Raw genomic sequence first — 72,089 nt, forward strand, 5'->3', positions numbered from 1 at the left:
AGCTTCCAAATTACCTGAATAAAACATAGATTAGGCGCAGTAGCGTTTTCGATAGCTGGCTGTACGTTGTCAATCGATTTCTTGGATTTTTATTTATCGACTTATAAAATTAGCTACAGAGATGAGTGATATTTTCAGCTATAATATCCCAAGGACATTGATAACTAACGAAATAATTTTATCACAGTTTTCGAAAGCACGTTATTTGGTAACATCCCGACGCCGAAGGCGGAGGGATGTTACCTAAAAACGTGCTTGAGGAAGTTGTGATAAAATTATGAGTTATTTATCAATGTTCGAGGGATATTCGGTGAGAAAATTTTTTGCAATTCGAACAAAATTATTTATTGAACACACAGTTATTAAAAGAACAATTCGTATAATGATATTCCGTTCATCTTGCTGTATTTGCCTCGGTTACTGCATAGGTGTTTCCACGCATACTATTGATTATTTGGTTATGATGTTCCTGATCAATATTCAAATAAGGTTTTATGGAATTTCCATTATTGTGCCCAGTAATTTTCAACAATTGCTGTTCTTGAACTCCACTCTTAGCTAGTTGACTGACTGCAGTTGCTCTATTAGAGTGATTGGTTATTTTCCTCTGTTTCGTATCCAAGCCAATTGCTTCAGCAGAAGATTTCGTCCATCCGTTGATTATATTTCTACCCAGAGGCATATTGTCATACCAGTTATCGCTTCCTGTCTTCCAGTGACGATTTGGCCTTAAAAATAGTCTATTTGTCTTGATATTTGTTCCTCGTTTTGATGATAATTTAATGAATAATCTGCCAGGACAAGCATTGTTATCACTATTTTGAACTAACCATTTGCTAGAGGCGCAGTTCTTTGAACCCCCTTGGCAGGTTTTACTGAAAATTGGATTATATTCTATCCTATTAGTTGGAGATCCATTGTTGTCCTTTTCGATATGAAAATAATCAACTAAGCAAGCAGCACCTTCACCACCTCTCCAAGCCAATTCCACCGCTGCTATGTGATAAAATTTGCGTAGGAGTCCTATAGGGGTATTTTCATCCCAAAAGTTTATAATTTTACTCATTTCATTTGAAGTTAATGGTACTGAGCCTGTTTTGCGTTTAGTGGGATCTGTTTGTAAATTTCTTCGTGCTGCGTCGCGTGCATTCCGCGCTTGTTTGAATGCAACACTTTTAAAGGGGTCTAGCATGATATTATACTCCTTGTAATACTTTTCTTGTAATAATTTGCTTGTTATATTCCATACGGTTTTGAAAGTAGCCTCCTTAAACTCTGTGCTATCCTTTTTTCTCATATTAATCGCCCAATCCTTGAGTATTAATGCAAGCTCTTCGAGAGTACGATTTCCATCCAATTCATATTTTCTGGCGTCACAAAACTCCATAAATATTTTCCAAGTGTATTTTTTACTATTAACAGTATTTTTTGGTGTATTTTCTTCAATGATTTTGTCAATTGCCGCATCATTTTGAACACCAAAGCGAGGAAGTGACATTTTCGAAATAAATTGAATTACTGAAATGTCAAACAACTTTATTGTGTTGGTTGCTTAGCAATGTCATGACATAAGTGATAACTACCCGTGAAAACTATCCATGGGTAGTTATCAGTGTAATGATGGTTTCATTGGTTATTTCGACACACATGACTAGAAATAGACAAATTTGATAGGATAATTTTTTTGGCAAAAAATTTTCATTATAACACAAAATTGTTATCTATATTTGGGTACGTATGTTCATGTTGATAGTAACAATTGATGTATACTATTATTTTGAGATATTCGTTGATTGATACTTTCTGATAACCTAAAAAAGTGTAAACGTGTTGGACGTGTAATAAGGCTTGGGCCTTATTACCTGTCTAGACAAGTATCAAGGCTCGGCCTTATTGCCCGACATACAAGTATTTACTTGTATCTGGTACTAAAACCTATTTATTATTTTTTTTTCAGATATGTGTAAGAAAAATCAAGGAATTAGTGCTAAGTGGTCAGAAGACATGATGGAAGAAGCCTTACAACTGTTAAGGATAGACCATTCCCAAGACTCTGTGTCACAGCGAAGTGGTATCCCTCGTCGGACATTGAGAAACCACCTGAAAACTGGGTCGAAAAACCGAGTATTAGGAGCAACATCCATCCTAAGCAAACAACAAGAAAATGACTTGGATGAAAAAATAATTAAATTCGCACAAAAAGGATTTCCTCCTACTCCTAGAGTACTTCGTAGAAGTGTTTACACATTTTGTGAAATACTTAATATACCCCATGAATTTAACAGAGAAAAAACGTTTATGAAACGTCACTCTAACGTTTTTCAGCAAAAGAACAGCAGCTCAACCCAGCGCGTGCCCAGAAATTGAATCATTTTATTGTTGATGATTATTTTGGAACGTTGAATAATCTTTTGGAGCGAACTGGCCTTAAACACAAATCTGGGAACATATATAACATGGATAAAAAGGGTTGCAGGCTTATGATAGATAGATAAATAGATATTTATTCATTCTATTACACAAAGTGTTTTTACATACGTCAAATCAATAATTTGATAAACTCAAAAGAACACACACATACATATACACCAGACACACATAACTCATATAGGTATATACACGTTTACATGTACATAATAGTATATTATGCAACGATCATGTAATGATGGCTATTAAGACACGAGCATTAACCGGGATACGGAACGAGCCGAAGGCGAGTTTTGTATGGTATATGCGAGTGTATTAATAACCATTACATGAGAGTTGCATACGCTATTTTTTCTAAACCCGATAAATAATGAAAAACTATAAATATTATATTTGTATTGAACACATTTACAGTAATTAACCCATATTTTTTGAAAAAACACAAACTTAATGGTATTATCATAGATATATGAAAACTATAAAGTTTCTAATTATATTTATATTGAATATAACAACTGTAATTAATCTGATCTTTTAAAAATATTGGAGTCGATGGTATTCCTTCTATATCGCTGTTTTCAGACATTTTGATAATATAGGTAGGTAATATGAAAACTGATTTTGACAAATAAAGCAATTAGTTACTTAGGTTAGAATCTAGGACAAACAAAGGAACAGGATTCTTTTTCGAAAAATTATGGGTTTCTATTGGTTGATAATCTGTATCGTTATGAAAAATCTGTATCATAATGGATATCATTATGAAACGGATTATGGTCATATAAGTGTATTGTTAGAGTACGGGTGTAGAAAAATAGAATTACACTATTAATTATTAAATTATTAGTTACACCCTAGGGTAACAGTAAAATTACATCCATCAGACTTCGTAAGACCCCATTAGCAGCGAGTGTTAGCTAAAACAGGATTCAAAAGGGTGCATTTGGTGGGATCAGAACACGGGGAAAATGTAACGATCGTTGCCTGTGCCAGTGCACTCAGTCACGTAATACCACCAATGATTCTATTTAAACGGCAAAGGTTAAAACCCACTGTTGCGGATGGGCTTTCAGCAGGTTCTGTTGTGCACGTGACACCAAAAAGGAGCATGACAACGGAGATTTTCATCAAATGGTCGGATCATTTTTCAAACTTTATGTCTCCTACTCCAACGATCTTCATTTTCGATGGCGCATCTAGCCATTTAGATATTACTATCGCTGATAAAGCAGAATCTCTACCAATTGTGTTCACCTAGCAACACTACCCACGAACTTCAGCCAATGGATAAGTCCATATTGCCTTTGTTTGAATCTCACTGGAATCAAGAACTCCTGGATTATCGGGATCAACATCCTGATAGGAAACTAAACAAGGAGAGGTTTTCTGATATCTTCACACCAGTTTGGGAAAAGAGTATGACTATCAGCAACATATGTAGTGGTTTTAAATCGACAGGCATATACCACTTTAATAAAAATGCTATTCCGGAACACGCTTTGGGATCAGTCTTCCTACACAACGTTACCAGCATGAAAATATTGGGAATCATGATCCCAATATCCATGACGATGTCAGGAAAGATTCAAATATGGAATATCAGTGGAATTCAGAGGATGAAATCCCACTAGCACGGTTAACTGAAGCCCACAACAAAAATAACAATTCTTTTTCGAAAATTCTGCTTACCCCGGACATGCAGCCTACTAAAACTACCGTACCTAAAAAGGAATTGAATTATGGAGCCCAAGAAATAAAAAGAGATGTATTCAAGGACGACAGCTCTGAGAAAATTCCTACTTCGTCGAAGAAGAATAAGAAGTCAGCTGATTCGCCGACCACTAGCAAAACTGCGGCTACAGAAGTCTGGATGCACTCAGTTTGCTACAATGATTATGTGGTTAATATGAGATCCTGTGTATCATATGGTACCTGAGCGCATGAGGAATGTGTTGGTCTCTCAAAAGATGACACAGAAGACTTTACCTGCCCAGAATGCAAGCCATGAACTATTTCAACTGTTGGGCCTTATTACCTGTCTTGATCATTTACTCTTGGCCTTATAACCTGCCCGGGCTAGTAATAAGGCAACTTTAACACTTTTTCTTGTTATTCCTTTTGAGTGTGAACGCTTATTTTGAAGTTGCTATATTATTATAATATTATAGAATATATGTTTAGTTACCTATTCGTATGAGTCAAAGTTCAGATATACTTATAGTATACGATATAAATTGAGTTTTTTTTCCACCTGGCCTTATTACCCAACAGTACCTCATTGATTTTTGTTGTTAAATCATAGGAGATCATAATGAAGGAAAGAGAGTTGAAACTTTCTATATTCTTCACCACTTTTATTTGTAACTAACTTCACTACAGTTTCCTCCTATAAGAACATTTTCGAACTTATGCATTAAACACTTCTAGTTACAAAAGAAAGTGGTAGAAAACATAGAAAATTTCAATCCTCTTCTCTTCATCATTTTTGTTTTTGTTATTGACGTTCAAATATACTTGGAATGCACTATTTAGAACCTTTGGTGTAGTAATGAATAATATTGGAGTTCAATCCCTACACCAAACCATTATTTTCAACACCTCAACACGTGTTTCAATCAACAAGTGATCATCTTCAAGAGGGAGATTGAACTATTCAATCTGTTTAATCTTTCTATTGATAACTAAGTAATTGAAACACGTGTTGGGGTGTTGAAAATATCGGTTTGGTGTTGGGTTGAAACTCCAGTAATATTCAATACTTCTTATATGTTTGAAAACCTCTTTCTATTCCAAAGTCTAAATATGAACTTGTTCCATCCTCAAAGTATATTTTATTTTTCTTGGCTATTCCAATTCAATATTTTGTCTTTCGGGAAATACGTTTCCATTGTATTAATTCAACTTTGTCTCTCCTGAACTAGTCACAAAAGCGTTCAAAAACTCTTCGCGATAGTTTATCATTTCTCTTATTTAAATGGAAATACGGTTGAGCAGAGCGTGTGCGGCGAAGCAGAAGGCTCTTTTTCCGCAGCCGTAGAACCCCAAAAGCACCTTCACCTGTCGGCACCAGAAAGGAGAAGCCGCGTCGTCTTCGGGGAAAATAAATAATGCCTTACAGATCGAGATATAGACTATTTCACGCTGGGAAATTGTATGATATTGAATAGGATATGAGATTATATTTCATATTTTGGAAATTTATGTCGGATCTGTCACGGGAGATGGGAAAATGTGTTCAAAAATTGCTTAGAAATTCTCGAATATACAGGGTATACTTCGACAATAGACGCTTCTCTTCGATTATCCATTTCAAAGTGATTGAAGGATGTGAAATTTGAAGGCTAGGCCACCAAACCAGAGTTTAACAGCGATGAAATGCTTTTACCAGCAGCGATAAAACTAACAGGCATGATATAAACATCTAGCTGTCATTATTCTTGAATCATACGTCATTCTCAGGACCAATACATTCAATTATTCAGACGCAACACGTGTTTCGCTATACAATAGCTTCTTCAGGCGTGTCTTTTCTAACTAAACTCTACATATTCGATGCTTCATATATAATTTTTACCATTTGGAGAACCTGAGTTTCAAGTACCTTATTTTTACTTTCCCAACTGATGTTGAATGTGTACCTTATTTTAATAATGAATAAATGAACATCAACATAAGAAAAGAAGAGAAAATAGCTTAGGTATCCGTTAGTTACCAGTTTCCACTTCTGAAAAAATATTCAGTAACGTGAAGTAATTCAATTGTATTTGGTCATTCAGTAAATTATTCAGATTCCTAAATTTATTCATTTTCAAACATTCTTGAAGATTTTGTTTCAAACTTTTATTTTCTCAATTTAACACATGATAGGCATAATTGAACTATTTGTATAAGTATGTGTAAGGGGAGTACATTGTTCATCCTCCCGAAGAGTTGTCCTCCTAGGTCATCATCCATCCTGTCCTTTCCAGGAAGGTGGACAGGTCACTGGGAGACATCTCCATCATATCACCATAGGCTCAGCCTCAATTGACCTATTCCTACTTCGAGGTTCACACCAACCGTGCGCAATCGTAACATGATCATTTACGCAACCTCCTTATCGTACAGGTCCAGAGAGGTCAAACCAGTAATCAATTACATTGCCGCGGTTGGTGTTGTTCTCATGGCTTCTATGATGTTTGAACAAGCCAATCACTGTATTTGATATAATTTTTGGATGGCCGTTGCTTGTGGAATTTTCGGGTAATGGCTCCGCACGTTAACATAGCTCTTATTACTGCAGTGTTGATTCAGGTGACCATACGGGGTGAAAGACCCCATGCACGTCCCACTGTCCTACGATATTGCTCATGAGCCACATAAGCTATTTTCGCTCTAGGTACTCTGTAGGTGACACTTCCATATTAGCTTCCTGTCGAGGATAGTACCAAAGTGATTCACCTCTTCAGAAAAGTTTAGTTTGTTCTTCAAGATTTCGGGAGGTTTTAAGCCCGATAAACTTCTTTTCCTGGTAGAAACGACCATCTCAGTATTCTTGGGATTGATCGACAGTGAGTGTTCCTTACACCATGTTTCTATTAATTGAGCCCATCCTGCGCTCTATCGCACAGTGTGTTCACAAACTTGCCAGTCTGCAAGATAGCTATGTCATCTGCATATGCGATTGTATAGAATACATTATTGTTGAGGTGAATATTCAGGGTATCCAGAAATATGTTCCAAAGAACAAGTGATAAAACCCCTTCCTGTGGACATCCCCTCATGACCAGTTCTTTCTCTGTGATGTCTTCTACATTGATAGTTATTGCTCTACTAGAAAGCATCTTGAGTATCCATTCTCCAACTACCAGAGGAACATTCCTGAAGTGTAGTTTCTGGGTAATTGTTGGAAAGGTTATTTTATCAAACGCTTCCTCGATATCTATGGATATACCCAAGGTCAATTCTTTGTTGTATGATTGAACTCCTGTCCTTTATATGAAAGATGGTTCGCAAATATGAAATTGGACTTTCCATTCTTGAAGCTACTTCTATGATCTTTGATTATTTGGGAAAAGTTCTTCCTGTTTGGCCAGTATAGAGTTTTGGGCGAGAGCCACAAGTCAAGTATACTCCTGATCTATCCGACACTGAAGTTTTGTCTTTATTGTTTTTCACAAATTCGCATTGATTATTATTTGTTCTGTAAGCCACGTCCAAGCATTCGTTTGAAAAAAACCAAACAATATAATTGGTGGGTTTATTATGATATGAGAATGTCCTACATGTATAGTATACGCTATCATTTCTTGAAGTTGGGTAGACCTGGTCCATGGCTTGTTTTCCCAGTTTTATTGGGAATAATGGGTGCGATAATATGTACCTATCGTTGACAGCGATTTTTTTATGAAACTCCGCTCTCTCTGGAAATTACTTTCCGGCAGTTACTTTATGCTGTCATGTCTAAATAAGATGGTTTGTGGGAAATTGTAGCATGGAGTACCTGCATTCATAGTATGCTTCAGAGACTATTGAATATTCCACTCTCAGAAAGTAATTACACACAAGCCACATGGTCATACGGTCTCGAAAAAAAGTAGGTATTATCTTGAAGTTATGCGCCGCGTGCGAAAAGCAATACAAAGAAAATTTCCGGTATTGTGGAAAAACAATTCATGGCTTTTGCTCACTCGTCATTGCTTGTTCGTAAATTTTTGGCCAAAACTAACACCGTAATCATCCATCAGCCACCATATTCACAAGATCTGCCTCCCGGCGACTTTTTACTGTTCCCAAGATTGAAGAGACCCATGAAAGAACGGCGTTTTTTGAACAGACAGTATAGACCAATTTGCAATGCGATGATTTGTTAATTCGATTCCATCATCAGCTTCATTTCTTTGAATGTGGACTTCTTGTTTCTTTCATCGATTTTTGCAACCACTGTAATAACAATCTCATCTATGTGTACAATACAGGTGTTTTGTCCGACGTTCTTCATTGAAAACAAAGCATGCGGCTCAACTTTTGGCAATATTGACAAATTGGAGGAAACAATAAGGAGGGCTTGGCTATAAATCCACAAATGCTGAAAAATTGACATGAAAATACTATTGCAAGAGAGATTATGTGTTCAATTTGTTTAATTTGAACATTAAATGAGATGTCTTGAGCGACGTAGATAGTTAGGAGTATTTTAACATTAATGCTTTTTGTTTATCACTTGGTATATCACTCGTTCTTCCTATATGTGGAGTTTATCTATAGCTTTGATTCTTATATCCAAAAAATGACTTCTTTGAGATAGCTCTGGCGTCAGGAAACACATGTGCTGCAACATATAGCTGAATTTGTTATTGCAGTGGCTACAAAATTCGATAGGAAGAAGGATTATATTCAAAGTAATGAAGTTGACGAAATCTATTGAACCAAACATCGCATTGTGAATTGTTTCACATCAGATTGAAACAAATAGGGGGGCAGTGAAGCCAAAAAACAAATTTTAACAATTCTAGTTTTTGAGGATTATTTCTAAAACAACCACTGTCATTCTTGATCCTGAAAGATATTATTCTAGTTCTACAAAGTAGAATACTATTGTCCAGTTCAACCAACCTTCCTGGCCTTTCCGTTTCCGATAGAGTAATTATGGTATAAGCTAAATGAAATGGACTGTGTAAACTACTGTAAAAAGAGTTTGGAAACTCTCCGTAGCTTCAAAAGCTTCTTTGGATTTTCAATTTCATTTAGCTTTCAAAGTTTATAGCACTTTGAGTAGCGATGATCGACAAAGGAATTGAATTCCCGTTTTTCTTTTATTTTCATTTCTTCATTATTCTTCATGTAGTTGAATAAACTCAATTGTATACTGTAATCCGCCAATCAATTATTATTTCAATTCATACCTCATCATTGTGATCACATCAAAAATCATATACAATAACTGGAAAATCATTTTCACTACCTAACGATGAAATTAAGGAATGAATAACAATAGAGAATAACTGTGTCATTCAGCCCACTGAATAGAGGATCCCCACGTCCCTCTATCTATGTGAGTATGTGACATCATTTATAAAGTTCGAAATCCTTATAAATCTGAAAGTAAATCAAATTTCCAAGCGAAAAGTGAAAGTTTAATCCTGAAAAGAAGTGCCTCACCACCTATGGGGAATTTATGACCTAGCTTGTGTTGAAATAGAATTTGTAGGGGATGTCGGATAATTTATCATGTTCGCTATCTTGTCTTCATCTATCAATATTTGGTAACGGGAAACGGAGGTATAAAACATTTTCATATAGGAAAAAATTTATGATAGATACATCAGTATGGGCATCTCTGGATTGGAAGCAGGCGTTACCATAATTTATCCAGAATTGACCATTTTTCGCTTCATGAAAAGATGGGGTGCGATGTCCATTAGCGAAATAGAGATGGTAGAAGAAGGTCAAAACTATTATAGAGAAATATTGATGAAATAAACATAAAAATATATAGTTTTCTCGTTTCGAACAGTTATCATATTATGAGATTGAAAACAACGGAAAGTTGACATTTTTGGATGTTTTGGTGCTATGAAGTAACCAGGGTCTGCAATTTGATGTTTACAGGTTGAAAGCTCACACCATTATTCACAACACTAACATTTCATTTTTTCCCATTCAATTCAATATTCTTTACGAGGCAATCTGAACACAAAAAAAATTAGTCAATTCTGAGCTCTAGATTATAGCATACCAATTATTCAAATCTTTATTTTGTATTCTCAGAAATCTAGTATCTCTCTGAGCAGTCCGCATCAGTATTCTGTGAATTATAGACAAAATTCTAACAGCTATTTTCATTCCATATTAATAATTATCCTCTGTGTTCAATACATTTATTTCACGGTTAGGTACACAGACAACTGTCGAGTATTCTTCTTCTTTTATTCAGTTATAGTGGTTAAAGAATTTGAAAGTCTGAAGGACAGTCTTTGCTGACTAGTTAAGAACAAAGCCTTGAAATCAATTGGTAATGCAGCGAAAGCCTAAGTTTACTCATAACATTATACTTCCAATATTTCGACAATGATTACTGTCATCATCAGGAAGCTACAAGATTATTTGAATGATAGGATGATGAATTAGTTAATAATTCATCTTATTAATTTTATATCATAATTTTAATTAATGTATTTCAAACACTTGACGTTCAACAATTTTATATTTTATCAACATTTCGCCTAATCAACCTTACTTGACATTGTGAATATTAACTGATTTATCATTCAAGTAATATAATCCTATTCATCATTTTGTAGCTCTCTGATGATGACATTATTCATTGTCGAAATATTGGAAATATAATGTTATAAGAGTACACCTAGGCTTTTGCTGCATTCACAAATGATTTCAAGGCTTTGAATGATGAAAATAATTTTCCTTCATTTTCAGTGTATTATTATTATTATCATATGTCACAAAAAGATTTGAAGTTTTATAACTTCTATTTATTATATAGCCGGCTGTGCTGTCATCTTCTTGGCTCTACTCAAACTGGTACTGCAGATAAATTTGCATGTATTTGGTTACAGCAGGTAATATCCTTCGTGTTGGATTTTCTCTCGGTTCACTTGTTTTTAGGATTGTGTATTAGGATTGTGTATTGTGTTGTGGAATTGGCCGCGGTGGTAGTGCGTCCGACTCACGATCGGAAGGTCGTGTGTTCGATTCCCACCTCGACCAGATATTTTTCTCGAGAGAATTCATCTGGTTGAAGCTGGAATGATTCTGCAACCGTGTTAGGAATCACACGTTAAAAGGTAAGACCTCGTTAGTCCTTAGCTCGCAAAAGTTTCTCAACTTCTGAGAGTTGTCGGTCGTATGAGGGCGGCAGCTGATTAACGGAAAAACAGATTTTAAACAGAAACAGATTTAAACAGATTGTATAGTATATTGGATGTTAGGTCTTGTTGTGTTTTGATTTGTATTAGTTCTTCGATAAGTGAATTATGACTTCTAAATTTGTGGATGTTCAAGTTTTCCCAGATGTCCATGATTTCCTTTATTGACTTGTTTTATGAGTTTTATATTCTCTAGTGGAGAAAGGTTATGTTTGTATTGTATGGCGTGTGTTGCGAGGTTTGATTTATATGTTATTGGGTTTATGTATACCTTTTTTGTGCTCGTCGTACCTTTGGATCAGTTTTTTCTTGGTTTGGCCGATATAGTATTTGTTGCAGTCCGAGCATTGTATGCTGACTCCGTTTAGGTTTTTGTCGTCTTCATTTTCATAGCTGTTTATTTTTTGTGTTATTTCCGTGTTTGGTTTGTGAGTGTAAGTGTTGATGTTCAGGGCTTTGATGATGTTTGTTAGTTTTTTGGTTTGGTGACCTACGTATGTGAATGTAGCCTATCGTTGTGTTCTTTTATCTGTTGGAGTAGTTTGATCCTTGTTCTGTGATTTTTGTTTGATTCTATTTTCTAATTTATCTATTGTCTTTTGAGTGTATCCGTTCTCGTTTGGTCTTTGGTATATGATTTTATTTTCCTTGTTCCGGGCTTCATTGCTAAGTGGTATCCTCAACATTCTGTATATGAATGCGATATAGGCAGCCATTTTGTGTGAAGGTGAAGGGTTTGAACTTGCGGGTATGGTAGAGCTTGTTTGTGCAGGTTTTCTGTAGATTGCCATTTGAAATTGTGTTTTGTTGTGGTTATATCCGATAATTATGTCCAGGTAGTTGAGTTTCAAGTTGTTTTCTTCATCTATGCTGAAAATCAGTGTTTGAATAATTCTGTTGATTTCCTTTGTTATTTGTTCTTTTCTTATTTCCTTGTTTCGTGATATGTACAGGCCATCGTCACCGTATCTGAACCATTCTCTTTTTCATCGTGTGTTTTTTCTATTGTCAAGATTTTCCCATCTATGGTTTGCAAGTATATTTCGGATATAATGCTAGATGGTGGGGATCCCATCGCTAGTCCATCAGTTTATTTAAAAATGTTTTCTTCGAAGTCGAAATAATTTCGTTTGAATATTGTATTTAGGCTGAATTCCATTTGGTTGATGTAGGTCTTGTCTATGTTTTGGTGTTTTAGTTTATCTAATATGAAGACAAAAGTGAAAACAAAGAAAATACAGAAATAAAGCTAGATCCCAACGTAATTAACCACTACTACTGCACTATAGCAGAAAAGATAACAGCACCACTTGAGCAATCCCGCGATCCCTCAACATATCTCCAAAACATTCAGGTTGAAGAATCATTTCACTTCTATGTAACAAATGCTGAGGAGATCAAACTAACAATTAGAAGTTTCAAAAATAAAAAAACGTCAGGGATAGACTGTCAATCGATAAAAATTTTTGAAAATTTACCTGGCAACGCTTTGGAGGTCTCAGCCACTCTTATAAATCACTCATTTTCAACAGGAATTTTCCCTCATTTTCTCAAAACGGCGGTAGTCATACCGCTATCCAAAGGAGGAGATCAAAGAGACCCAAGTAATTTGAGACCAATTTGTTCAATTCCTACCCTGGCCAAAATAATTGAAAAATTAGTCAAGTATAGAATAATAGAATTTTTAGAGGCCAACAAAATAATTAGTGATCATCAATTTGGTTTTCAACAAAAAAAGGGCACAAATGATGCGATTTTTAATTTTTTAGAAATGGCCTATAAAAACATAAATGATGGGGAAGCTCTGGTTGCGGTATTCTGTGATTTGTCGAAAGCTTTTGACTGCGTCAATCATGGAATACTGCTACAGAAGCTTCATCATTATGGATTTAAAGGCATGGAATATAATTGGATGTGCTCTTATCTAGCAGGAAGAAGTCAATTTGTCAGGACATCGACACACTCTTCTATACTAGATATCAAGTGTGGAGTACCCCAAGGATCAATCTTGGGCCCTATCCTTTTCCTCCTCTACATAAATGATCTGGCATACATAAATATCAAGGGAAGGTTCACAATGTTTGCCGACGACACCACAATTCTGTGGCATGAAAAGAATATAAACACCCTGCAGAGCAACGTGGAGGGTGATCTCAAGACAGTAAAACAGTGGTGTGATGATAATCTTTTAGCATTCAACACAAAAAAAAACCAAAGTAGTCACTTTCAAGTGTACCCTAGCAGAACTATTTCTAGGGGAAACCATGATTGAAGATAACCCATCTACGAAATTATTGGGGCTTCAAATAGATGGTAGACTAAAATTTGAGGACCACATAACAAACCTTAAAAAAAAAATTGCCTCAGGATGTTATGCTCTCAGAGTGGTTTCAAATGAATTGGGATTCCAGGCGGCCAAATGTGCATACTATGCATTGGTAGATGCACATTTGAGATACGGAATAGCGTTCTGGGGAGCATGCACATCCCAGTTATTCGATTCTATCTTTGTAATACAAAAAAGGGCAGTTAGATACATTTGCAAAGCCCAATGGACAGAATCTTGTAGGCCGTTATTCAAAAAGACTAAAATATTAACCCTGACGTCTATATTCATTCTAGAAACAGCAAGCCTAATATACAAAAACAAGTTCAAATATACTGAAGGTAACATAGCATATGATACACGACAGGTTGATCAGCTTAGAACTACAAAACCAAACTCGACTTTAATAAAAAATTCTGTTATTTACAATGGTTTAAAAATATTCAACAAGGTACCTTTGTCCATAAGAGTATCTGAAAGTTATGAAATATTCAGGAAAAACCTAAAAAATCATCTCATCGACAAGGTTTATTATAACTTGACAGAATATTACGATGATTAACTAAACTCATGACGAAATAATTTTATTTATACAAATTTTAATTCTATTGACAACTTTATTTATACAACATTAATTTTATTTATACAATATTAATTTTATCTATACAAGTGTAACTCTAATTTTAATATTATTTTAATTTTAATTTAATTTTATCTTACAATTTTAATTTTTTAAGACAATTTTATTTATACATAAAAACTTAATTTATACATATTTATAAGATACTCTCTCCCTCATCTATGATCTGAACTTAGTATTATTTACATTGTAACTTAGTGTTTAATAAGTACCTGCCAATGGAAAAAAGCTTATTCCCTATTTCATATATTGCATCTATCGTATGGTAACACGCATTAGAGTTACAAAGTGTTTGTCAACAAGATGTTAGTTCTTAAGACATTAAACGATATTACTACTACTACTACTATTCCTTTAAAATCTGGCCAGAACCTTTGACTCTCTGTTATTTTTTAATTATATTCAAACTACCAAGTTAACCTCATTCATTGTTTTATTAGATTGTTCTTCTGGTGTGCCTTCTGTATAAGTGCGAATGAGTGAATCTGCAGTGACGAGTATCAAAAAGGTAGTACAATATTTCTGTAACTTATTGTAGATGGCGTCCAAATGACACTACTCAATTTGGAGAAACCTGTTCAATACTTTTGATTGAATTTCTGTATCTCCGCATACTCAAGAGCTAGTCATAGCTGAAATCAACGAGTATTTTTCAAATACTGTAGATGAATTGATTGGAAAACGTTAACTTGGGGTTTATCTTCTAATTTTCAAAAAGACCTGAATTCAAAATTTATTGAGCTTCCGGATGAAACAAGATACGTTAACGTATCGTATTTTCGAAAATTTGAACTTGAAAGTAGTATTTAAAACTTGTTTCTCACTGCAACAAATGTAATGTTACCCCAAAAAGTGTTGTGAAAAGTCGGAGATATATAAAATAAGTTGTGAAGACTTCGACAAAAATATATCGGTCAAACTGAGCGAGCGATGAAAACTCGTCTCAAAGAACACACAGCACATATCCGATTTCGAAGACTAGTGTCGCGCCTTGGAGAGCGACCACTGAATAAATGAAAACTTTCTGAAATTGTTGTGATTGATTTTTGGATGCTTTCGGAAGTCTGGAATTAACAAAGTGTAGTAAGAGAACCATGAACAGTGACAAAGGTCCCATTCCAAACAGCCCGTTGTATTCGTTCTCATTAATCACTCTGTTGAAACTTCCGGAGAACTTTCACGAGAAAATTTTCCGGTAATTTTCGCCCGATATCATCAATGTGTATCGCACTCTGTTAAAATTTCCGGGAAGTTTCACGAGATAATTGATTATAAAAAGTGCTCTTAAAATAGTTGACCCACTTATAATACATTTACATTACTTCTAAATGTTCCTTTGTTTGTAGTATCTATCATGAGCAAATATATGTAATTCATGATGATAATTATGCAATTTCCAAACTGAAAATTTCATTCAAGACACGTTCCACTACACTGTAGCTTCATCAGTTGGACTGGACTCCACTTTTGGAATTATGATTGTACAAATATGTTCAACATCATTCACAAATAGGACTCATGATCGATCCCAGAAGTGAAAGTTCATATTCAAAAGACTCTCTCATCATTTTTGGTAAGTTCCGCAATGTTTTTCTTATAGTATTTCAACATGAATCAGAGCATTATGATATTGAATTGTGATCTTACTCAGTTTTAATACGAATGACAATTTTTTATAGACATTGTAAACCTACTATTGTTTCGATGTCCTCTGTTGGATAAAATACCAATACTCTGAAGTTCTCTTTTTCTTGATGTTATACTTGAGAGTCTAGCTCTTGTCAGTGGAGCTCCTTCAACTCTCCCTATTGCGCGGTTAGTCTTCTTATGATAATTTCCTGCTTCAGATAATACGCCTCGTGACTATAAAAGATGAACAAACCATCAGGCTTGGAGCCATGACAACATGAAGAGAGCACTCGAAGCAATAGAGCTGAAGAAAGTGGGATGGCTGTTAGCATCAAGGAATTTTGGGTTCCCCCAAGCCACTCTTGGGCGACATGCATCAAACACAAATAAAGAATCAGCACTCAATATTGAAGGCTCAGGAAGATTCAAAGTGTTTTTTCTGTCTCCTTGGATTGAAAGTCTATCAGTTGAACATTCAAAACTATGAGAAACTAGACGTTGTGGCTTGACACAAAGGCTTGGTCCAAAAGCTTGCCTACGAATTAGTGAAAAAGAGCAGTTTTGCTCACAATTTCAATTCGGAAAAAGAGCTGGGCAGAAGCGAAAGTTTGGGCGTTCAATAAACGAAATTATAACGTAAAAAGATTTGGTCTCACAACCATCCAGAAGCTCTAGATAGTTTCAGCCGCTAAAGACAGAAAGCAAATTGGGTACCTAGCAAGTGCAGAATTGAGATCTAAAGTGAAAGTGGTGTTGCTATTGCACTGTTGCATACATGGTTATTCCATCCTACCATGTATAATATCCTCGAAACAGTATGAAGAAGAAACTCGTGGATGAATTTCTGACTGGTACTCTAGGGCTGACGAAAGGATCGAGATGGATGAATGCTGACATTGGTCTATCTTTGGTATACATGGACTATGAAAGGCCTATCAAGAAATCCCGAAATGGGACATTTATTCACATTGGCATATGGAAAAGCTACGACAGTGTAAAACGCAAGCAATGACTTCAAAAATACCGGTCTGTGGTCGATGAATACAGATAGTTTTCCTGATTTCATGTTCGAACCTGCAGAGACAGTTCTTTGAACCAAGAAGACGTATAGTTGATATAACGACGGCCATCTGATAACTACAGAAACTAATTACATTTCACGCCTGAGAATTCTTTGGCGCCCAACCTACTTTCCATCAGTCTAAAACCGTGAAAAATAAATGATTTCTATTGTAATGATCTCTTCTCGCGATTCAAGCCTGTAGATAGGTAGTTGAGCTGAGTTAGTTGTTTTCTTTGGGTTCATGCTCCATGTGCTGATGCTGGGAAGAATACAAAACAGTTTTTTAACTGCGTATTTAATTTGATGTCATTTTGTCCATACTTCAAACGAGAATGTCATTTTGTACCATATGGACAAAATAGGTTGAGTTATAGGGTCAAATTATTGTGTGTGATTTCTTTTTAATGGTTCCAAAACAATACAAGGGTTAAATTTCTGTAAGTCAACGAATCAAAGATGATTATTCATGATGTCAACTGATTGTGACTGCTTTAATTGAAGTTTTGTGATGAAAAATAAAACGGTTAGTCGTTTTGTCTGTACTTACTCGATATTTCAATATAACACTGTCCTAATTATGATAATATATTTTCACGATAGATATTCAAAATATTCATAGACTCCATGATTTCTCATCTTCTCGTCAAAAAAAATTACAAAATGTTTTATTGAGCATATACAGTGTCACCATTAAAGTGCGCACCATATGGGAAACTTTTTTTTCAAAAAGTTTCAAAGAAGTTTAACTTTGGCACTTGTTTGTACTTTAAATTAAACTTGAAATGATGCGGCCAACTGCGACCCACTGACGTTCAGTGTTTGTCAAATTCAACTTTTTTTGAAAAAAATTGAAAAAGTGCATTTCTAGATCGAATTTAACAAAAAGTTACTTAAAAAAGTTGTGCCTACGGCAATTTTATATCCATATGCCAAATTTTATGCAACTAGGATGAAGTTAACGTTTTGCTTATTTTTGACAGATATCCCCTTTATTTTAAAAAAACAAGTTCGGGTAATTGTCATCAATTCATGTATACATAAAAAAACTCATCATGGAGTTTAACTTTTCTGATACATGTTTACTTATACGGACATTCTTAGAGAGAAATAAAAAAATTTGCTATAAAAATCTCAACATGACTGGTGCAAAGTTTCAATCACTTGGCTATTTTCTTAAACAAACCTTTGATTTCGAAACAGCAGAGGCAACTGAAAAAAATGCAAATAATTTCGATAGAACTATTATTATTATTATAAATTTTAAACAACAATAATATTATAGAAAATACAAATGGTACAAAAAATTACCATTGATCTAAATGAGGTTGTCAAACACTTATGGCCTACATTTCAATATGTCGTCCTCCACGTTCAATACAAATTATGATCCTTCTACTGACATTTGTAACTGCATTTTTAATAAATCGGGGATTTATATTTGCACAGCACTCGCGAATGTTATTTTCTAGATATTGTATGTAACTAAATGGTCTACTTCGGTACAATTTTTGTTTCAGGTAACCCCACAAGTAAAAGTCTAAAGGCGTCAAGTCGGATGATCTAGGTGGCCAATAATGTTCCCAGTTACGTCCAATAACTTTGCCTCTGACAATTTGTTGGAGGGACTGTTTTACAGCAACCGTGTGATGTATTGGTGCGCCATCAAGCTGGTACCATAGGTCGTATTTAATATTCAAATGTATATTATCTAACACTTCACTAACCTCATTATTTAAAAGGTTGAGATTACCGACGGATGATAAATTTTCCCTAAAGAAAAATGGCCCAATCATTTGGTCGTTAAGTATCCCACACCATAAATTAGTTTTAAAGGAATATTGATCACCACATTCAACTGTGAAATTGGGATTTTCTTGGGCCCACCATCGGCAATTTTGAGAACTTACCGTTATTCTTTAATAAAATGTTTCTAACACTTTCTCTCCTGTAATCGGTATTTTTTATAATATCGGTTATGCTCGTTTGCCCGTGTTCAATTACTTTTAAACAAATGATAAGTTGGGCCTCCTCATCTTATTCACTTGGAGTGTGCTTTTTCTTAAATTGATTTGCTACAGATAATGTTTCTCTGAATTTCGACACTATCCTTGACACAGTAGTATGTTGAACATTTTTTCCTGGATACCGTTCATTGAAAATGTTAGCTACTTGCCGGTATGGTGTATTCTCACCACATATTAAAACTATTTCTATCCTTTTCTGAAGAGACAACATTATTGCAACAATAACTGTTAAAAATTCGACAAGTAAATCGACAACTTGACACTACCATAGCATGCATTTCGTTTGTCAAGACCTACTTAAAAATTTTATTCAACGTGATTGAGCATCCTTACCGCCCTAGTTAGTGTTTATAAATAATCTGTATATACTGAATATTGAAATTTTAATGTAATTTCAACTCTAGTAATTTTAATAATACTTATTGCAGTTTTTGAGTTGTGTCTGCTTTTCAAAGTAGAAGGTACTGACGTTTGTTCAAGAAAATAGCCAAGTGATTGAAACTTTGCACCAGTCATGTTGAAATTTTTATAGCAAATTTTTAATTTATCTCTGAAAATGTCCGTATAAGTGAAAATTTATCAGAAAAGTTAAACTCCATGATGAGTTTCTTATGTATACATGAATTGATGACAATTAACCGAACTTGTTTTTTAAAATGAAGGGGATATCTGTCAAAAATAATCAAAACGTTAACTTCATCTCAGTTGCATAAAATTCGGCATATGGATATAAAATTGCCGTACACACAATTTTTTCAAGTAACTTTTTGTTGAATTCGATCTAGAAATGCACTTTTTTAATTTTTTTTAAGAAAAGTTGAATTTGACAAACACTGAACGTCAGTGGGTCGTAGTTGGCCGCATCATTTCAAGTTGAATTTAAAGCACAAACAAGTGACGAAGTAAAACTTCACTGAAACTTTTCGAAAAAAAAGTTACCCATATGGTGCGCACTTTAATGGTGACACTGTATATCAAAGCAATATTTGATAAACCGAATTTGGAACCTCTGGTAAAATCAATTACGTTTTCCACACTAGAACAAAAATACTGTTTCTTGACGTGCTGATGGATGACGTTGAGAGACAGTATTTTCGTCTGTTTGAAGGTGGTTGACAATGTTTCGTGGTGTATTTCATCAGTTCGAACTTCCATTGTCTAATATGATATAAATTGATTTGAAATCCCTGAATTAATCTGTGAAAAATTAGAAACGTTAGATGAAAAAACAATTTCATTAGGAGAAAAACTGAAATTACAATGAAATAACATACAAGCAACAACCAAAGAATGAACTATCAACACGAGCTGAAAAAATTAAGAATTCATAACAAGAAATTGAAAATATAAAATTGAAAGATTCCAAACCACGTTACTTCATGACCGACGTTTCGATTGTTAGTATCCACAATCATCTTATTAATGTTTTCAGCTCGTGTTGATAGTTTGATTTTTTTGGTTGTTGTTTCTTTGTAAATTCAGTTTCTTGCCTAATAAAATTGTTTTTTCATCTATTTTTTTTAATATTTCACAGATTCTTTCAGGGATTTCAAATCAATTAATATTATATCAGACAATGGAAGTCCGAACTTATGAAAAGTATTTTCGTTCTCGTGTAGGAAAAGTGTTTCAGATAGGTTGAAGCAATATTTATATTTTTTCGGGTGAAGGCTGACAAGTTTTTCTATATTCTCAAAACAATGCATGTATTCACTCTTGCTACAGTAAGTTGTTATTCACCAATACGATTCCTAAATATTATCTCGAAATGTATTTTAGGTTAAGAATTATCAGTGTCAAAGTGTCAAAGGTGGGTTTTCTAAATATTCATTTTGAACTGAGGAAGTTAACAACTTTGTTAACGCTGGCTAATGGAAATCAGAATGAGCAGCAGGGTACGTATACACAACAAATCTTCAACCAAACAAGTGGTCAACGGCTTCAGGAGCCTAGGCTATATTTACCGCCTTTGACAGTTTTAACAGTGTGACACAATTCTGTTCTAGACAACAGATATATGAGATCACTGTCATCTGTCAAGCTTTCAGTTAATTCGCAATATACCCCTTTGAACCGTCATGTGATAACAACAGTTTTCAACCAAAATCGGACAGTTCACTGACGAATCACAAATCCTTACAAATTTTGTAAACGTGACAAAACCGTCCGTTACCAATTTTTTTTCAAATGGAATAGTTCAGCTGCAGGAACCTGATAGAAACAAGGAACAAAAGATTCCGCCTCAATATACTGTCATAACGATATCCGCCCAACTCCAAATACATAGTTTTTCATTTGAAAATATTTCCAGGAAAGAATTCAGTCGGGAAAATTCTCCGATCTTTCATCTGGAAAGACAAATATTTCTATGAAGTAGGAGTAGAGCTTTGTCGTCAAAGCGGTACAGTAAGTTATTAAACTGTCGATATAATTAGAAAGAGGAGGAAATTGATTTGTGCCGTCTCCACAATGAATCGCTTTCTAACTGACAGAAGACATTATTAGCCCTCCTTTTGTGGATCCACTATAGCAAGAAATGAGATGAAATATTTATCAAACCGTGAAAACAATGAGAACGAATCGAATCCGATAAATATATATGACGGCATTCATTCATTCGGGATCAACAAAAGAACGAATTCACTTGTTTTGTTTTCAAATTGATGATTGCGCCGCAGGAAATTCAAGCTGTCTGTTAATGGAAAATTTCGAATGTTGAAAAAAGACAAGTTTTCTTGAGAATCGTGGAGTGTTGTACGAATTCAGGATTCGTTATTATTGATATATGAATTGAGTGTACACTAACGAAATTTTTGTTTCAAACAGAATAATATATTTTTCATTAGGACGTGCTGGAAAATTATAGATTTCAAGTTGTACTCAAAATCAGTCTAATGACTGTCGAAATGATATTAGAAATATTCAATTCTCCCACAGCAGGATCTGGAAAATGTCTACTTCATCGACGTATACCACGATGAACTCTGTGAGTTATTTATGCAAATTATCTCACAAATGAATTTCACTAGTTCGGACTTCCATTGTCTACTATATAAAATGATTTGAAATCCCTGAAACAACTAAAAAAGAATAATTGAAAATGAGTAGCTGATAAAAACAATTATATTAACCAAAATAAACCTGAAATGAAATAATAGTGAAATGAAATACAAGTAAAAATAGAACAATTGAATAAATACAAATGAAGAAATGAAAAAAGAAAGAAAATGAAAAGTGAAGAGATTCCAAGTCACGTTAGTTCACGACGTTTCGATTGTTAGTATCTACAATCGTCTTCGGGTGATGACTGGACTGATTCCTCCGAGAGATGACTATTTATAGGTCGTTCGAGTACTTTCACTTATCCCCGCTTTCCATTTTCCGCTTCACTGGTTCCGTGGGAGATGACCGTTTTGGCGGGAGTTGGCCATTTTTCGCTTGATGATGGGTTTTAATATGTTGCGTATTTCTACGCTGGCTCGGCTGAATACGTTGTTGGACAACATGTATGCGGCTTCCTTGAATTTACTCCTGAACCAATGTTCCTCTCTGTGCAAGATCTCAGCTTGGGACAACTCGATGTTGTGTTGATTGGTCCAAACATGGTCTGCTATTCCTGATTTGCTGGTTTCCCCTCGCTGTGTGTGTTTCTTGTGCTCGGTAATACGAACATTCAATGGCCTCTTAGTTTCACCAATATAGGATTTTCCGCACTCACAGGGTATTCGGTAAATGCAATTCTTGGAATCGCAGTCCGCGTTTGGTGGCCTGGTTTTCGTGAGGCTGCTACGGATAGTGTTACCGGATCTGAAGCAGGTTCTGATGTTGTACTTTGAACCAAATCTTCTTATCCTCTCCGATAATCCTCTGATGTAGGGAAGTGCAAGCACTGGTTGTGACGGCTTCTCTTCCTTGCAAGGCTCCTTCTATGGGTGTTGTCAATTAATTAACATATTTTATTTTTGGGTTTTCTCATTGAGTTACTTATATAACAGCAGATGTCTCTGATCACACTTTCACCATAATAGTTCTCTTTTGTTCCATACTTCCATCATCTACAAACAAACACACTTTTTCAAACCAAAATACATGACAGCTGTCATTGTCAACTGTTTTTCGTCTCTCTCTTTGTTCTTCAACCACATGGATTTTATCGGTAATCCATAATTTTAAGACAAATAACGATTTTCAGTAAATTTTGATTCAATATTCTTCTTTGTATCCAGTGAGGAGTCAACCGCTTTTAAAGTAGTAACTTGTTTATTGTATTGACATGTTTCAATTGTTCAAATGTAACATTCTTTTTGACACGGCTAACCTCACTAACAGTAAGTTTGAGACCTTTCATAATAATTTTTACATTGTATCACCATCATACAAATTCTGTAGCTTTTTCTTGAAGATGATAATGAATTTTATCGAAATATTGGAATAACTTGTGTTATAAGAGTACACTTCCGTTCTATATATATATATATATATATATATATATATATATATATATATATATATATATATATATATTGAAAACACAAAAATATGGAGGACGTCTCAGTATGGTGTGTCCATACTCTTCATCAATACTCTTAAAGGCATACATTTTTTCGAATGTTTTTGTCTGTGAAACTTCAAATAGTTGGTTTTTTTTCTTTTTATCCATTAAAAAACTTTGTGTTTCATCTTTTCTCGAATTTTTATTCGGTACTTTGATGAGCTCTCGCGAATGACAAGAAGCGTTGTCAAGAAATATTATACTATTCGCATTCAAATTCAAAATCAATGTGTTTTCAAACCATTTCTCGAAAATATTAGCTTTCATGTTCTTATGATAGTCAACATTGCAGTCCTCAAGATTTTTTCCACATAATTTCAAAGAATTCGGAGCCCATCCTTTACTTCTTTCGCAATTCACAATGATTAGTCGCAATCCTTTGTTTGCAGGCATGTTAGGCGTACACATTTTCGAACCATCAGTCCACCCTTTCGTAACTGTGTCGTGAGTGTTATACCAAGTTTCATCCAAATAGAAAATTTTCTGTTGATTTTGTCTATATTTACTTATTTGTTCTGAGTATTTGTTACGCAATTTCACTTTTCTTCTGCTTTCTGTTTGTTTATCATTTTGAATCTAAATCCTAGTTTCCTTATCCAATTCTGAAGAGTTTTGTCACAGCAGCTTGAATTATGGCCGGAAGTATTCAATATGATATCAGTTTTAGGAATCTAATTTCTTTTGTAACAGTCGTATATTGTTTTTTTAATGATTTATCAGATGAGCATCTGAAGGTTTTGGCAATCCTATATAACATCGCGTCTTGCGTTCATAAGGTTTGTTTTTGACTATTTTACGTACAGTTGAGAAAGAAATTTCGGTCAAATCTGATGTTGCTTGTCATAGTCTGTTTCCCTCGAAACGAAACTTGAAATATAGATTCTTATAAAGATTGAAACATACTCTCCGTGTTCCAATATTCAAATGCATCCGAATCTCATTCACTGATATCTCTTCATCGCATTGTTCACCATCGCTATTGGAATCACTACACTATAAAAAGTTTGCGTTGTTATCACACTCGTTATTACTATCAGTACTTGTCCAAGGACGCCACATTTTGAACAGACAACAAAAAATTATAACGGCACCAATATCGAATTCCAACACACAAATCGCGATCAGTTCCTGAACTGAACATGACGGCGATAACCATCTCCGCATTTCCCGATTTCTACTCGTCACCGTAACATGATTTCAAATTCAATTTAATATCTCTTCAGCCAATCGTAAAGCTCGTTTAGTAAAAATATCAAATTCGAACTGTCAAGTCTACAGTCCACGTGGACCAGTTCGCTGCTGGTTCATTTATATGTATTGGTTTTTTTGGCCTTTAAGAGTCCCGCCAACTTCACAATTTCACAATTCACAATATTGTTTACTTCAACTATACTATAGATTATGAATTTGATAAAGTCTTCTCAATAATAAGTGTGTATCGCATAGGTCAAAAATGAGTGGGTCTATTCGAACCTCTACAATTTGGGATCGATATTAAAGAAGTACGTGAATTTCCTAAATACACTTTCACAAGCATATAAGTCTCAATACGTGCACGTTTTAAATTCATGAGGTCAACTACAGCACGCTTTCCGAATGAATACTTAAAACGCAAAAAATCCCAATTTATTACTATCGAGGCGACTTGCTGTCTGTTTTCTTAATAGGCTACCATGAATTTATTGTGCTCTTAGATCAGGGACATCTGCTTCCTGCGGAGTTTACTCTCACAGTCAAGAGGTCGCTGTTCATCGGGAGCCAAAACAGTGGATCTTGGAGTTGATGGTTTTATCAATACGGAGTACAGCAATTACATTGTCTTGATTACTTCAACTGGAACTGAGATGAAACCGCTCCGAAAGAGAATATATCATCAGCTTTTTGATGATTGTGACCATAAATCGCTACACAGTGTATTCTGAATGAGTATTTTGATATTGAGGCTATAAAAATGGCCAAACATGACAACTTCAGTTTTCGGGAAAGTACATTCAGGGTGATTTCAAAGAAAGGACTCAGAGATATGTACTTGCAAAGCTCTGTTTTGTGACATGAAAATAATGAAATAATCAGAAAGAACAATCTGTTCAGGCCGGTCTCAAATTACATACCCTGTAGGTTAACGGACTGACACCTATCAGAAAACAACTACTCCCTTAGATAATACCACTAAGGGCGTCAGTACAGGTGTCAGTATAGAATTCTTCATTGAAGTTTTTCCTGCATATGCTGTTGGCGAAACTATTGCCGCAATAGATTTTTAATTATTGGAACACACTTGCAGACCGGTTTCAGGCTGTTTGCCCACTCGTCAGTGCAAGGTAGTGTCTATCATCAACATAAACTCGATGATTCCCGATACCTAATTGAAAATGGAATTCCTTCAGAGTAGCATTCCTCGAACTAGGCTGAAGCGAACAACAAATAATAGGTTCATCATCGCCCCATCTGCCTGTGAACGAGGTAACTCAAAGAATATCCGAAATTTGCCCAATTCTTTGTATAAGAATGAAAACATCACGAATATAGTGAACATACTTGTTTTTTAGATACTTTGATTTACAGCCAGACTTCAAGGATGCCCACTCAATTTGTGAAGTTTTCTTCCTTATAGGAGGAGTTTGGCAAATTTCGGGTATGCGGTTGGTTACCTCGTTCAGAGGCCGATAGGGCGATGACGAACCTATTGTTTGTTGTTCGCTCCAGCCTTGGTCGAGGAATGATACTCTGAAGGAATTCGATTCTCAATTATCGAAAATCATTGACTTTATGTTGATGATAGGCACTGGCCAAATAGCCCGAAACCGGTCTGCAAGTGTGTTCCAATAATTGGAAATATATTGCAGCAGTTGTGCCGCAATATATTTCCAACACTCAGTATTCAGAATTCCATCTTTCAATATTTCAAATTCATAGATAAATAGATAGGTAGATAGATTTATTTGATCATGTTATATGTAAATGACATTAAGTCAGGAAACAATGGTACAATGTACAAAGTTGTGTATAGATAAAAAAGACAGTTAAATTTGTGATGGTTCAGCACAATATCTAAAACATGAAAATATTAAAATCATTCCGTATATGTACAGTTCATATAATCTTTCAAATTATAAAAACAGTTTTTTATAAGATATTTTTTCACCCTCCTTTTGAATACATTCATGCACAACAATACTAGATCAGAAGGCAAACCATTGTAGAGCGAATTACGAATTACGCACTGACATTTCTAGCTTGACCGGGGGTGGTATCAGTTCTTGTGCATTTCTGGTAGTGTAATTGTGGTAGTCTGAATGGGAAAAATATTCATTTTCATTCCTGTGAATCTGAAGCAGTGTGTGGTAGATGAAAATACAAGGCAATGGCATGATTTTGAATTTTACAAAAGTGGTTAGCAATGTTCATCAAGACATCGAAATTGAATCGATCACAGGATATAGAATATAAAACAATCTCCAAATACGCAAACTTTGCACAGATTGCATGCTGAGTATTTTACCTTATTACAGTGACCAGATTAAAGTTGCAATGTCAGCGTACAATTAATTCCTCATAAATATTGAGGGAGGTCAAGATCATGAACAGACCATTCAGATTTTCATTTGAGTATCTATTGATCATCAGAAATGCAGCACATCTCCTTCTCTTCAATCCTGCTGGGTGGCAGTATAATGTAAGTTTTTGGTGTTTTAATGTATTTCTTCATCAACATTCGAGTGTGAGTTTATTCCTGAAGTATTTTTTCTGCTCCTTCACAATAAATATTCAATTGAGTTTCTAAATGAGTTTTTTCATAGATAAAAATGAAAACAATAATTAAAATTAATTGGCGCTCCGGGGCGACTTCATTGATTCCAGTTTTTTCATTATTTTGGATGAATCATGAATGGATGAAACAGTGAATAAAATCCTCTCTTTAATAGCCAAGCGAGTACTGAGTTGTGACAATATGCAGGAATAACTTCAGTGAAGAATCCTGCACCAACACCTATCGGATATAATCCAACGTCCTTCGTAGCATTAGTGTCAGTCTAGAAACCTACAGTGTAGGTGATTTCAGACAGGCCTGAACGAGCTGTTTTTTAGCTAATTTGATTCACAGCCAGTCCCCAAGTGTACCACTCAATTCAACGCCAATTTCTAACTACTATTGTGCCATTGAAATAAATACCAATCTATTGAAAACACTTTTCGAAAATATCAAATATTCCAATCTATATAATGAATTACCTACCTGAATATTACTTGAGATTTTTCCCAATACCAAACCGTTATTTCAACACCTCGACACTTTTTCGATCACCAAGTGATCAGGTTCAAGAGGAAGATCAAACTGTTTGCTTGTGTGGCTCATGATAGAGATTACGTTGATAAATGAAGCCAATTTCAAACAAAAAAACACTTTCTTTCTCAGATCCGGGACATTTCAGTCCATATGTTATGTGCAAGGCAATTAAAGTTGAAGGTATATCTTCATGAGTTAGATATTTCGAATAGAAAATATTATGCCGACAACTGAAAGCCAATAATTAATTACAGAATTGAAAAACAACTGATTGTCAAATCATATTTCTGCAAAAGCAGAATAACGAATCACAAATAGCTGAAATTTACAAAGCGATTTCCAATCACGCTTTGATTATCATATCAGTAATATTTGCAGATGTAAATGAAACTAATTGGTGCAATTCATACTCATTAGGATCAATTCCGATTTAAATCAACTGAGGAAAATAATTTCCGGAGCTGAAATATTCTGAAGCTCACTGTAATTGCATAAAAAACAATCATCAATTAACCCTTTTTCATAAGTCTAAAAAATAGTCTGCGATGGAATCTTGTAAGGATACTCCACTATATCCCTCAAAATATTAAAAATAATGATCTCATATAACGTGGAAATTGGAAAGTTGTCGGTTGTTTCGAAAGTTTTGTCCACTTCAAATTACAAGATCTCAGTGAATATCCACTCGAAATGAGCGCCATTTGATTCAGTGCTTTTTTGTCAACGTAACACAAGTCGATTAAATCCGTCAGCATAAAAATTGTGTGATCGGGATTCAATGAAGTCGAGGAAGCCGTTTTTTCCTGTTCCTGATCGGCGAAAGTTCCTTCGGTGGGAGAATTATCAAAGTGGTTGTAAAGATGGTAGCCGATTGGCGCAAAGTCTGGGCAGTATGTTGGATGAGGCAGGACTTTGATGGAATCGACGCTCAATTCGCTCAATTTCTGGACGGTGATTTGTGAATCATGCGGAAGGGTGTTGTCGTGAAGGCAGGATTGAACCTCTTCTGCTGACCAGTGCCCACTGCTGTCGACGCAATTTTCGGTATATTTCGTTGATTTTCTCACAATAGGACTCTGTTGTTATGGTTTAGTTCGGTTGCAGAAAGTTATAGTGAACCACATCAGCCGCTGGTGGGTTTTTACCTATGAGAAGTGCCGGGGTGGACCACTATCCTAAACGTCTCCTGCTACTATAGACCGTAGAGGATTCAGTTTTCATCACACGTGACGATTCGATTCAAAAACGGGTCATTGTGGTTGCGCAAAAGCAACAACAATGACCAGTTGGGATGGTAGTGACCGGGTTCAGTTCATTGCCAGGAGAACCCAGGCATCGGTTTTCTCCAAGAAGATAAATGTCCTCGAACCGAATATGATAATGTCAGGAGAGAATTCCGCTTACTGCTTCGTTAAGTTTGCTGGGGGTTAAAATGAAAACCAATATGTCTTGGCACAATCATATCCCTGGAATTGCAGAGACTGCTTCTCAAAAGCTATTCGAAACCACGAAACTGTATATACCTCAGGAACTTCTGAAGCTTTATGAAGCTCAGATCAGACGTTACTTGCAGTACTATCCAGATGTATAGAACTCCGCCCCTGAGCATACCGTGAAGCTGTTGGATTCCATCCAAAAAGTGGCATTCACCTCACTGGAGACACGAACATCACTCACAACTTTGATAGTCTGGAACATCGAAGAAGGGTTGCAGATTTGTCTCTTTTTTATAGATACTCTCATGGGAGGTGTTCAAAGGATTATTTGAATCAACCAAGAGGGGTTCATAGCAGAAATACGCTATGGACTGTGGCTGCTCATTATTTTGAGTTCAACTCAGTGTACCTCAAACTTCATCATTTGAGAACTCTGTCAAATTCAAATTCAAATTTTATTGTTTCTTTTTCCTGTTAACATTAACAGATTTGACGAGTCTGTAAATGAAGAAAAAAATAAACATTGTAAAATCACATAAACACAGAAATACATACATTGAAAATAGAAAAAAAAATGTACATAAAAACAAATTAAAAACTGATTGTTTAAGAGAATAACCAGCTCCTTCACTCTTCGAGACAATTTGCGAATTCATTCAAGTCATAGAAGCATTCTGCTATCAGAAGCTCTCTCAGCTCACTCTTGAAAATCCTCAAGTATTTAATTTTTTTCAATGACGTGTGTAATTTATTGTAGATATAGCTACCTGTCACAATTGGCGATTTTTTATAAAATGAATGTTTACATTTACTTATCCATAAATTATCTTCATTTCTGGTGTTATAATCATACGTGTCACTATGTTTGATGAGGTTTTCATATGTAAGTAGCTTCGTGAGGTAACTGTCGAAATATAATTTTTTTTGAAGGTGTCTCTGCAGAAAGTCTTGTAGGAAAGATTGTGAATGCGCCGTACGATTCTTTTTCGAAGAATGAAAAGTCGTTGAATATCCTGAGCTTGTCCCCATACTACTATGCCATACGAAATCGCTGAATAGGCAAATGCATAATACATATTCAGGAGGGATTTGCGATCAAGAATATTTTTCAAAGAACCTATTATATAGAAAGTTTCAATAAGTTTATCAGAAACATTGTTTATCCCAAGAGAGATGTTGATCCAGATCCAGATCCCAGAAATTTTGTGTCACGTGATATGTTAATATATTGCCCCCTAAACGATATAACTGGATTTGAAGGTATTCTATATTTGTTGTGATACTCTACGCAAGCATTCTTTTTATAATTGATGATCAGTCTATTTTTGAAGCACCAGCTTTTGAATTCCTCAAGAATAATTTGTATTTTTTGTTATAGTTTATTCTCGGATATATCTGAAACAAGTATACATGTGTCATTGGCATACATCAGAACTTTCCCCCATGATGTGATCAGGAAGATCATTTATAAAAATCAAAAAAATCAGAGGACCAAGGACGCTTCCTTGTGGAGTCCCTATGTCAACGTTAAATTCATCTGAAAGGATCTCGTCAATTTTTACTACGAATTTCCTTCGTTCTAGGAAGGATGTGAACCAATTGTTAATGTTACCTCGAATACCAATGCTATGCAGTTTCTCTGAAACAAAAGAGCTGTTGACAGTATTAGAGGCTCTAGTAAGGTCAAACATTATTGAAATTATATATTCGTCAACATCCATATAGACTGAACGCAAACTATTGTCCCGGTTTTTCTTGAGTGACCTCTTCTGAAGCCGTATTGGTTACCACTTATTAATTTTCGAGCTTCTAGAAAATTCGTCACCATATTTGCGACCACCTTCTCGATAATTTTGGAAAAAATACTAAGAATAACAACGGCTCTGTAGTTTTCAGTACAGCATGGGTCGTCTTTTTATCTTTTGAAGAACTGCGTTTGAATGAAACAGACCTCCTGAAAATGTTTCACCAACGTGAATTCAATCTCCAGCCATTCAAGTCTAACGTGAATCGCTATTTTCGCACAGGCACCGCTTTTGGAGCACCATAATGATTCAACTGATTTGCTTCTGTTGGGTCAGTCTTCACCAGGGTCCTCAAATTCTCATCCTATATTACAGTATGATTGAGATAGAAAACTATAAAAACACATGACATTGAAATGGACAAAATTGTTTAAACAATCTCATATTCAGCCTAACATAATGGCAAAATCAAAACCATAACGAGAGAAAATGAATTCGGCCCAAACCAACAAAATCGTATTTTTGTTTCATGTAGTCGTCTTCAAGTAGAACCTACCAATTCCACAATGAAAACTGATAGTTCTAAAAATTCTTTTACAGTTGAAGATAACCAAATCTGTGTTAGTAGAATGTGGTTGAACAGGACCCAAAGTACCAAACATTTCATCTGCTACTGCGGCAGCCATCTTCAGTAATATGTGCATGACTGCGAAAAATATTCGAATATGTTCTGAAATGTTCCACAATGCCTCAGTATCATCCAGACTGTTCACGAAGATTCCAAACTATTCCCGAACATTCCACAATATTCCAAAACGTTCTGGTGTGTTCTAAAGCGATGTCAAATGCTCATTTAATCTTCAATGTTTTCTGATTTTCCCGACTATTCCAGACTATTCCTGAACATCCCAGTGCATTCCATAATATTCCAAAATGTTCGGGAATGTTTTCGAATACTCTTGAAAGTTTTTGATTGTTCCGAAATTTTCTGGAGGGCAAAACTCACTACTGCCATATCTTCAAAAACACGCCATTTGGGTGAAAACTGGAACCTTTTTCATTAACAATATGTATGATATGGGGTTTTCACTGAATTTATCTTTTCAAAAATAAAGTTCATTGAAAACAAATTTGATTCACAATAAAGAGTTTTACAAATGTGATTCAAAACCCGTGGGTTGGGCCCGTTGGCCAGGGGACTGGAGGCCCTGTCCGGGAAGCCAATGTGGCCTCAAGAACGGGGTAGCCGGACTTCTGATCAGTGGCAGAAATAAGTAGGGTGAAGGGAAGAAGAAGAAGAAGAAGAAAAAGAAGAATATATTTTTCGAAATAGGTAATTCTAACACAATATATTATTTAAAACATAGGAATTGAAAATAATTATGTAAAAAAAACTTGAAATGTAGATATAGTTCAAAATTGAAAATAAAAATTTCCAATTTGAAAAATAACGACATATATGCTATTGAAAATACATTGCAACTAAATGAGAGAAAATAAAACCCCCAAAAACCTTTGCAAAACATGCCACCGTGGCGTGGACCAGCCTACCCAAGCTAAGGTATAAGGGATCGTGCCGACAGCTGGATGGCCGCATGATGATATGCGCTTACGAACGATCTCTCTGGGCAACTGGGCGAAACCTCATTGTAATCAGCCTACCTCTGACAATGCGGGACCAGAGGTGTCCAACTCTTCTCTTGCTACTAGTGGAAACACACGGGAATGAAACAAACACAGAAACAGAGACAACGAAAGCAAAAACCAATCTGAATCCTTTCTTTGAAATCACCCTGAATGTACTTTCCCGAAAACTGAAGTTGTCATGTTCGGCCATTTTTATAGCCTCAATATCAAAATACTCATTCAGAATACACTGTGTAGCGATTTATGGTCACAATCATCAAAAAGCTGATGATATATTCTCTTTCGGAGCGGTTTCATCTCAGTTCCAGTTGAAGTAAACAAGACAATGTAATTACTGTACTCCGTATTGATAAAATCATCAACTCCAAGATCCACTGTTTTGGCTCCCGATGAACAGCGACCTCTTGACTGTGAGAGTAAACTCCGTAGGAAGCAGATGTCCCTGATCTAAGAGCACAACCCCAAAAAGATTGAAGAAGCCGCGCAACGACAGTAATGTCGCTTGTACCATCCAAAACGTTCGCGGAAGCCACCGTGAGACACCTCAAGTTTGCCAAAGAAAGTGTGCGTTCGACGAGTCTTGGCCTACACCTGCTACACCTCTTCGGGAGCATGTACTATGGGTCACATGTGGCCTAAGTGCTGTGGGTCACCCTCCCTACTCTACAGATACAGATGTGATACAGAATGTCGCGGCCTTTTGTTCTCCCATATTCATTGGCTCAAGAAGTGCTGATGCAAATGTGCGTTTCTCCGAGTATTCTATGAAAACCTTGAAAACGTGCTGAATATGCTGAGTCATTTCCTGGGTAACTGCGTAATGACTGATGCAAAACTTTGTTATTACGGTGCAATCCAGGAACAAAGGGTGCGCTGATTTTTCTAATTCAACATGTATGTTCTTCCAACCGTGCCAATCCGAGTCGTGTCGCTCATTTGTTATACGAGTTATAATCACAACATTCTTACGATCCTCAGTTAACAATGATATAATCTATTTCAAGTTATTAAATTTCAAGTCTCGAAGGACTTCAGTCTTGTAAGCTATAGCAATAGTCTCGTTTCGAGCAATCTCCTTTCATCTCTGACATTCATACATTTTTGCCGACAGGTTATTGATACTTCTTACTAAAAAGGATTCTTGGGGATTTTTCCTTTCCGCTTCTCTTAAGAATAAAATCTTTTTGATTCATTGGGGTTGTGAAAACTCTGGTATACTCTCTGTTATGATTGTATTGAAGTGATTTGCAATTCCAAACGAGGCGAATTCAATCGATATTTCAGTTCTATGGTGATAAAAAAATAATGGGTATTGATGAAAAGATGTTTTGAATGTGGTCGCTAATGTTGTAGTACAGTCATATGAGTTCAACTTTTGATAAATCTGTCGTTAGCTATAGAATATACTGGGTAACAAGGAAATCATTGGGAACGGTGATATTCAGTTGTTTCTGGGATGAAAAATTTTAAATCCAAAACAAGATTCAGGTAAATAGATGTTATCATAGTATCCACAATCGTCTTCGGGTGGTAACTGTGGATACTAACAATCGAAACGTCGTGAAGTAACTTGGTTTGGAATCTTTCAATTTCCATTTCCTATTATGAATTTTTTTGATCTTCATCTCGTGTTAATATTACATTTTATTGATTTTTTGGTTGTTGCTTGATATAACTGTTATGTTACTTTCAGATTCTTTCAGGGATTTCAATTTATATCATATTAGACAATAGAAGTTCGAACTAATGAAATGCACCACGAAACCTTGTCAAGCACATTCAAACAAATATTTTTTCTTCACTTATTTCATTTTATCTGTAGATAAATACCGTAGATTTCTGATTTCTGAGGAGAGTGGTGAGATGACTGCTACCTAGGACCTTCCTAATTATTACTAGATTTCAGTACATTATCAAAATGTTTTTTTATATAACCGTTCAACACGAACTTCCCTTCACTCATTCTATTTATAATGAAACTTTGAATGAAAACCTTTTTCGTTCTATTCGAAAACGAATTCAAATCAAGGATTTTGAATAAAAACCTGTATTTTTTCCAAAATTATTTAATGTGATTCAAAATTTGTTTCCTAAATGTACCTTTTGGAGCCATATGATGTCAGTACAATGACGTCATCTATGGAAATATTGCTAATTAACTTAATGGAGTTACAAACGTTGTCTACGCTCGCTCATTTTTTGATAAAAATTCGATAATTGAAAATTTTCACCAATTCGCTTACTTTTACTCAATCAATTCATCTTGAAAATCTTGATACCTCATAGTACCACTTTTACTAGAAAAGTACATTTTTATTTTTTTCAATAACCACATTCTCAATGGGATAAAGTCGAAAGTTTTGAAACTTTAACTCCTTCACTGGCACAGAAAAATCAACCACAGATGATTTTTGACATTTTTTGTGGCGTCAACTTCAATTTTGAAGTTTTGAAATACTACTTTTGATTGAGATTTTTGAAATATAAAAAATGACATCGAAATAATAATGAAAAGTACACGAACTGGTGAACAATTTCAGTTCATGAATATTTTTGGAAACCCGCCACAAAGAATTCAGAGAAAATAGCTTCTACCGCGCCATTTTGAAAGAAAATGATCACTTGTGTCAGTCATATCGTTGAAAAGGGAATTTCATTCTCCCCAAAATTCTTGACTTGAGTTCTATATGGTCCTTTTGAACTTCAAATTTCTCGCCGCAAGGCGCCGTGGCCAATGATTCCGTTGACACCAGCTATAATAACGAAATTTCAACATAGTTTTTTCATAATGAAAAGAGAAATGAAAATTTCTATGTTTTCTACCACTTTTGTTTGTAACTAACGTTACTGCAGTTTATTGTATAAGTTTGAGAATGTACATATAGGATGAAACAGCAGTAACGTTAGTTACAAATAAAAATAATAAATACAAAATAAACACAAAAAATACAAGTAAAACACATAGAAATTTTCATTTCTCTTTTCATTATGATCTCCTACCACGTAGTAACGGCTACATCCATCGATTTATTAGTTTTTTCACTGTAAACTCAACAATCATCAGAAATATATTACAACTCTCATTTGCCGATTATGCAAATCCATTCGTTCGAACATAAATTATATGATGGAATCGGCCGATACTTGATGAAAATCCTTAACTAACGTATTCTAAAAACACTTTATTGTGTGATTTTCACTAGATAGTTTTACAAAAACGCAACACGTGTTTCGCTATACAATGGCTTCCTCGGGCGTGTCTTAATCAATCAAGACAAGCCCGAGGAAGCCATTGTATGGCGAAACACGTATTGCGTTTTTGTAAAACTATGTAGTGAAAATCACACAATAAAGTGTTTTTAGAATACGTTCGAACATAAATTGTAAAATTGAATATTCAAAATGAACAAATGAAAGAAAAGAAGATTGAATAGATACAAACAAGGTCCGATACAATTCAATTGTCGAGTTGAGGACAACGATGTATTGGTGGTTCACCCTAGCACCACTGACGAGACCTGTAGGGTTCCAAACAGTTGCTTGTTGGCAGTGATACATTCGTAGATAGACACAGAGCAATACCTCCTTCGTTAGTCAATATTTGAGCCTGACCTTGCAACAAACCATTACGAAGACCCCTGTTTACCTTGAGTCAGCAAAGTTTGACTCTTGTGTCAGTCCCATTGATGACGTTTTCATAAGAGAAGGTGATTGGTTGTTTCAGGCTCTCGTTCGAATCTCACTTCTTGATTGTTCCTCACTCTATGTTCTCCTAGGTTGCATCAAACCTGAATTATCTTTGAATTCCTTCGATCTAGTGCTCGTCACATAGATTTACACTATCCAGTACTCTATAATTTGGGGAACTGCATTTATGTGAAATAAATTTTTTGAGGATGTTTCTCCAAATGAATATAATCTTCAGCAATTCAAATCCAACGTTAATCACTAATCTCGCCTAGGCACCGCTCTTAGAGTGCCTTAATGATCTTCCTGATGTGCTTGTATTTTATTCTCAAAAACATAAACACCATTTCTGATGAGTCAGTCTCCACCATGGTCTTTAAATCCTCGTCCTGAATTTCATAAGAGATGGTGGTTGGTGATTTTAGGCTTTCGTTCCAATATCACTTCTTGATTTTCCCTGACTCTATGTTCTTCTAGGTTGCTTAACGCTATCCAGTTAGCATAATTTCTCAAATTATCATTCCATACTTAATGGTTTGGTTTTCGTAGGTCTCTGGGAATGTTATATACTATTCTCCCCTTTTTTTTCAAGGACAAACCTCAAACACTTCAGGAAAACCCTTGAAGTTCCCTAAGAGCGGCGCCTGTGCGAAAGTGGCGAAGCACGTTGGATTTGAATCGTTCTCAGGAGATTTGTTTCATAAAAACGCAGTTCTCGAAATGAAAGAATTTTGGAACAGTGGAGTTTGGGGAGTAATGAGTTGCAAAGTGATGAATAGCCACAATCCGTTGCGTATTTCTGATATATACAGTTCTTGGTGGAATCGAATGTGCCAGGTCAGTTTAACACCTTCCGAGAAAGTATCTATAAAAGAAAGACACATTTCCAACATTTTTTTATGTTCCAAACTATCAAGGTTGCAAGTGATGTTCGGGTCTCCAATCAGGCGGATGGCTCTTTTCTGGATGGGATCCAGCAGCTCCAGAGTATGCTTAGGGGCGGAGGTCCATACATGAGAACAATACCCCCAAGAAGATCTGATCTGAGCCTCATAAAGCATCAGAAGTGGCTGGAGTGTGTGCAGTTTTCTGGTTCAGAACAGTGTTGAGAGCTTTTGAGACGCATCGTTTGCTTATCGAAGCAGAAAGCGTAATTGTCTGTCCTGACATCATTATATCTGTTTCGAATACATTTATCTTTATGAAGAAAACCGATGCTTGGGTGTTTGTGGCATTGAATTGAACCTGGCTACTTCCACCCCAATTTGAAGTCACTTCTAGATACTCATTAAGTTATGCAACCTCCTGCTGCCGGTGAAGATCTGCCTCCGTAGCCGATGTCGTCAGCAAATCAATATATTTATACTTGACTCAAATAATTTTGGACTACCCCGACAGTTGCATGAATAAATAGTATCATAGGTTGGAGTAACTCTTCTTTTTTTCTTTCAATCTACAATTGATTTCATTAGATGCAGATGAACTTTTTGTTGGAGATCTTTACTGATGGGATTCAATTTCTTGTTTGGACTCTCCTATGAGTTTCAGAGATGGAACATCCAAGATTATTCAATTCATTTGTTTTATAGAGGCCGATATTTCCTACGTGGTAAGTTCCACTGTCAAGTCCAGAAACCTATTCATTGTCATGACAGTTTGTCACATGTCCATTCAGTGAGTTGATGAAATTTCACTTCATGATTTTTGAAAGAAATTAATCAGGTTTTACCAAAATTCACGTAAAATCATCAGTCATCAAGCAGGTGGAAGGTCATATGATTCAAATTATCATTATATGAAGCACTAATTAGGTAGAAAGCTTGTTCAATTGATGACCTATTTATTTTGTAGTAATTAATATTGAATATAGGAAAAAGAAAATAAATTTTGTCTGATTTATACTCAGTATTTCATTTGTTACAACCGGTTTCAGTTTGTTAAACCCTTTCCACCGTTTATAAACTGTCCAGTGAAAACCACACACTTAACCCATTTATGCCCAGAACTTTTTCATTTTTATTTTTTTTATGAAACTTGTATATGTGGTAAAAAATGTCATTTTTATGATGGTTTGATAGTAAAAATAAAAATTTGAAGGTCAGTTTTTGAAATATGATGTGGGTCATTTTCGACCCACTTGGGCAATTAATGTACTTTTTTGTTGTGTAAAACTTAAAATTAACAATGCATTTCTTGGATGTTAGGTTATGGTATTATATAGGAAAATAAAACCCAACTGTTATTGAAAGTTATATTTTATAACAGAAACTTGAAACTTTTTTTTATTTATGATAATCTAGAAAACATTTATCATGGAGGGCAATTTTACATTGATCGCATGCCTTGGTTGTTTTATTTTTACAAAAAGCACATCTTCGCCGTATTTGGCTGGTCACAACCAGATGCTGACCCTATCGACGTGCCGCTGGACTTACAGAATGGAATGTTGGACCTGTGGCCAAAGGACGTTTTCTATATTTTTGTAATATAGCGATCACAGCTCTTCTGCGAAATTCTAAATTGTTCAACTTCAAACCAAATTTGCGAAACAAAACCCAGGAATTACACACACATATGTCAAACATCCATTTTTTCCCTCGCAGACCTATACGATAATTTGCAATATTATTATCCATCTGATCTACCCCTCCCATATATCTATTATAATATTGCAGGACGTGTGGTTGCTGTATGTCTATTTTTTTTTATGTGTTGATGAATATCTTGCTGCTTTTCGGATTGGGCATAAACCATATTCATTTGACAACAAGGTAACAACACTGTTGTCTTTCCATCTCTCACAAACAATGTTTTCATCTTTGTCAACTGCACTATCGTAGACACCTCGATCTTTCTTTTTCATTACAGCCGAATTTTCAAGAGGACATTCATCTGTTCTGTTTTCTGGAACGGTACCAGTTGCACCAAAACCCATTTTTCTGAGTGAAGCACTTGTAAAAAAATTGTCAAAGTACAAAGAAAACTTATTATCGGGAAATTTATTTTGGAGCAAGTTGGCAAACGTTGAACCCACAGACTCTCCAAGGCCCATCTTCTTTTCTTCTTTGTTCATACTCCTCCCTTGGTATATATCAAAATTCACACAGTACCCAGACGAGCAAGACGAGCAAGAATCCATGCTTTGTAGCCAAAACGAATGGGCTTTCCTTTTATGAATTGCTTACATCCGTTTCGGCCAAAGTACGGGATCATAGACTCGTCTATGGATAATTCCGAGCAGACAGGTACATATTTTACAAAATTTTCATTAATTTTTTCTATCAGGGGACGTAACTTAGCCATTTCATCATTCTCTGCCAAGTTATTGTTGGCTGCTGCATTTAGGGATCTGAATATTTCCTCAAATCTCTTTCTACGCATGGAGTTATACACCAGAATATTTCGAGTGTCATCTCGCCCTTCCTAAAATATTCTTCGACGTGGAAGTGGAACATAACCGCTCAAGTATAATATTGTTATGAAAACGAGTAGCTCATCGTTGCCTTGTTCTAATCGACTGTTTTTTGCTACTTGCATACAAAACGGTATATTTTACAAGATCTTCGAGTACATCTGCATTTAGAAAGAGTTCTAAAAAATCTGAAGGTTCATTTTTATCGCTTAGCGTAAGCACAGGTGAAATGTCAACCATAGGAAATTTTTCAAATTGTGACGTTGTTTTATCCAAATCACCCTTTGGCCAATTACGCTTATATGAAAACTTATTTTTTCTAGACAGTCCACTTTCCTCTTGTAACTGAGTTTTCTTCTCATTGTCACTTTTGTCTTCTTCTAGCTTGTTGCTTTCTGCTTCTGCATGAAGCTGCCTAGAATTCAGTCTATTCGGATCATTGCAGTCCTCGTCCTCAGGATCCTCTCCACTTTCAAATTCGTTATCGTCCGGCGGAGTAATATATATATATATATATATATATATATATATATATATATATATATATATATATTGTAATGTCTGGTGATGTCTGGTTTTTTCAACTAGACTAGTTGAAAAAACCAGACATCACCAGAAGATGGCAAATGAGACTTTGCCGAAACGTTGTGAAAATAATCCTTATGGGGAGAAAATACACAGAACACGGAGCGAAACCCGAGAAAACAGCTCATCATATATATATATATATATATATATATATATATATATATATATATATATATATATATATATCATCAGGAATATAAGGATCGCCTTCGTCAAGTCTTTCTATTTCATCTAACAGCTCGGCTGTTGTTAGTGGTGTTTTCCTAAATATACGAAAAATATATCACATATCTGCCCAACGGGTCGTTAGCGACCCAACCAAATTATACTTCAATTTTACTCAAAGTGTCCCAGCCTGACTTCATAAATGTGAACGTACTATGAACTTTGAAGAATAAACAACAAGATATCACAAATTGATCATTTTCTTTATACAATTGAAATACTTACCAGTAATTACTTTTAGCCATGTCACCCGAAGAAATATTACACTTTGATTTGTTATAAATACGAACAACTCGCTGTTGAACGTGCTTTTTCACTTAAACTACAACAAAATATGAAGTTTTAACATTCGAATGCCACTATAGGCAACACTCTCAACATAGCGATATGAACAGGTGCATATATAAAAAGCAGTGGGTCGTTTTCGACCCGTTGGGCATAAATGGGTTAAGTAATAAAAGTATTTTGGAAATACTCTGTATAGTTCTCTGATAGTTGTTCTAAAGCTTGTAGCTCTTCAACATCTGCGTTTTCTTTTGATAGATAGACGAGAAGTGGTTTCAAAATTATCGAAAAATATTAAAGTAACAAAAGTTTGCTCACGTACATTCTAAACGCATCCTTCAACAATTTTTCTCTCGTTTCCACTTTTTTTCATTTAATTACCCAACTTCAAAGTAATATTAGATGCAAAGAGCCTAGAGAGGAAGCTTCGAGTTTTCTTTTGAAGTTCCCGGACGAATTCGTCAGCATAATCCTCCATAATGGAAAATGGGACTGGAAAATTCTGTGAGGAGTAGTAATCTAGTAGGCGATGCCGATCACGTAAAGGTCGTTTTTAGGTTCGCTAATTGTCTAAGGGTGGAGTCGGGGGTTTTTGTATGTCGAGGAATGACTGCGATTCCTTCATTTCACGCATATCACGGTATCAATTATCGTTCTCGAAACTCACAGATTGAAACTTTTGGAGGTATTTCACACGATTAATGTTCTGGTAATTTTGTGCATCGATTATGAGTAATTGAAAAGCAAAATTTGCAGTAACCTCACTTATTTGGTTCCAATAAAAACCTTCTGTGAATGCAGCATTCTTCGTCATAGATCAATACGAAACCTGATCACACTGTAAATGATATACCAGTTTCCAAGTCTGCTACCCATGTCAAGTTTTTTACAAGCTTTATATTAGCTTCAACTGTATGTATGTATGTTTGTTCGTTTGTAACTCTTCTTTCCCGTTTGAATGCTCGGGATCTATATTTGACAGAATTATCGACATTATTGCTTTGTCTATTCGCATGCAGAGGGCGCTGCACGTAACATCCTTGATATAATTCGAACTCACTTCACATATATTTCTTCAGTTGAAAAAAGTATTTTTTTCACTAACATGCGCGCCTGCTGCCTTCCTTGGGTTTGGTAGCTGATTTTCAGGCTTCCTCTCCGGAATCGTAAAATATCAATGGTCATTTTCTAAACAATACACTGCTGATTGATCCCAAAGTTTAGGTGAAATAAATATTGTTTAAAAATACTAAAAAACACATAGGTCTGAGGTGGCTACTGCTGGAGACTGCCGGAGCCTCGGATCTCAAAAATCAGAAGAGTATATTTGGTGGAGTATATAACAACAGCTTTCAGTTTTTTTGATAGTGTATGGAAATGAGATTTCGATCAGAAGTTGTAAGGTTTAGTGCTTTGAACTCTAGGGTAAGACCTTGTACTCAGTTATATTTCCAATTAAGGCCATCATTGGAAATGGTAGAACATTTCAGAACATTGACACTCTGATTTCTTAATACAATGACCATTCATTCTCAATAATGATTTAGTATTTCTGTTCATTGATTCATTTTGAGGTTGAGGATGCGAAACCCTATTGAAATTCTCAAATACAACCGTATCCCTCATTTTATTGGTACTCTCTTCTGTCCCAGTGTAACTAAGTTGGTCCACAGTAACAGGTGTCGAAAAGGCTCACAGTATTTCTAGAAACTTCTGTAGATGGCGTCCAAAGAAAGAGCTAGTTAATTCAGATGGACATAGATACCGCTTCCTCGCTCTAGATCAAGAAACGAGTAAGGAAACGGTACAAGAATGGGTGGTAAGTGTTTTTCCCGTCTTTTTTCTGCAGTGAGTTTTGGTTTCATAATTTAGACAGAAGATGAATCTAGTCGGAGATCGGTGTCGGAGGTTTGACGTTGCAACTGGCCTTCCGGAGCCTCGTTAATTTTCAATATTCAAAGATTAAGTCAATACCATAAATATCGTCTTCATAAGAGGAGATGTCGACATTACATTGCCAGGCTAATCTTCTAAACACAATTGAGTCCAGCATCACGTTTGTGGTTCAATCTAGTACCACTGATCAGATCTATGGTGGTACGAACTAGGGCTGTCTGATGTTGAATCATAAGTACGTTGTGTTTGGGACCTGATTGTTCGACTAGTTGTCTTGCAGTGGAAGACAGAACAAATATCTAAGGTAATCGACGTTGAAGCTTAGTTTTGCAGCTGGCCGCCTTTGGGGGCTTTCTTTATCTTTGATTCTCGAAAATTGACTCTGTTGGCATTTTCGTAGGGGAAGTTCTTGTCGACCCTACTTTCCAAAAGAATGTTTTGTGGATTCTGAAACTTTCGTACTTCATTATTATATTTTTTGTCTCAATTGATATATCTTCCAACTTAACATTGTGATCTCCGTGTAATGTAAGATTTTGTTCCGAAATTTTGGAATTTCTATATTTGTTATTTGTATGATATTCTTTTTATTCGAGCCTATGAAGATCTCGAGGACTTTATGTGAAAATAGCAGTGAAATGTGAAATGTGCATAGTCGTAGTAACATGTATTGTGAATAATTGAAGCTATCGGCATCTCGAATGCCAAAAAAACCAATACAGAAAATTAATGCCGCTGCGAACTAGTCCATATTGACTGAAGAATGAGCGGTTCGTATTGGATAATGTGTCCGCGATGGTAGTGCGCCCGAATCACGATCGGAAGGCCGTGGGTTCGATTCCAGATATTTTTCTCGAAAGAATTTATCTGGTTGAAGCTGAAATGATTCTGCAACCGTGTTAGGAATCACACGTTGAAAGGCAAGACCTCGTTAGTCCTTAGCTCGCACAAGTTTCTTAACTTCCGAGAGTTGTCGTTCATATGGGGGCGACGGCTGATTAACGGAAAAACATATTTTGAACAGATTTTAACCGAGTTTTATGATTGGCTGAAGAGTCAAAGAATTAAATTTGAAGTCATGTTACGGTGACGAATAGAATGTGGGGATGAGTATCGCCGTTGTGTCGTCAATGTTCAGTCCTGGAACTGATCGCGATTTGAGTGTTGAAATTCGATATTGTTGCAGTTATAATTACTTGAAATTTTTGTCATCTGTTTAAAATGTGGCGTCTTTGGACAAGTATAATAGTAATAACGAGTGTGATAACAACGCGAACTCTTTTATGTGTAGTGATTCCAATAGCGATGGTGAACAATGCGAAAAAGAGATACCAGTGTATAAAATTCGGATGCATTTGAATATTGAAACACAGAGAGTATGTTTCAATGTATATAAGAATCTACATCTCGAATTTTGTTTCGAGGGAAACAAACTATCACAAGTAACATCAGATTCGACTGAAATTCCTTTCTCAACTACGTAAAATAGTCAAGAACAAACCTTATGAACGCAAGACGCGGGATTACTAAAACCCTTAGATGTTCATCTAATGAAATCATTGAAAATAAAATAATATACGACTGTTACAAAAGCAATGAGATTCCTACAACTAAAATCATAAGGAAGAAATTGAATAATTTCGGCCATAACGTGAGCAGCTGTGACAAAACTCTTCAGAATTGGATAAAGAAACTAGGATTTAGATTCAAAATGATAAACAAACGTCAAGCAGTTATGGAAAGTAGACGAATAATGAAATTGCGTAACAAATACTTAGAGCAAATAACTAAATATAGACAAGAACAACGACAAATTTTCTATTTGGACGAAAGTTATACTCACCATACAGTTACGAAAGGATCGACTGACGGTTCACGAATGTGTACGCCTAATATGCCTGCCAGCAAAGGATCATGAATAATTATTGTGCATTGCGGAGGAAGCGAAGGATGGGTTCCGAATTTTTTGAAATTATGTGAAAAAAAAAGTTGAGGACTGCAATGTTGACTATTATAAGAACATGAAAGCTGATATTTTCGAAGAATGGTTTGAAAATACATTGATTCTAAATTTGGGTGCAATTAGTGTGATATTTCTTGACAACGCTTCGTATCTTTCGCGACAGCTCATCAAAATACCGAATAAAAATTCGAGGAAAGATGAAATACAAAGTTTTTCAATGGATAACAATTTGTATTTTGAAGACAACTATATCTAAAACCAACTACTTGAAGTTTTACAGACAAAAACATTTGAAAAAGTATATGCCCATACTGAGACTTCTCCCCTATTTTTGTGTTTTCAATCCCATCAAGTTGATTTGGTGAAAAGTAATTTTAGTTGAAAAAGACTATATGAAGTTTGAACACTTCCATATTAATGGTGGAAATAAATTCATTATTGATAAAAATGACGACAGTGACAGTGAAACAGAGAATATGAAAGAGGAATCATCAGAAGCTTTCGAAGAAAGTTAGTGAAATGTTTTTGAAGTGATCAGTTGTATATATAACTATGCGAGTAAGTAGTATTCAGAAGTATTTTCAGTCATCACTCTGTTATTTGAATCCCTACTTATTGTGATTCTTATAAAATCAGAAATTATTATTGAATAACAAAATTAGTTAGTTCCCTAACTATATTATTGAAGGGAAGACGAATGAACAACTCATTCACAACTGATAATTCAACTATTTGAAACGCTAACAAGTTTTTTTGTGAAACTTCCTACAGAAATTTTATGGTCGACACAGCGAGACTAGTTCCAAACTAAAGCTATAATAAAGTACATAAAATAAGTTATATTCGTTTTTTATGTTTTTCCATTGGAAAGTTATTACTGTTTGCCATAAAAATCGTTACTACGTGAAAAGCTTCAAGAAATGAGAAAATATGAAATTATTGAAGTTCCAGAGTAAACTCGCCTGAATAATTTCTGAGCAGCATGTATTTTTCATATAACATCTGAAACCTGATGGTATTGAGAGACATTTTCCAATTTTTGATGAAATGCCTTCATTGGCCAACAGTCATCAGTTTTTTTCTGAAATAGTTGATGTGGCAAAATCATTCATGAAAATGTGGGAGCTCACAATTTCGTTAACGATATCATTAAATTTGTTCGGTGTCAAAATGAATTTCTTGATTCTACACCACTATTTTGAACTAATGAGTTATACACACAATAACGACTAATAATGTTTTAGGAATCTCTATTCAGAAATTTCAGAGAAGGCTTCTAAATCTGCTAGATTCTTTCCAGAAAGCAGCCATCCTCGTAATTGTGCACCGATACATCACAAGCAACCTCTATAATCTAAAACATCGAAGCAAGAGTGGATCAATGTTCCAAAGACCCCAAAACTCACAGTGAGGAGGAGTTGAAGAACATTGTGAAAATTAGAGAACTTGTTTTTCTTCCACAAACTACTTCAACAATTATATCACATTCCGTATTTTCCGTATTTTAAATTGTTTGTAACACGATCTGAACACAAAAAACTCTTTTTGCCAATTCTGGATTATTTTAATTTTCATTTCCACAGATCTGGGATACTTCTAAGCAGTCTGCAGAAGCACTACGAATAAATCATAATCAGAATGCTGACACCTTTTCAAAATTTATATCGTTTTTCTATGTTACGGATAGGTATACCAATTGACATCTACCATCACTTTTCTTCTTCTGTTCCTATCCTCAAACACGATAGTATGAACACTAGTCGATGGCGTCAATACTGTATGAACTCAATCAGTGAAATATTCCAATTCTTTCTTACATCAATGAAAATATTTGTTTGCTTCATGTGTTTGTTGTGTTGGTTTTAAATATTTTGTTTGCTACAGTATTTTTAATTTCTTATGTGTATTTTTTCAAGGATGAAACACAAACACTACAGGAAAATACTTAAAGCGTTCTCAGAGCAGTGCTTGTGCAAAAGTAGCGATTCATATTGGATTTGAATCACTGGAGATTAAATCCATTTGGAAAAACGTTCCCAGGAAGTTTATTTCACATAAACGCAGTTCTCTAGATGAAAAAGTTCTCACACAGTGAAGTACAAGGTGTACTGAGTTGAACCTCATAACGGTGAGCAGCCACATTCCGTCGGGTATTTTTTATATGTACCGCTCTTGGTGGAATGGAATGTGCCAAGTCACTTGAACACATCTCGTGAAAGTATATATGGAAGAGAGACAAACCTCCAACCTTTCTTCGATGTTCTAGGCAATCAAGGTTGCACGTGATGTTATCGTCTCCAATCAGGCAAATGGCTTTTTTCTGGATGGAGAACAATACTCCAAGGAAGTTCTGATCTGAGCTTCATGAAGCATCAAAAGTTGCTGAGGTGTGTACAGCTTTCTGGTTTGGAACAGTGTTTCAAGCTTTTGAGAAGCAGCCTTTGTAATTCCAGTGACATGATCGTGCCAAGACATATTGGTGTCCATTCCAACCCCCAAAAAACCCATCGAAACAGAAAGCGAAATTGTCTGCCCTGACATTAATATATCCGGCTCGAAGACATTTCTCTTCTTGGATAAAACCGATGCCTGAGTTTTTGTGGCATTGAATTGAACCTGGTTACTTTTAGCCCAATTCCAATTCACTTCTAGATCCTCATTAAGCTTTGCAACCTCCTGCTGCCGGTGAGGATGTGCCTCCGTAGCCGATGTCCTGGAATCCAAAAGGAATCGTTGATATACAATTAAAATAGTGTTGGAGACAATATGGATCCCTGGTTGATGGTGAAAATACTCCAGAGATATACACTTGCAGGTCACTTGCAGGAAACGTTCTTTCAGAGTGCTGAAGAACCATACACAAAAATGATTCGACAAGCCATAGCATCAAAGTTTGGCCAGCAACCCCTCATGCTACAATCGGTCAAAGGCTTTAGAAATATCAACAGCTTTTGATTCTCCTTGTTTCTCTATTGTGTTATTCCAAATATGGGTGACATACGATAGAAGGTCGCCTGTTGATCTTCGTTTCCGAATGCCACATAGATGATCGCTCAAGATGTTGGAGACTTCCAAATATTTGGGGATATGATGGTTTGAGACTTTTTCCATGATTTTTGATATCACTGATAGCAAAGCGACTGATCTATAGTTATTTGGAAGACTTTTCTTGCTCGGCAAAATAATTAGGCGTCAGCTCTCATCCGGTTTTCGATGATTCAAAACGTATTGGCAAGATTGAAGAGCTCGTAAAGTGTGTACTCTATGATTTGAACGATCGACAGAAAGTCGCCAGTTTTGAGATCTGTTCTTCTTTGCTTTTGTGCAACCAGCACGATTATTTTTTAAATCGCATCGTCACGTGCGATGAGAAGTGGCTCCTCTACGACAGAAGACTTCATGAAGACGATGAGTCACCCAGGTATTTCCCAAAAGCGAAAACCGACCAGAAAAGGAACATTGAATACTGTATGGTGATCAGGGGCTGGTGTGACTCACTATACATTTCTGCAATCAGGCCAAACCATCACGGCAGAGTCCTATCATGAGAAAATCGACGGAATGTTGAAAATTCCTTCAGCAGCAGCTGAATTGAGTGTCAAAGTTCTGCCTCACCCACCATACTCCCCCGGCCTCTCACCAATCGACTACTTGCTTCTCAAGCAACTCACGGTCTTCGTCGATTTCATAGAATTCCGAGCACCTTGGCAAAAGTGTACTGATGGCGCTTATTTCGATCAAATTGAATGAATTTCCACTTGAGATATTACAATTTGAAATAGACTGATAAAACCCGTAGGTTGGGCTACCTATCGGGCGCCTCCCCAGGTGGTGGATAGAGAAACAGCCAGGGGACTGGAGGCCCTGTCCAGGAAGCCAATGTGGTCTTACGGACGGGGTCGCCGGACTCCTGGTCAGTGGCAGAAATAAATAGGATGAGGGGAAGTAAAATCGCCCAAGAGCCTTTGCAAAACATACCACCGTGGACCAGCCTACCCAAGCTGAGGTGTAAGGAATCGTGCCGACTGCTGAATGGCCGCAGGGTGATATGCGGTCACGAACGATCCCTTTGGGGAACCGGGTGAAACCCCATTATAATCAGCCTACCTCTGGTAATGCGGGGCTCTGCCAGAGGTGACGAACTCTTCCCTTGCTACTCGTGGGAACACACATGAATGAAACAACACAAAAACAGGAACAACAGAAACAAAAACCAATCCCGAGGCTGGACGGAAGTGTTCACCTCAATCTGAGGCGGTGGCTGGGGATGAACAGAAATTTCCACCACAATCTACCGCTTGGAATGAGGCTGGACATAACAGATCGCCTCCAACAGCAAGGGCACCCTGTGGCGGGTGTCAAGAGCTCAGCATTGGTATAAAGGCAAGGAACCGGCTGCCCCTGCAGAAAAGCTCCCTCACTTGTGCACCTCCACGGAGGGAACCCCAAGAAGGTTGAAGAAGCCGCGCAACGACAGTACGATCGCTGCACCTTCCAAAATCTTCGCGGATGTCACGTGAGACACCTCGAAGTTGCCAAAATGAGTGTGTGTTCTGCGAGTTTTGGCCTACACCTGCCAATATAAAGGAAATGTCTCCTAGTGACCTGTTCACCTTCCTGGAAAGGGCAGGATGGACGATGACCTAGGAGGACAACTCCTCGGGAGGATGTACAATGGGTCACATGTAGCCTAAGTGCTGTGAGTCTACACTCACTCTCCGTACTCTACAGGTACCAGATACCAGATAGACTGATGAAAACCGACAAAACTTTTGAGACAACTTAATAATTCCAGTGCGATTGTTACTTCAAACGAAAACTATAAAACTGATTCGAACCCGTTCAGAGCTGTTTTGTAACAGTTGAATGACCGTGTTGAAAATAATTTTTATAGGATATTTGGAGCATAAACTCCAAACCACTCTACCTGAAAGCAGATGCTCACTTCCTATTAGCCTACTATGTACGATACCCCAAATAACTATAGTGCCCCATAAAAATGGGTAAACGAGAGGAATATGGGCCGTAATGCAAAAATAATAAATTCATTCTGAGTGTAAAACGATGTAGCGAGAAAACTGGTGGGTTTGGTACAAATTAAACGCTTTGGCAAGTTAATGAAAGTATACAATGGAGCTGAAAGTTGCATGACGTATAGGGTTTCCAGTTTTGAAAGCGCGGCTATCCATCATCTTTCTGTAAACGAAATAATTTATCAAACTTTGGGGTTATAAATAAGCACACAAAAAACAGGAGCGTGTAAATCTGTTTTCTATTGAAAATTTTGTTTCGTTTTCGCCTGTTTTGCCACAATTAAGTGGATAGAGAAAGAGATTGGGCTCGTGAATGGATGATGTATTTACTTCGGAAATGAGAGATGCAGTGAAGCAGTAACGTTTTTTACACATGAAATATCTGCATCAATTAATTATTGAAATATGAAAACATCAAACAGTATAATGCTTCAAGAGAACATTCGGTTCCTTATCTCATGTTCTTTCGAAGAAAGTAGACGAGTCCTTCAAATTATAGCTAGCAGTAGTAAAAAACTCTCAGAATTAGAAAATAGACACGGAAATGAAGAAAGAACCATCAAATCTCGACTTCAAGAGAATGAATTGAATATACAAAAATTTGAACTGTTACTACAACTTGCATTTTCTTAACGATAATGACTATTACTATAATAAATATTATAGATGAAAGAAGATGTGTGATTCGAATGATTCTCTTCTTTCAGTTCTAATCTGACAAAAACTACTGTTGATGATTTTCACATCATCCATGATCTACAGTCCTCCGAGTAATTCTGATATGCACAATCTGTTATGTCCTTGAGCTGTCTCAGCGATTTGGTTTTGATCATCTCAATCGTCGCAAAACGCCATACTTTCATAGGTCTCTTCAATGTTGGGAACAGAAAGAAGTTGCAGAGGGGCAAATGTGGTAAATTTGGTGGCTGAAACATGATACCGATGTTATTTTTGGCCAAAGAATTACGAACAAGCAATGACGAGTGATCAGAGATGTTATCGAAATCAAACCCGCACCCGCTACATAGCAGCCATCCTTATGATAGATGTACACGTCAAATACTGTTGCATTGAAATAAATATAATAAAATGTCACAAACACTAATAGTACTGAAGAACAGACAAACATGTTTAACTCTCAAACAACAAGTAAATCAAAAATCATCATTCAGAAATTCACTGATGGATTGATAGGTTTTTGCACACAGAAATGTTTTTGATTCTTTTTTAAATTTTTTATGGTCCAGTTTTTTGAGATGTTGTGGAAGTTTATTGAATATCCTTATACCTGTGTAGTCTGGAGATATTTCAAATGTCTTCAAATTATGCTTTGTAACTGGAAGTGCATCCGCGTTTCTCGTAGGATATGAATGTTAATCCGAGTTTTTTGTGGATTTATCAATATGTTAATTTACATATATTGATAATTTATATAGAATAATATAGGGAAATGTTACAATACTGTACTTTGAAAAATCGGCTTTACAGCTGTTTCTTTTTTTACACGCTTTATATTAGCTTCACCTGTATGTATGTATGTATGATTGTTTGCATGCATGTTTGCTTGTAACTCTCAAGCTCGTGATCTATATTGACATAATTATCGACATTAGTGCTCGATCTATTCGCGAGCATATGGCGCTGTATGTAACCTACTTGATATTTCTTGATCTATTCGCGGGCAGATGGCGCTGTAGGTAACCTACTCGATATTTCTTGATCTATTCGCGGATAGATGACGCTGTACGTAACCTACTTGATATTTCTTGATTTATTCGCGGGCAGATGGCACTGTGAGTAACCTCCTTGATAGGTTGTTCAAAAGAAAATCAATATAATAAATAGAATTTGAAAAACTGAAAAACACGCTTTTAAAGAACATCTAACTGAAAAGTTGAAAAGATTTTTTTAAATAAGCTCAAAACAATAACGATCGAAAAATACTAGTATTATTGTGACAGAGGCATGGGCGCTTTGTGCCATATTTTCTGTATATATAGTGCCCAGGCTTTTTTAGAGAAAAGTATCTTCTGTATAATTCAGTGTTCATATAGAAGTATTTGTTTCGAAAGATTTTTTTTCTTTCGTGTGATTCAATGTTTATATGAAAGTAGCTGTTTCAGGAGAACTTTCTTTCAGTTTGTGTCTGAAAGTTACTTCTTTGCATGATCTACACACATCCATGTATAGAGTTACTTATTTTCAAATTGATTACTTCCTTCCTTTCTTTGGAAGATTCTCTCATCCATTTTTTTGTATCAGATGGAGTAGTAGAAAGCCAAAAACTTCCTTTCCCAAAAATTAATCACTCCTAAAAATATAACCCTTTCAAATCAAGAAATAATCTTATCTTGAACTTGAATAAAACTGTATGTATCAATTTCAAATGCCGAGAAATTCACAATAACATAACTATGGATGTTGTATCAACTAGTACCACCAAGAATAAAATGCAGCATTTAAGAACAATCAGCTGACATCGACTTCTAATCACAGCTTTGAAAAATTTTTCAAAATTTTAGTTATGTTTAGTAAGAATAATTTTGTTTAGTTATTCAAGTGGGACACCATCGATATCATGGTGAAAATTAGTTCTCCAGCAACTTCTGAATATTTGATTTCTATTGAGTATAGGTACCCCATAAGTAAATTCAATATTTTTAATTCATCCCTAATTTTAGACACTATGATATGCATATATATGTGTATCGAATTCAAGAAAACTTTTTTAACACTTTTTCATTTCATTGTTATCGTTTTCGGCTGTATTATATTTTATAACGCCTACTTGAAACTACTAAAAAACTCTTATAAAACTGTCTTGTGATTATTTTATAAGTATCGCTTAAATATGTTGCAAAAGTGCAGTAAGGGAAGTCTTTACAAAACTACTTCTTGAGAGTATTAGACAAATTTTATAGTAACTGTTAAAAAACTGTTTTGTAGTGTTTGTAGAAGACCTAACAAAATATTGATAATAACTATTATGTTTTATAAAACGGTGCCAATTCCCTATTTATAGCAGTTTTATAAACGCATTGAAAACATTTCTGGGAGAAATGTAGTTTTATAATTTGTTTTTCCGAAACGTTTCCGAAACTATTATAAAATACGAAATTGCTAGTTGGGCATATACCTCTGATGAAAAATGTAGTAATATGATGAAACATTTCATACAAATGAAAAAAAAATGGAGATCAATTTGAAAAAGTTGAATTATTTCTGTTTGAAAATGAATTAAACTTGACCGGCTTTAGCGAGCACCCTATATATTGTTTTAGGAAGTTAACATTTCCGAAATTATCATAGTATGCTGACCAACTATCCCAGAAAAAATCCACTCAAGTGCTATAGACATGCGGGCGGTGAATTAAAAAATATTGTCTGCAAAATAGGTTTCTCTGGAATAACTTTGCAATGCCACAATGTGAATTCAAAAACAGAAATTCCTTAGAGAGACTGAAAAATATAGAATCGAATGACGTATTACTCATATACTAGATGTTCTATTTGGGAAATTATAACTTTGATTGGCCTCGCTTCGCTGAATCACCCAATGTGAGAGAAAATAATTTCGAAAGATAGTATATAATGATATGGCTGCGAAAAAAATTGAGCAATTCAAAAAATTGTTTTTCCTGATAACAATGGACCGAGGGAATCTTGTTGACTCACCCTGTATTGATGATCGCTCAAGATGTTGAAGCCTTTCAAAAATTCAAGGATATGGTGGTCTACAGCTTTCTCCATAACTTTTGATATCACTGACAGCAAAGTGACTGGTCCTTCCAAACATGTTCAATGAGATTCATATTCAGACTGTGCCCAGACCAAACAATTTGCGTGAGTTGCATCTCGTCTGGATATTGAGTAACGATCCGGGCAGTGTGAAGCAGTTCATTACAATGCATACATGTTGTGTCGTCTTCAAGAAAAGTTATGTATGGTAAAACATGGTCTTATAGAACATCCATCAGGTACCAGATGCATTCAATGTCCCATTCTCGATGAAGATCAACTTTTTGCGAACGTGAAACAATGTTCCTCCCCATGCCATAAATGATCCGCCATCGTTTGAGTATAAGTGTCGCCTAGTAGTCTTACTAGTCGTACACGTCTATCTAAGCACCTAAGGCAAAATCGCGATTCATCTGAAAACAACCCATGCCTCCAATCAGTTACTGTCCAAACCAAGTGTTCTCGTGAAAAGTTCAATATTGAAATCCGATGTTCAAGGGAAAGCGGCGGTTTACCAGTTCGAGAAGATTATCCAGCAGCACGAAGTCGCCTCCTAACTATCCACTCACTTATTTTTATATACATTTCCGGCTTCTCGTCGATGACTTTGGAGGGAATCTGCCACAACTGTTCGGTTTCTCAAAGCAGTAGACACAAGAAAGAAGTCCTTTGTAGTCCTGCTGCGTTCTGAACCAGGTCTTTGAGTTAACAGACCAGTTTCGTGGTACCGCCACACACTCGAGACTTACACCAACGTTTTTTGCAGTTTGGCGCTGACCGCTGCCATTTTCCAAAAAACCTAAACAATTCTTGCCACAACAACAGAATCTATGTTCATTTCAATAAATCAACATTGACAACAGTACACAAACGAAGTACAATTGATAGATGAAACTATAAAAACAAAGTATATTAATGGTGGTTTTCAGGAATTCAGACGAGGGCTAGTTTTTTGTCAAATCTTGATCTCAGCAACAACTATGTTTTTGAAGCAATACATCAGTACAGTATGGTACATCCAAAATATTTCAAATATAAACCTAGACTTCCAAGATAACTTCAACTCATGTGGTGATCCTAATTTTGTACCCAGCAGTGTATTTAGATACACAATATTTTTGATTATCTTTCAGATTCACATAATATTAATGACGAAAGTGACAAAAGTATAGAAAATCTATTGAATCTCTCATTGATAGTAACCTCACTTTCAAAACATAAGATCCCTAGTACTGTTGAAGTTTCTCCCTCACAATATGTTTGATAGTCTTTCAGACTCATATAATACCAATGACAAAAGTGACAAAAGTATAGAAAAGCTATTCAATCTCTCATTGATACTAACCTCACTTTCAAAACATTGGCTCCCCAAAACTCTTGACGTTTTTTTCTCATCACAGCTGGTTACTTCAGTTGAGTGTGCCGCAGCCTAACAACATTCCACATACTGATCAAAAAAGGTATCTGAACGCCATCTGCAAATCACATATAAATTCGAATGACACTGAGCTCATATTTTCCTCAAAGCGAAGCTATATCGGTGGAGAGAAATTAACGATATATTGGCCTACAACTACGATATGTACAACTAGCAAGTTTCGAAACCTTGCCAGGGAACAACTCCGTATTGTCTGAACGCAACAATGATAACTCAATCTTCGAAACCCAAGTTACTAATTCTCCAGACAGAGAACAGACAGCTGCTGACAGCCTACATGCCGCCATCTGTTCAATCATCCGTATATTCCTATTGTGTCAATGGAAACTTGGAGTTTGATAGCCCGAACAGACACAATGGTTGGTACTGATGGTTGGCGTCATTAATTGAATTATTGCAATGAGATAGAAATCGTAATTATTTTCATAATGTCGTCGGGCCTTCATCTTCGGTAGGATCGATTTTGGTTTGGGAATATCTCATACACGTGTTTTCAAAACTGCGTTAATTGATTTATTCGGTCTTTTATGAACATATTTCTCCGAAATCAGCATATTTTGATGTACTTCTATCCCTCTTTCTTTCTCAATAGATATAATTTCTTTAAAATAATGATTGATCAATCAGAAATAATGAAAGTATTATGAAATGTTAGGGTTATCAATGAACAAAGGTCAGGTTTAGTCACAAACCATTTCAAACAAATAGTTACAATATTTTTCTACTAACACAAAACTTCAGTTTCCAACTTCAAAACTGACAAAATTCAATACAATATTCGAACCCCTATTTTCCTCCTTGAGGATGGAAATTCCTGATTCCTTCTCTTGATGCTTATCAACGCTATACAAATAACCTACCTGCATATTACAAGATTCTAGGTTCAGTAGCTTCATCTGTACGTTAATATAATAGCGGGCAATAATAATAATAATAATAGACCTTGGCTTATCAAAGCGCCTGACCTTCGCTTTTCTCAGGTCGAGTGGGCTGAAGTCGGAAACTGAGGGGTTCATCATGGCTTGCCAGGATGGTGTCTTCAACACCTTAGTCTACCGCAGTCGCGTGATGGGTATAGAGGTTCCTGACATAAAATGCAGGACCTGCCGCGAGGCGCCTGAGACCCACCGGCTGTCAGCATGTCCAGCATATGCGGTCTCGCCCTATATCCACCGACATAACGCGGCTCTAAGAGTGCTATATTACCATCTACGGCACTCTTACGGTATTGACGGTGTAGCCCTACGCTCCGGGGAATATTGAATCCGTTGTGGGGAACGAGAAGTGCCGAATTCATTGGAACTATTCGTTCCCCACCCTCAGACTCATACAAGCTAATAGGCCTGATGTAGTCCTTCTCGACCACCAGACCAAAACGATATTTGTCGTGTAGTTTTCAGCTCCTGGCGAAACGAATATCGTCAGAAAAGAGGAGGAAAAACGGATAAAATATCGAGATTTTCTCTTCGAACTCCGCAGACTCTATCCAGGTCACTCTGTCAAAATGGTTGTTCTGATTATTGTAGTCCTTGGTGGAATGATGTCCTCTCTACTCTCGATTCTTAAAATCATACCGGCTTGCCGCACTAAGGAAGAAATCTTAGCCGCACATATGCAGAAGGCTGTCATTCTTGGCTCACTGCGCTTGCTCAGGGCACATGATTCTCGGACCCAATGATAACTTACCCCACGGTGTGGAGAGTGGTCATTGGTTGATAATGCTGGCGCGCCCTCCTGAATGCATCGGAGCTTCGGGGGATAGGGCCTGACCAGCGCACACTACGGTGAACAAAAAATAATGATAATAATAATAACGTTTATTCACATTTGTTTTTTTTCTAACATGGTTTTTCACCTTAAAATCTAGTTCAATTAGTGAATAAACAAAGAGAAATCCTATTTAAGACCTGACAGTTGCGCATGAGTCATTTTATTTCATAACTTTAAAAACTAATTTATGTTGAGAAGTGGTATGGTATAAATGAAAGTTATATGAAGATATTGATGTAGAATATATATATATATATATATATATATATATATATATATATATATATATATATACATATATATATATATATATATATATATATATATATATATATATATATATATATATATATATATATATATATAAAAAATAGCTAGGAGTTAATTCTCTCCCATACTGTAAACGTGACTCAACCAGTGCATGATAAAGTATCTTCAGGTGAGTTATATCTAGAATTTTCTTCAGGTATTTGAATTTGAATAATAAAAGTGTGATAGTTTTCGTTACTTGGTTTATGTGGTAATTCCATCGCACGTGTGAGTCGAGGGTTACTTCAAAATACATGATTTCATTTCAATAATTTCAATTCAATACGAAACTAAAATCTCTACGAATCAAGACTAGATATGTGTATATTCATCAGTCTCCCAGTGATTGAGCCAACTTTTTTTTTCTGAGTGCGGTCAATGGATTTAGGCCAATTCTTGCCCCCTAATAATTAGCTGCGGTCCTCGTGGTTCTCGTTACCTTCCAGTGAAAGAGCTTTATGAAGCAAGAGCCGAACCGATCTCTCTACGAAACCTTTCATTACTTGGAAGGATCAGTTGCAGCATGAGAAGTGGTCCTGATACAGATTCTGTGAAACATGTTCTTCCTTACGAATCAGTAGACAGTTGTTCTGAAAATCTTGCGAAAAAAATTGAATTAGATAATTCAGGAAACACTGCTTATTCACCAAACTCAAACAATTTTTCATGCAGTTGCAGTTTCGTAAGAATGTATCTTCTCTCCCACCTAGCGATTTTCTGGAGTCTTTGAAGTCCGCTAGATACTCTTTAGCCAAGGAAGCGACTGGACTGAGGATTTTAGGACCCAGTGGCACCTACGGCCATGACAGTTACGGAACTAGCCAAATGTTACACCCATGCTCAATCCTTAGAGAAATGGGATGGAATCAAAGGATGCAATCTTGCCAGGATCACCTTGGGCGACCCTGGGAAGCTGGCGCCCAAGAAATATCTGGCGATGACCAGGAAAAATCTACGGTTGACAGTAGGATTTCTGACTGGCCACTGTCAACTAAGGAAACACCTCCATAATATAGGGCTAGTGGACATACCCCTATGCAGGATGTGTGAACAGGAAGATGAGACTGTCAGGCATGTCCCATGCGAGTGCCCGGAGTTATCGTCAATAAGAGAGTGTGTGCTCGGCGAGTATTGGCCCACACCTGCTGATATGAAGGAGTGACCTGTCCACCTTCCTGAAAAGGACAGGATGGACGATGACCTAGGAGAACAACTTCTCGGGAGGATGTACAATGGGTCACGTGGCCTAAGTGCTGTGGGCTTACACTCACCCTCCCTTCTCTACAGATACAGATCCCACAATGAAGTGTTATTTGAGTACAAGTATCGTTCAAAAAACTGTATTTTCCATCGGTCCGCGTACTATCTGTAAAGAGAAATCTATCGCATCTAATAACCACGCCCGCCAAACCGTAAAATGATACGAACACGAATAAATTCATAGCAGACAGACTGAGGCGAAGGATTAAACTACTGATCCTACTGAATGATGTTTCTGGGTCGGCAGAGGAACATTAAGCAGCTCTGGTGGTAATGAAGGGAGCCTTAGCGGGGCTGACGGGTCTCGAGAGAGACACCCCTGCATTTAACAAATGACTGCTCCAAGAGTTCAGACCGTCAAAGTTTTACAACAATTTCAATCAAAATGATTGCCGTATTTGTAAGAAAGACGAAACGAGACGGAAGGAAAAGAGTTTTGAGGCATGCGGGAGCGCTTCTCTTTTGGCAAAAACAATTATTTATTATAGGAAGGCTGTCCCCGACTAACGAAGTATTTATGGACTCTACGAATTTCTAATTGCTCTATTAAAAAAGGGAAAGGAAGAAGAATTTTATTTATGGGGTGCTAATTAATCCTTTGGACGGCGATAAAAGAAAAAATGTGAGTTGACAAAGAAAAAATTCCAGAGAAATTATATCGTCTGTCGGGTACACTGTTATCGAGGACCATAAAATTCACAGACAAAAGTGTCGAGCAAAGGAACTTTGGGGATGTTGCATTCTTTCCGACTAATCTGCATAATGAATGAGATATTTTTAGCTCAGTCCGTTCAAATTATCAAATGAGTCCCAAGGTTTCGAATGGATAATGTGCTATTTCTATCGATTTATTTTATTCTGACTGCCACATCAATCATACTAAATTGTATTTTTCACTGTTTTTTTTTAGTTCATGACCTTTTACAATCTGGAAAATGAACGAAGCTAAATCAACAGAGACATTGCTGAAGTGTAATAAAGGACAACCTGAAAAGTTCACCACGAAGGTTACTGCGTAATATAAATCACTGAAGAGTAACTTGTTGTTTACATAAAATTTGCCTACAAATTGCAAAAATCAATTGAAAAAAAAAAGTATTTATACTTACCTTTCTTTAGTGGCCGATGTTTCGGTAAACAAACTTTTTTTGTTGTTAAAACCTGCAACTCACTTCAAAACTTTCGAATAGCTCCAATTCTTTTGATATACACGTCGAAAAATAAAATTTCCAGATGTCATATGCGATCAGTTAAGGTTCATATTTTGTTTCCAACCAAATACAATCTATGGGTCATGGTCCCATGTGGTAAATACATCATCAACATATCTCCGTCATATATTTGGACAATTCTGGTGAGTTTCGATATATGTTCCTGCAAAACGCTTCATGAAACTATTACTAAAAATCAGTGACAAGGATGAATCTATCGCAATTGCAAAGTTTTGTCAAAAAAATCCTCTTCTTTGAACTGAAAAAAAATTATCGGCCCCAATAACTTCTACATTCAGTTTTGTTCTTTTTCTCAGATTAATATCATTTTCTGATTCAGTTCTTACAAGTCCCAGAGTTATTTCAACCGAAAATGCTGAATAAACTCACTAGCTTCACTGGCTCCACTAACAATTGGGAGTATATCATGATGCATTGCAGAAAAATAACTCCCGAGATTCACAACCATGTGAGGGTAGCAATGGAAGTTCGTTTGTACCATTGTATGGAAATTGGTGGAAACGTTTGTGAACATTTACTGTAGAATTTTTCTTCTCATTGTCCAGTCATCCAATTTTGATTTTTAATTTTAAAGAGTTGAAATAAAAAATCTCTTTTTCTGATTTATTGCTTCCATATTTGTCTCTAGAACGAATGAATATTACTGGAGTTTTTTCCCCAACATCAAATCGTTATTCTGAACACCTCTTCCTCTTGAAGATGATCACTTGGTGATCGAAACACGTGTCGAGGTGTAAAAATAACGATTTGGTGTTGGGGAAAAAACTCCAGTAATATTCATTACTACACCAAAGGTTCCAAACAGTACATCATAAGTCTAGAACGAATATTTCAAATTGTGATCTCCTGTATAAATATTGACCTGTTTTTCAATTTTTTTTGTAAATCATTGTACCGAAAGTTATTCATGGTGACTCGTTTCAAATGGAAAGCACTGTATATTTGATTTGTGTGTATATGTGTTTGAAAATGAGTCAAATTTTACATTAAATAATGATATTCACCACCACGATACAAGAATCACTTTCCATGTGCCAATTGAGAATTCAAAAGTGACTTATTCTGGGTCAGAATACAATGGTCCAAAAGTTTACATTTATCTCCTTGAATAAGTAAAGGCTTCAAAGCAACTGTATAATTTAGAAAAACATATCTATTAGAAAGTCGTTATTATACACTAGCAGCATTTTTTAATAATTTTCAGGTCTGTAATTATTTTATCATCGCCTCATTTAATTTTTATATTTAACTCTTTGTATCTTCATTTGATTGTGTTGACAGGTTCCTATAAAACTTTAAATTAATATCGTTTATTATGCATAAAAATACATTTATACATAACAGGAAAAGGGTTAGCCAAAGGCTATCTTCCACCCTTTCCAAAAATTATACAGTAAGTATAAGAAAATAATTATAAACATACTTATTTAGTATCATAACAATGATAGAGAGGAGAAAGAATAATACATCATCTAGTTGCTAATAACTCTTAATTTTCTTAACATTATTTCGGCAAATTTAACAATTTCATTGTTCTACCGTACATTGAATTTTAAATTAGCACTGAGCAGTAAGCATCTATGATTTTATTTCTTTCCTAAATTGATGAATATTATGATTTAAAAGGGGTAAAATTTCATTCAGATAGGAAGGGGCTATATAAGAAAAACATCCTTGAAATTTGGAAGTACGGTGTCTAGGTATGTTAAATGAGTTAGTTCTCAAATTGACCATATGTATGTCAGAATGCCTGCTTAGTAAACTATATAAATAACTAGGTGTTTCAGTTTGAAGCAACTTAAACAAAAATGGGGTGACATGTTCACCCTATGGTATACAGCATACGAATCGCATGCAGGCATTTTGTATACGTTGTAACTTCTGTTTGTTATATTGCGGCAAAAAATTGTAATACACCGAATAACAATACACGATATGGGGGTAAATAAGAGTTTTAACCAACCTGAGTTTCATTTTTTCTGATAACTGATACTTGAATTTATATAGCGATTTGAGTTTGAAGAATGATACTCTGAAAATGTTTGTCACATGTTCGTGGAAAGACAAAGAGCTATCTATGGTTACGCCAAGATTTTTAGCACTGTCTACCCAGTCAACGTCTGCGTTATCGAGAGTGAGCCTAAAGTTACACTGAGTTCCTACTATTTGTCTTTGAGACCCTATGCATAAGGCCGAGGTTTTATTTGGAATGATTTTCAGTCCATGATTCTCCGAGTATAGGAATTTTTGTCTTAATGGGGATGAAGTATTATTATCAATATGAATATCTCACTTTTTTCTATAAAAATAGAGAAGTAGATAGCCAAGACCGTTTTTCACTAGAAATCAATCTATCCGTGTTAGGAATCACACGTTAAAAGGCAAGTCCTTAGCTCGCACAAGTTTCTCAACTTCTGAGAGTTCGTATGGGGGCGACAGCTGATTAACGGAAAAACATACAGACAGACAGATCCTCGAAATATACCTCTTTCAATTCATTAGTTATTCCATCTCATGAAAATAAAACGGATCGGCATCCCATCAACAACAAAAAAATCCACTGATCTACAAGAATATAAATCTTTGTGACGAGGTAGAACTAAACCCTCAACATAAAAAACGCACTTATTTGAGTGAACGAAACAAATGTTTCAGTTCTGCTACATTTCCAAAAGTTCAATTAGAACTCGATCCCCTTTCCTCGAATAAACTTTTTACATCATCCAGATGGAAAAAAACTCCTTCAGAATAGCAATATCGCAAAAACTCCAACAGGTTCTATTCCTGAAATATGAGCTGAAATTCAATTTAATTCTCACTTTCCGTAACGATGACACCAAAAAAATTACAAGAGACCGGAATATAGAGCCAGCAAGTCCTTTAATAAGTGAGCGGACATCAGGACTCCGTTATCTGGAAGATGAATGTTGGGGATTGAGCCTTTGTTACACTAATGATATTTAATAAAAGAAATTGATATTCTCCTTGTAAAAATGTGTCGGCGCGCTTAGAATCTCGTCGAAAAAATGGGATCATAATTCAAACGATGCGATTGATGTCAGTCACATTTTATGTCTATTGTTTTTTTTCTTCATCTCAGTCGAGAAACATGCTCGCCGTTATTTTCGTTTTGGCTGCCATCGAATTGCCTCGTTTTTAGAATTCTCGTTACTCAGTCTCTCAAGAAAAATGAATATGACTGAAAGCTTTCTGCCAAGTTGATCGTTGTTCTTGAAAAAATGGTAGAGGTTGTTCTTCATTTTGAATATACAGGATTTTCCTGAAGAATCAAATACAAGGTTACAGTGGAATGAACTCCAATATCTCATCTACTGCCATTTCATTGTTTTTCAGTAAAAATACATGGCTTGAAAGAACGACAAATGGATTTGAAGGAAACATTTTTTTCCACATCAGAACAGAAATGCTCGACGGGCGTTTCGCTATGCACGCAAGTATCATGTGCGGGAAAATTGTTTTCTCAGACTGTTAAAAACTGTATTTGAGGATAGTATTTTCGTGACCAGTCCGGAAAATACTGTTTATTGAATGAGTAGATGCAACGAGTCCAAAATACTGTTTTCGGTCGTGTTGCGTACACTTTTTTTTCAGAAACCGTGTAGAATAACGAATCGATGGGACATATTCATTATATATCTTGGTAGTACAAAATTTCAAACATTTCAATTCTTATTTGTATTATACAGTGCATTTCATTAATGCCCCCCCTTTTATTTTTTGAACGGGTCAACTCAAAAAATTTAAATTCTGTTTAATGAAAGCAATGCATGAATACTTCATTTCGAAGTGAAATTGACAGATGGAACTTTCAAGATGGCGACTGGGCGCTATCTGGGAAAAAAATTAAATGGAAGAGGGGTCTTGTGACACATCATTTTGAAGCTCCTGACAAATACTTCACAACCCTAGAATAGTAAGTCCTTCACCTACTACAAAATTGTGGAACATTTAATAATTGCCTGAATACATTGACATTTAACTACATAATATGAAATCATCTAAAAGAACAATTCGTTCAGGCCAGTCTCAACACCCTACACAGTAGGTTGATGGACTGACACCTATCAGAAAACAACTACTCCCCTGGATAATACCACGAAGAGCGTTGGATTATATCCGACAGGTGTCAGTGCATGATTCTTCACTGAAGTTATTCCTGCATATGCTGTTGGCGATACAACTGCCGCAATAGATTTTCAATCATTGGAACACATTTGCAGACCGGTTTCGGGCTGTTTGGCCACTGGTCAGTGCAAGGTAGTGCACTGACGAGTGGCCAAACAGCCAAGACTGACTTGCAAAAAATACACGACTGGCTAAACTTAAACAAACTCACCCTGAATATTGAAAAAACAAAATTTCTCACATTTACGCCAACAGTCACTACCCATCCAAAAAATATTCTGATACAATTACACACCACAAACTGTCATAAGATCGATTGCACATGTTCCATAGTAAAAAAAGTGGAAAAAATCAAATATTTAGGAGTAGTCTTAGATCAATGCACGCGCTGGTCAGATCACATCGCAAATGTTAATAACCGTTTAAGAGTCTTGATGCACAGTTTTTATATCCTGAGAGACGTACTTACCAGAAGAAATCTCCTTATACTTTACAATTCCCTAGCTGAATCTGTAATGACCTACTGTATTACAGCATGGGGTGGGGCCTTCAATACTATACTTGATTCTCTGCAAAAAACACAAAATATTCTTCAAAGAATTATTCTGAAAAAAATAAACGCTATTCTACTGACATGCTATACCAAGAATCACAGGTCTTGAATATAAAACTGTTATTTACTCACCAGTGTTTAAAAAGAATGTACATCAGACACGAAACATCTAACCAGAGAAAAACTGGAATAACCAGATCCACTAGTAATTTGAATCTTAGTATACAACTTTTCAGAAAATCTTTAACGCAAAGATCTTTCTTTTTCTTCGGCCCTAAATTCTTCAACTGCATTCCGATTGAATTGAAATGTATTCGAAAACTAGAACAATTCAAAAAAGAAACAACGAAACATATTCTACAATTTTCAAACAAATTTTATAATATAATGAATAATAATTTAATATGAACCTTACCTTTAAAAACTATCTGTTCTCCTCTGTAACTGACCCTGCTTGAAACGGTTTGGAATCCTCATCATTTGCAACTTATATTATATAATTATTTGTTATTTTTTAAAAAAAGGAAAAAATTCATTGAATCTATCATGTTAATTTTTCTACTAAATTTTTTCTCTACTCACTGCTTATTTATTATCATAAAATGTACACTTTTTTAGAAAGTCTATAGATCTAGTACATGGCAGAACAGATAAACATATATTTAGGCCAAGTTACTGGATCTGAGACTTTTGAAAAACACAATATATTACATGTAAATATATAAACTGTACTTCAATATATCAATATCAATATCAATATCATCAACCTAAAGACGATGATTTCCGATAATTGAAAATCGAATTCCGTCAGAGTATCATTTCTCGAACTAAGCTGAAGACTACAACAAACAACAGGTTTGTCGTCGCCCCATCTGCTTGTGAACGAGGTAACCAACTGCATACTCGAAATTTGCCCAATTCCTTGTATAAGGAAAGAAATCTTTCACGTATAGTCAGTGTTTGTTGTAGTCTTCAGCTTAGTTCGAGGAATGATACTCTGACGGAATTCGATTTTCAATTATCAGAAATCATCGACTTTATGTTGATGATATACACTACCTTGCACTGACGAGTGGCCAAACAGCCCGAAACCGGTCTGCAAGTGTGTTCCAATAATTGAAAATCTATTGCGGCAGTTGTATCGCAGGAATGACTTCAGTGAAGAATCCTGCACTGACACCTGTCGGATATAATCCAACGTCCTTCGTGGTATTAGCCAGGGGAGTAGTTGTTTTCTGATAGGTGTCAGTCCATTAACCTACTGTGTAGGGTGTTGAGACTGGCCTGAACGAATTGTTCTTTTAGATGATTTGATTTATAGCTAGTCTTCAAGTATGCCCACTGACTATACGTGAAATAATACATAAAATGAGGTAATAAGCTTGAGGTCAGTTCAGAAGATGCTCGAAATGGTTGCCTTGAACTTCTTGACATATGAACAGCCTATCCGATATTTCCCGCCGAACATTTTCGAACACAGTAACGTCAATATCTCTACAAATATTTATTATTCTCTGTCGTATATCCAATATTGAAGCAGGTTCAGTTTCGTACATGTTCTGCTTCAAATAGCCTCATGAAAAAAGTCCAAGTGTGTCAAATCTGGCGAGCCGGCTGGCCATTCTGTAGGACCTCGACGGCCAATCCAACGACCGGGAAAAGTAGTATCCAAATAGTTTCTTACGTGTCTGGAGTGATGTGGTGGTGCTCCATCTTGTTGGAATACAATATCCATATCGAACTCATTAGGATTCGCTTCGATGATTTCAGTGATGAGAGGGTCAAAAGTAGTTTCCAGCATATTCAAATACAGTTCTCCTGTTTAATTTTGATCAGTAAATAGAGGTCTTACAATATGATTTCCCAATATTTCTGCCCAAACGTAAATATTTTCTGGATATTGGGAAAACCGAAAACTAAATGAGGATATTTTATTTGTCGTACTGACATTTTTTGTCGTTTTCATTAACAAAAAATAACTCAACAAACCTTATCGGGTTGTTGGAATTGCCATATGGCAGATAAAGAGGAATATTTTTAGAAATATTGACATCAATGTGTTTGTCTTCAGGATATTATTAAATGTTCCGCCATTTTGTAGCAGGTGAAAATGTTGATTTCTTATTCTAGGGTTGTGAAGTTTTCGTCAGGAGCTTCAAAATGATGTGGCGCAATACCCTCCTTTCTATTTAATTTTTTTCCCAAATGGCGCCCAGTCGCCATCTTGAAAGTTTCATCTGTCAATTCCACTTCAAAATAAAGTATGCATGCATAATTTTCATTTATATTTATGAAAATTCGAGTAATTACTGATACTGAAGGGATTCAATTTGTTTGAAATACTTGATATATTTGAATGCCTTTTGTTGAAGTCAGAAAAAGAAAGTAAATTTTCAGTTCACATTGATTGTTTTCATCTGATGATTTTGAATTGAATTTCAATTTCGTTCGTAAGTGAATTGTCTACATATGCTTCAGCGACATTGGTAGATTTCCAGCCTCCATATCTCTTCAAATTTGGGATGTTTCCACCATTATTAACAAATAACGTCGCTGAAGTTCGATGAATGCTACACACTGTATAATGTTTAGGATTGGGTGAATTGAAAAATTCTACTATATCCTTTTTTTCTAATTCACGAATGTCTGTCATGTGGAGTATGGAATGGCCATAAAGATAAATATTGTATATATGTTACCGGCCAAACCCGATTTCGAGGTAAACTAGTTTGGCCTAGGCTAAACTAATTCGTCCTACATGCAATAGGATAAACTGGTATATTCTAGTCTGAACTGGTTCGTCCTAAGCCCGGTAGGATAAAACAGTTCAGCCTAGGCCAAACTAGTTCAATGTGAAGAAACTTCATCGTGGTTGCTAACTTCTTCATCGTTATCATCACTGTCTTCTGTCAGGTTGATATTGCAATCATTTTCGATTACCTTCCTTAAGTCATCTTCATCCTAAATATTATTTATAATTTCTTGCGGCAAAGAGGAAGACGAAGGTCGTACTCTGGGTTCCATTCCAAACAATGCCTTGTAAGGCGATTGTTTTATCTCCGAATAGTAGGCACGGTTTATCATGAATTGAATATATCTCAAGCTTTCTGACCATTTCGTTGAAACGTTGTCCTGCGTCCTAGAAACTATCATATTCTCAATGTCTTGATTAGCACGTTCATCGGAGCCCTGACTTTGACTGTGCCTAGGCTTTCCATGCAAAATTTCGAGATCTGACCAAAGACTAACAAAAAAACTAATTAATACAGTTCATTGTATGATTTTCACTATAGAGGGTTCTACAAAAACCGCGACACGTGTTTCGCGTTGTCATATTGAAGAATGCACGACGCTTCTACAGTCAGAAATATATCATTCAAATGGTAGGCTACCTCTGTCGCTCTCTTAGACTGTAACGCACGTAGCAGAACAAATTTTGTTAGATGGTCTTGGTAAACCATAATGAATTTGAAGTTTCCTTCTGGTTGTGTCTGAAAATCGATCAGATCCACTTGGCTTTTTTTTATACCTTGGGAGCTGTCTGACTTGTCCGTTTAGTCCAAGTCTCCAGAAAACACTGCAGCCTCTTGGACTTATTGCGTTTATTCTTCAATCTTCACATGACACGCATTCCGTCAGTCTCGTTCCTTGTACTAGTTTGTACAGGTTCCGTGTTGGATGTTCGTCATATTCTTCTGGTCGTAATTTTGTATGTCCATATTTTGCCTGCCTCCTGTGATTCAGTGCCTCACATTCGCATAAGATGTGTAAAGCTATTTCTGTCCCTTCGTTGCATAATCTGCAGCTGAGGTCTCCATTGTATAGCCCCATTTTATTCAGGTGTCCTCTGAGCGGACAATGACCTGTTAGTAACCCTGTAATTATTTTGAGCTGATCCCTACTATATTGAAGTAGTTCTTTGGTTCCTTTCTTGGACGGTTCCCCAATGAAGGTTCTACTGTGTTTGTTGCCAGGTACTTTTTTCCAGTACTCTGTGTGCTTCTTATTGGTCCATGTCCTAATCTGGTTTCGTACCAATGATTTTGGTACCCCCAGCGCTGCTTCAGGACCTATATATGAAGTTGATGATCCGCGTCTAGCGCATTCATCAGCTTTATCATTACCTGTGATTCCTGAATGCCCTGGCACCCAGTACAAAGTTAATTTGTTTCTGTTTGCAAGTTCATTCAGTTCTTCATGGCATTCCCAGACCAGTATTGATGTCACCTTCGGGTTTGTCAGAGCCCCTAGTGCGCTCTTGCTGTCTGTAAAAATTTTGGTCCGCTCATTTCTGTGAGGTCTCAATTTAATAAGCCTTGCACACTGCAAGATAGCATACACTTCCGCCTGAAAGTCGAATGTGTATAGTCCTATCGGATAACTGTAGTTTAGATTTCTATCAGCTCGGTATATTCCAGCTCCCGTTCCATGTTTGGTTTTCGATCCATCTGTATACCAGGTGTTTTTCCCAAACATGTTTTCGGAATGACTAATGGTCTTCCACACTTCACGGCTTATGATTTTGGCCGTGAAGTTTGTGTTGAAGTTGTAATTCGGTGTCATGCCACTTGGCTTAGAAACCAATCCTCTTTCCTCCTTTGTTTTCTTTTCATGACAGACACTACACATGGATAAATAGAGGCTCATCATTTCTTTCGTGAAATTGGCATATTTTTTTATGTCTCCGCCAACATCCTGTCACGACCATCGTGGCCGACAGCCACATGAGCTGCGTCAATCACATTATAAAGTTCATGTGAAGAAAGATAGTATTTCATATTACCTTGCACTCCATGCAATCAGTTTTATCACATCCCCGATTTTCAGCACAGCAAATCGTTTCAATCTTCTTTGTTGTAATGGTGTCTTTTTTCAGGTTTTTCTGCATCTTCAACTTGTTCAGCGAGTTCTAAATATTGGTCTGATGATAACACATTATGATGAAAAGGCTTTTCAATTTCACTTTCTCCATTGTTTTCAATCTGCTTGTCAACTTGACGTAGGTTCATCCATAATGAAAAAAGAAAACTTTGTGATGTAATGTAACTTAATACGTAAACTTGTAACTTTAAATTGCACAAATCAACTAAAAGCACGGCCGCACGGCTAACAAGTAGATGCAAAATGTGAAGTGAGGGGTGGCGCGGGCCGCTCGAGAGACGATTCGGGAATTCCGGCATATACAACTCCTGACATGTTCGCTCAATTACTTTCGACTAGTCTAAATTAGTTTAGACTAGGCCATACCAGTTTATCCTAAGAGTGTGTGTTTTCTATCAGGATAAACTAGTTCAGCCTAGGCTGAGCTGTTTTATCCTATCTGGCTTAGAGAGAACCAGTTTAGCCTAGGCTATACCAGTTTATCCTGAAATCGGGTTTGACCGGTAACATATACAACAGCAACTTTTTCTGCCCTATCACAACAAAAGTGCTATCAATATCTGTTTTGGAATCTGGTATTTTCACAAGCAAAATATCTCTCTTGTCGTTCGTTAGATCAACTGATGCATTCTGAAAATAAAGGAAATTAAGTCAATACTTTCATATCTCGGTAGCCGGGCGGTTCGACGTGGATGCTTTGTTCACCCAGTCAATCGGTCGATGTGTGAGTCGATGGTTCAAGCCCCAGGCTAAACGCTCGAATTTCACTTGTTATCGTCCAACCCGTATTGATAATCACACGTTAAAAGGTAAGACCTCGTTAGTCCTCAGCTCGCACAAGTTTCGAATACTGGAGGTTGTCGTTCGTAGGGGTCCGACAGCTGGTTAACGAAAAAAACATATTTAATCGTAACAATTTGTTAATATTACCGTTAGTATTAGACAGTCTGACACTCTTGAGATGAAGACACCCTTGTATTTGAATCATTTTTGAAAGCAGTGATTTGGTACAGGCGTACACCTTCATGGACCGCATATTTCGCAATACTTAGCCCGAGTGACAGCCTTAAACTCAGCCTACTGGTTTCCCGCGAAAATTGTCCAGTCATTTTAGGCAATTTGAACCTCAATCTGCTGAAAAATTTTAAGTGAGCTGAATTTCTGTATACACCTTCATCACGGCGTTGTGATGAAGATGTGGAAAACCGACATTGATGCCATGCCGGATAGAAAAGTTGTAGAGGTCGTAAGGTCACGAAAATCAGTTTTTCGCAAATTTACTCAAAGATCAATAGAGGTCATGATAAAAATTGTTTGACGTGACGTTATCAAAAAAAAATCCCGATGCATTTTTCTCTGAAATTTGCCGTTTTCGGAGTAGAGCGCTGAAAATGCGTCTAGAATGCACTCACAAAAATATTGTACTCAAAAACACATGCAATGTTGACAGTGGCATACGGTGATTGTACTCTGAGTCGAAAAAATTTTCATGGGTAGTTCAAGCTTTTCACAGAGGATCGAAAAAATGTGAATGACGACGCTCGCCCTGGACGCCCCAAGGACCGATGAAAAAGTTGAGAAAATGAAGAAAGCTCTCACGGAGAATCTTCGAATCACTATCTGAGAAGTTGCTGCGGATTTTGACATATCGGTTGGCTCATGCCATGCAATTTTTTCACGAATTTTAGAAATCCTGTAGAGTAGAGGTCCCCTAGATTGAGCGAGACAGACAGACGGTGACGTCATCACACTAGTCAGGTTGCCAGGCATCCAACCAAATTGTGGTGTCCCAGTGGCGAACCATTGTCACGTAGCATCCTCAAACTGTCACATCAGAGCGCAGGCTTCTGCAACTCAGAACATCGTGGCGGGAGATTTGAATTTTCTGTGGAATAATTCAGAATAAGCGGCAGACATAGTAGGTAATACGTTATAAAGAAAAGTTTTTTGTTGAGGAGTTGAACGCGGAACGATTGGTATGGTAGCTTTTGAGTATAATCTCGTCGCTAGCGAGGTATATTGAAAGTGAATTCGAATAGTTGGTAGATATGGGTTGTGATTGATAAGCGCGTTCTGATTAGTTGGAAGAGTGTGATAGCTGTTATAAAAATAGTGACATAATCACGAATGAAAAATCGGATTAAAGAAAAAAACATGACCACAAGCGTTAAAGAAAAAATATGGAGAAGCAATGAAGAACGTAAACCTCTGAACGGTCTATGTAGAAATGGTGGTTATACGGGGTGTGCACGGTTCAAGAAAAAAAAACATGGCTGCCATCGAGGTATACAGGCTATTTGCAGCGTTTGAAAAAAACATGGCGTCCAGCATCAAAGAAAAAAACATGGAATCCATCGTGATAAACGAGGTGTGCAGCGTTAAAGAAAAAAACATAGCATCCAGCATTAAAGAAAAAAACATGGCGTCCAGCATCAAAGAAAAAAACATGACTGTCATCAAAGTATATGGGGTGTGCAGCGTTTAAAAAAAAAACATGGCGTCCAGCACTAAAGAAAAAAACATGGCTGTCATCGAGGTATACGGGGAGTGCAGCGTTTAAGAAAAAAAACATGGAGTCCAGCATTAAAGAAAAAAACATGACTACCATCGTGATATACGGGGCGTCCAGTGTTGAAGAAAAAAATATGGCTGCCAACACGCAAGAAAAAAACATCCAAGTTGACATCAGTAGATGATGAAGAAAAAACATAGATGGTGCGCATGAGCATCGCTCAGAAATTGTTGATCCAGAAAAGGGTCATTACTGGTGACGAATCATGAGTAAATTGGTATGACATCGAAATCAAAGTCGAATTGTCCAAATGGAAGATCGAATGTCAAGGTTTTGCTCAGGAGATGAAAATTGAACCGCTGAGAGAGCTCGAAGTCATACATATATGTATGTATATAGTAGGGGGGTGAGTATATACCCACAGCACTTAGGCCACATTTGACCCATTGTACATCCTCCAGAGGAGTTGTCCTCCTAGGTCATTGTCCATCCTGTCCTTTCCAGGGAGGTGGACAGGTCA

The sequence above is a fragment of the Leptinotarsa decemlineata genome, unplaced genomic scaffold, assembly GCF_025532065.1.
Source record: "Leptinotarsa decemlineata unplaced genomic scaffold, Ldec_3_MD MMD2_tig00026328_RagTag_RagTag, whole genome shotgun sequence".
Lineage (NCBI taxonomy): Eukaryota > Metazoa > Arthropoda > Insecta > Coleoptera > Chrysomelidae > Leptinotarsa > Leptinotarsa decemlineata.